Below are 72089 nucleotides of genomic sequence, written 5' to 3'. Positions count from 1 at the left end.
ATACATAGCATACTACATCGGGATGTAACCCGGAACACATAACACCAAATACTGTCTGAGCCACAAAGGCATCAAACATACTAAAATCTGCATCAAACCGAAGTCCGGATACTACTGCTAGCTAAACGGGACGGCATTGTGGCTTTAGACCCGTTCCTACTTAAAGGAAACTCACCTCGTGATCTGGCTGCTGAGTGTGTGGCTCCGGGAACTATCTACTGCTGCTCCGGTATCTCCCCGGCTACAAATCCACAATTACACTCAATCAAATTATTAATAACTGTATTGGGGTAAATGACTCCTTTACCCCTGGCTAAAGTCAACTCTCCTGGTCAAAGTCAACTTTACAGTTGACCTGACTCACCGAGTTGGGCCGCCAACTCGCCGAGTCCCTACTCTCATTTCTCACCCTACTCGCTGCTACTCGTCGAGTATGGAATCAACTCGACGAGTTCCCTTTCGAATCTAAAACCTCAGGCAATCTGCATCAGACTCGTTGAGCCGTATGAACAACTCGACGAGTTGTTCTTCGAGCTAAGAAGATTGCCTTGGACTCGCCGAGTTGTATGAACAACTCGCCGAGTCCCTCCATTACTGAGTCTAACCACAACTCACTGAGTCCACTCCATCACTCACTGGTCTCACTCGGCATCACTCAAAAAGGGAAAAAATCGGGGACTCGTTGCTCGACTCGCTGAGTCACTTGCATGCAGCAACTCAAAACTTGATTCTGCTTGAATCCAGTGCATAAAACTTATAGATCTGGACTCCCTTAACTCGATTAGCATGTAAAGATTCTATCTTTACGTCCCCATATGCATTTATGAAGATAAAATGGCTCAAAAAGCATAATAAAGGCTAGATCTAGGGTTTCCATGCAAAGTATCTTCACAAAGGCAATAGATCTGGGCTCTGAAACTTCTCAATGAATAGATCTAAGGATATCTCGACTTATTAGGGCATCCATACAATCATAAGGCTTGGGAAAAGCGTCAACTAGATCTAGAAGAGTTCTAATGGAGGTTTAAAGCATAAAACAAGAGGGAATCCGAAGAATACCTCAAATAATTCTGATTTGCCCTTGGATCTTTGCACTACTCCTCTTCTCCTTGCTCCTTTCTTCTTCTTTTTCTTCAAGCCTTCACAAATCAACACAAGAACACTTAGATCACTCAAGGATGGATTAGGGTTTTCTCACAGCGTTCTGAGGGTGAAGGAGGCGAGAATGGGGGCTATAAGGTGGATTAAATAGTGAGCAACCCGGAGATTTAGGGTTTCATCATGGCAGGCCGACTCGTCGAGTCCCGAATATGGACTCACCGAGTCGCCGATCTATACGCTGATCAACAACGCGACCCTACTCGACGAGTCGGGACATAGACTCGCCGAGTTTCTCCACGAACTTCAAAAATAAATACTAAAAACCACATACCAGGGACGGGTCGTTACAATTCTCCCCCACTTGACTCAGACCTCGTCCTCAAAGTCTATTGTTGCATCTGCAAATAACCCGGGATAATGTTCTCTCATTTCATCTTCAGCCTCCCACGTCCACTCAGACCCCTTCCGGTGCTCCTACTGCACCTTCACTAGCTGAATTACCTTGTTCCTCAAGGTCTTTGCTTTCCGATCCAGAATCGCGACCGGCCTCCCAATATAATTCAAGCTGCTATCCACCTGGATATCCTCTACAGGAACAACTGCTGACTCGTCCACCAAACACTTCCTTAACTGAGACACATGGAAAGTGTCGTGGATCTGGCTAAGCTCTGCCGGAAGATCTAACCGATAAGCAACCCGACCCACCCGGGCCAAAACCCTGAAAGGACCAATAAACCTGGGACCCAACTTGCCCCTCTTCTGGAACCTGATAACACCCTTCCAAGGTGAGACCTTCAGAAGAACCATGTCACCCACCCGGAACTCCAAGTCTGAACGCCTCCTATCGGCGTAACTCTTCTGCCGACTCTGCGCAGTCTGCAGTCTACTACGGACCTGCTGGATCAACTCGGTCGTCTTGAGCACCACCTCTGTACTCCCAATGACTCGCTGACCCACCTCGCCCCAACAAATCGGGGTCCTGCACTTCCTCCCATAAAGCATCTCAAAGGGAGGTCGATCGATGCTCGCATGATAACTGTTGTTATATGAAAATTCCGCTAACGGAAGATACGTATCCCAACTGCCACCAAAATCCAAAACGCATGCCCTAAGCGTGTCCTCGAGAGTCTGAATCGTCCTCTCACTCTGCCCGTCCGTCTGAGGGTGGAAAGCAGTGCTGAAGTGGAGACGAGTGCCCATCTCGTCATGGAACCGCTTCCAGAATCAGGAGGTAAAACGGACATCTCGGTCTGACACCACCGATACCGGCACTCCATGGCATGCCACAATCTCACGCACATAGATATCGGCTAACTTTTCTGCCGATATACTCTCCTGGATTGGGATAAAATGGGCACTCTTCGTCAACCGATCCACTACTACCCATATCGAATCTACTCCTCGTGCGGTCCTGGGAAGCTTGGTGATAAAATCCATAGTGATGTCCTCCCATTTCCACACGGGAATGTCTAACGGCTGCATCTTTCCATGAAGCCTCTGATGTTCTGCCTTGACCTTCCTGCAGGTCAGACACCTCTCCACATACCAAGCAACATCCCGCTTCATGCAGGGCCACCAATAATCGGGTCGAAGATCTCTATACATCTTCGTTGCCCCTGTATGGATAGAAAATCGAGACTTATGAGCCTCGTCCATCAACACCTGTCGTACTCCGCCTCCGTACGGTACCCACACTCTCCCATGAAGGGTCAACAACCCCCGACTATCATAATCGAACGCAGCTACTCGACCTACAATCCTCTCACATTTCTGCTTCTCTTCCTTGAGGCCCTCAACCTGAGCCTCCCTGATCCGTTCCAACAACGGAGTAATCACAGTCATTCTCAAACACAAATTTCTGATAGGGGCTGCTGTCACCTTCCGACTCAAGGCATCGGCCACTACGTTGGCCTTCCCTGGGTGATAAAGGATTTCACAATCATAATCCTTCAGCACATCCAACCATCTCCTCTGCCTCATGTTTAGACTTGGTTGATCCATAATGTATCTCAAGCTCTTGTGATCCGTGTAGATGGTACAACGGACCCCATAAAGATAATGTCTCCAAATCTTAAGGGAAAACACCACTTCCCCTAGCTCCAAGTCGTGCGTAGGATAGTTAGCCTCGTGAGGCTTCAACTGTCTCGAGGCATAGGCTATCACATGCCCCCGCTGCATCAACACTTCTCCCATACCTGTGATTGAGGCATCACAGTAGACTACAAAATCCTCTATCCCCTTGGGCAGGGAAAGAATTAGAGCCTCGCATAACCTTTGCCTGAGGGTCTCGAATGCCGTCTGCTGCTCAGTCCCCCAACAAAACACCACCGACTTCCTAGTCAGTCGGGTGAGCGGTACTGCAATCTTGGAGAAATCCTGAATGAACCTCCGGTAATACCCTGCACACCCCAGGAAACTCCGAATCTCGGTTGGAGACCTCGGGACTTCCCACTGCATCACGGCCTCTATCTTGGCCGGATCTACCAATATACCCTTCTGGTTGATGAGGTGACCAAGGAACTGCACCTCATGCAACCAAAACTCGCACTTGGAGAACTTCGCGAAAAGCCTCTCCCTTCTCAACACTTCTAGCACCTCCCTCAGGTGCTCCTCATGCTGCTCCTGAGTCTTGGAGTACACCAAGATATCATCTATGAATACTATCACAGACCGATCCAGCATCGGTCTGCATATGAGATTCATGAGGTCCATGAATGCGGCTGGAGCATTAGTGAGCCCAAAAGGCATCACTACAAACTCATAATGACCATATCGGGTCCTGAAAGCAGTCTTCTGCACATCTTTGCCTCTAACTCGCATCTGGTGATATCCGGAGCGTAAATCGATCTTGGAGAACCAAGACGCTCCCTGAAGCTGATCAAACAAATCATCTATCCTCGGGAGAGGGTAACGGTTCTTCATCGTTACCTTATTCAGATCCCGGTAGTCGATGCACATACGGTGCGACCCATCCTTCTTCTTCACAAATAAGATCGGCGCCCCCCAGGGTGAACTACTCGGCCGAATAAAACCCTTGTCCAGCAACTCCTGCAGCTGCGTAGACAACTCCTGCATCTCATGGGAAGCTAACCGATACGATGCCTTGGCTATCAGAGCCGCACCAGGAATTAGGTCAATCCCAAACTCGACCTGTCTCTCGGGAGGTATTCCAGGTAAATCCTCTGGGAATACATCCGTAAAGTCTCGCACTACCAGAACATCGTCCACTGTCGACTTGCCCTCCTCCCGGGCATCCATAACGTAGGCTACATAGCCTGCGCAACCCTGCTGAAAATAGTGTCTCGCCCTCGCGGCTGAACAAAGAACTGGTCCACGCTGTGGCCTCTCGCCCTGAATCACTAACTCACCACCACTTGGAGTGCGAATCCTCACTAGCTGTAACTCGCAATCAATCACGGCCCTGTTAGGACTCAACCAATCCATGCCCACTATAACCTTATTTCCTCGCAGGGGAATAGGGACCAAATCCACCAAAAACTGCTCGTCAAACAACTAAAGAGAACATCCTCGATGTACTCTGGCAACCCTCACGGTCCTATCATCTGCTATCTCAACCTCTAGTGGACAATCCAGCTCCCCAGGAGCTCTACTAAATCTCTTGCTAAGCGCTAGCGATACAAACGATCGGGTAGCCCCCGAATCAAATAATATTGTAGCAGAGATGTCGTTCATAGAGAACGACCCTGTACAAAACATATAACCATAAGCAATACTCAATAATAATAACAATAATGTAGAGATGAAGGGAAAAATACATACCCGTCACCACATCAGGAGTCGCTCGCGCCTCCTCTGCTATCATCTGAAAAGCTCGGCTCCTAGCCACTGGTGTCTCTGCTCGGCCCTGACGGCCATCTGTAATCCTCAAAGTAGCAGGGGCAGGTGCAACCACCTTCCCTGCTGCAGCTAAACTTGGACACTGGGACTTTTTATGTCCCCTCTGATTGCACTAAAAGCAAATCAGATCTGATGCTGCAACAGCAGTAGCAGGGGCCGTACAATCCCTGCTCAAATGCCCAGTCCGACCGCACTTGTAGCAGCCGGAACTCCCTGCCTTGCACGTTCCCTCGTGCAATCTCCCACACTTGCCACATCGACCGTGGCTCTACTGACTCCTGGACCTGTGATCAGATACCTTGGGCTTTTTGCCCGAACCTCCTGAACCCGAAACCGCCTCCAGTTTCCTCTTCTTCTCCATCTCTAGGTCAATCTCCCTCTCCCGAGCTCTAGCAATCATGTCATCCGGCGTTTTACAGCTGGACCGGATCACAAACATGCGGATATCACTCCGCAACATCTCATGATAACGGGCCTTCTTCATCTCCTCATCGGCTGCATACTGAGGAACAAGAAGAGCCCTCTCCCTGAACTTGGTGGTGATCTCCGCCACGGTCTCTGTAGTCTGGGTGAGGTTTTGAAACTCTCGGGCTAACTGTTGTACCTCAATAACTGGTGCAAACTCTGCCCTGAACCTGGTAGAGAAATCGGCCCAGGTCATGGCATCTAACGCTGCATCATCTCCAATGGTATGACCGACCTCCTCCCACCAATCCCGTGCCCTGTCCTTCAGAAGACAGGACGCCAATCTAACCTTGTCCCCCTCGGGACACCTGCTAGTGCGGAATGCGTTGGCCATATCCGCCAACCATCTCGTGCTCGCTATGGGGTCCCGCGCCCCATGGTAGTCTGGAGCTCCACATGCCCTGAACTCCCTGAACGTAAGTGTGCGCGACCCCAGCATGGCCGCCATCTCGGCACGGAAAATGCCCAATCTCTCATCCATCAGCTCTAAAATACCCTCCTTGATTGAACCGAAGATCACAGGAGTCTGCTCCAGTATGATGCGGGTAACCTCAGAAGAAAGGAACTCTCTGGTCTGCTCATCCATCTGCCCAGCCTCCGGGCCTGATCCTGATCCTGATCCCTCTTCGGCATTTGAACTGTCGACTGCTGGTCTCGAACGCAAAACTACCATTCTGAAACATATCATAACAACATCAGAAAACTGAAATATCTCAAGGGATCATGATACTACTACTAGCTTCGTGGTCTTGTCTTGGCCTTCCTTGATTCGAGTACGGATCCTCTGCTTTCAGTAGTACGGGCCCATACTACCTTCCACATCTATCCGTACTTTCCTCAAGAACTGCCTTGACTCCACCAAGTCACTTCTACTACTGCTGCTCTCTGCTACTCTCATCCTAGGCTTGCCCTAGGGAAATCTTGACTCTGCTCAAAACAGTCCTCAGTTGCTGAAGGCCTCCTTGAAATGCTAATTAGCCATCACCTGAATACCATCACATGTGATGAGGCTCGGATAATCCTTCGAGTAAAAGGCTCGTCCCTACAACGGTTAGACTCAAACAAGAGCTGCGCAATAGGGCCAAATCCAACACTCTGAGATTATTCAACCATGATCACATGTGACGTGACGTATTCACCTAACGGCTAACTCTCATTACTAAGAGTTCTACAAAGCACGAAGCAAGCAGCATTCGGACACCGAAAATTACCCAAGCAATCCTACTCTCATAACGAGAAACCGATCTAGCATACAATGCTAAGCTTGCGCTACCAGGCATAACCTAAATAGGCTATCCTACTGTTGTCTACTCGTTACTAGCATGCAATTCTCATAAAGCTAAACACATATAACAGGCACATAAGGCATCCTCCGAGATCCTTAGTCCTATACTAGCATGCTGTTCTACTGAAACTGGAACAATTATTCATAATTATAAAACTTGTATGGGTAATTTGGGAGTACTTACTTGAGCTCGGCTGATCGCATGCACCACACCCTTATCTTGTTTAAAACTTCTTTTCTTTCTAAGTGCTTTTTTTTCAAAATTTCATTCGAAAACATTTTTCCTTTTTGAAAATCTTTTTATCTCTCCCTTAGTTTGAGTTCAGATACACCCGGGGGTGCATCCGAATCCCTCAAACCAAGGCTTTGATACCAACTTGTAACATTCCAAAAAAACGACCCAAAATTTTTTGTTGAATAATTACTAAAAACACCATAACAAAATCATAAGGTAAACTCGTACGTCAACATCTCACAACAATAGTAAAGTGTTATAAGTAAACTGAATCAAGAATGTATTAGTCACGTCTATGAGAAACAAAACAACTCCCAGGACAAATGACGTTGTGGTGTGTGTGTGCGATGCTACCAACTCGAGCTCTTCCCTTTGCTTGCGGAAGTACTTGAAACCAAAACTGAAACTGTAAGCACGAAACTTAGTGAGCTCCCCTAAACTACCATATACCATATAATACATATAATCACATACTAGCCTTGCCCACTGCATCGGACCGAACTCCGGAAACTGCATCGGACCAAAGTCCGGAACTAACCAGGGCCTTGCCCTCTGCATCGGATCGGGATCCGGAACTACTGAGGCCTTGCCTCCTGCATCAAACCAAATTCCAGAACTACTGCATTGGACCGAAGTCCGGAACTGACTGCATCGGACGGAACTCCGGAACATAGCATCACATAAGCATATCAACTAACATGAGTACATACATAGCATACTACATCGGGATGTAACCCGGAACACATAACACCAAATACTGTCTGAGCCACGAAGGCATCAAACATACTAAAATCTGCATCAAACCGAAGTCCGGATACTACTGCTAGCTAAACGGGCCGGCATTGTGGCCTTAGACCCGTTCCTACTTAAAGGAAACTCACCTCGTGATCTGGCTGCTGAGTGTGTGGCTCCGGGAACTATCTGCTGCTGCTCCGGTATCTCCCCGGCTACAAATCCACAATTACACTCAATCAAATTATTAATAATTGTATTGGGGTAAATGACTCCTTTACCCCTGGCTAAAGTCAACTCTCCTGGTCAAAGTCAACATTACAGTTGACCTGACTCACCCAGTTGGGCCGCCAACTCGCCGAGTCCCTACTCTCATTTCTCACCCTACTCGCTGCTACTCGTCGAGTATGGCATCAACTCGACGAGTTCCCTTTCGAATCCAAAACCTCAGGCAATCTGCATCAGACTCGCCGAGCCGTATGAACAACTTGACGAGTTGTTCTTCGAGCTAAGAAGATTGCCTTGGACTCGCCGAGTTGTATGAACAACTCGCCGAGTCCCTCCATTACTGAGTCTAACCACAACTCACTGAGTCCACTCCATCACTCACTGGTCTCACTCGGCATCACTCAAAAAGGGAAAAAATCGGGGACTCGCGGCTCGACTCGCCGAGTCGTTCTTCCGACTCGCCGAGTCACTTGCATGCAGCAACTCAAAACTTGATTCTGCTTGAATCCAGTGCATAAAACTTATAGATCTGGACTCCCTTAACTCGATTAGCACGTAAAGATTCTATCTTTACGTGCCCATATGGATTTATGAAGATAAAATGGCTCAAAAAGCATAATAAAGGCTAGATCTAGGGTTTCCATGCAAAGTATGTTCATAAAGGCAATAGATCTGGGCTCTGAATCTTCTCAATGAATAGATCTAAGGATATCTCGACTTATTAGGGCATCCATACAATCATAAGGCTTGGTAAAAGCATCAACTAGATCTAGAAGAGTTCTAATGGAGGTTTAAAGCATAAAACAAGAGGGAATCCGAAGAATACCTCAAATAATTCTGATTTGCCCTTGGATCTTTGCACTACTCCTCTTCTCCTTGCTCCTTTCTTCTTCTTTTTCTTCAAGCCTTCACAAATCAACACAAGAACACTTAGATCACTCAAGGATGGATTAGGGATTTCTCACAGCGTTCTGAGGGTGAAGGAGGCGAGAATGGGGGCTATAAGTTGGATTAAATAGTGAGCAACCCGGAGATTTAGGGTTTCATCCTGGCAGGCCGACTCATCGAGTCCCGAATATGGACTCGCCGAGTTGCCGATCTATACGCTGATCAACAACGCGACCCTACTCGACGATTCGGGACATAGACTCGCCGAGTTCCTCCACGAACTTCAAAAATAAATACTAAAAACCACATACCAGGGATGGGTCGTTACAACAGCAACTTACGACAAACTCAAAGAGCGCATCTACTCTCAGGTTCATTCTCACAAAGCTTCTATTTCCAAAGGACGATTTTGCTTTCTTCTAGGGCTTGCATTAGACGCCTCAGTCATCTCACCTGACTTTATCACCACAACTCAATTGTTCTTGATGTTCTACGAGATGGGCTACACTGAGGTGCTTACCACCTTCACCAAGTTCAAGAAATCTTGCTTACCCCCTCAATGGAATGGGTTACTTACCCTTCTTCATAAGGGATTAGTTGAGCGTGTTGGTGGATCTGATGGTTCAAACAAATGCTTCATGATGATCCTATACGGACTCTATAATGGAATCAACATGGACTACCGGTCCTTGATATGGTCCCAACTGGTACAGAGTCTGTCCTCCTCGACCAAGAATTTTGAAATCTCCTATCTTCATTTTTGGACCATTGTCGCTCAAAGGGAAATAACCTCACTCAAGGTTCCGGTCATGAAGGATTCTTTGCTCTCCTCTGTCTCCTCCTTCCATACCAAGAAGATCATTGTAGCTAATCCAACCAGGTATTCCCACAATGGTTCCATTCCAGAGACAATGTACCGGTCTGTTTCATAGGAGAGTAGGGGTATCTCTGAATACAAATTGCTTCCTCCCAAGAGTCCGCGAAAATTGACTCCTGAGATGCAAGCTGCCTTAGACGAGGTGGAGAAACCTACTAAACGAGGGAAGAAAGCAATTGTTAAGAAAGAAGAAACCGATGATCCCTCTTCAAACCCACTAAGTCAAAGAAAAGGAAAGCTGACAAAGGTAATTCCTCTGCACCAAAGAAAGTAAAGAAAATGGCTCGCAGAAAACAAACTCCTTCACGTTCACATTCAGAACAGAAACATGAGCAGTCTACAGGTGAGGTAGAGGAAGAACAACATGAAGTTTTACCTAGAGGGACTACACTTCCTCGATCTCCAACTCCAGAGAAGGTTGTTGATGACAATATTGCCACTCCTCCTCCATCTCCACCCAAATCTACTATTCAGGATTCGGTTCCACCTCCACCTATATCTTAAACCTCTTCTACAATTGCTCCACCACCACCTATTAGTTCTCCTCCTATCACCACTGCTCCATTACCACCTCCTATTTTTTTCCAAGCCACCTTCACCACTAAACCAATCATCACCTCTACCACAGATTCTTCGGTCAAAGTCAACACATCTGATGTGGGGGCTAAGACTGAAAATCCGCCTAAAGTTACTACCGAACCAATTTCCCCAACTCCCTCTAGTGACTCTAATCCAGTTCTTGCAGGAGCTGAGTTTGAAGTTGATTCCACTTACTACAGTCCCTACCGAATCCCTAGTGAGGAAGATGATTCTACTCCAGCAACCAAGCAGTAGATCGACAATGTTAATGTGAAGCTTGATACATTGATTGAGACATACAAGAAGTGCAATTATGTTTTCATGAAAGCTTTTATGGACACTGCTCGGCATCAATATCATGAGTCTATTGACAAGTGCACTGTAGCTGTGGATGACTCTACTTCTCTATGCAAACAAGCTACATTTGATATTAAAGAACTCATCTAAGACTCCAAAGTTTTTCTTGACTCTCTCAAGGGTCATGCTGAGATGAATGCTGTGAAGGTGACTACATCTGTTGATTCTCTATCTCAGTCTCTTCAAGGGGAACAAGCCAAGTTCGAGACTCTACGCTCTGATATTTTTACTGATAAAAAAACGTTTCTGGTTTCTGTTGACTCCTGGTTAGAAAAGCTCCATGCTGACTTCCAGGTGGAAAGGAAACTCCGAGATGATCTTGTTCAACAGAATGCTATAAGTGTAGTATAGAAAGCTGAACTTGCCAAGGCAGAACGAGAAGGTTCCTTGTTAAAAACCGAGCGAGCCGTTTTTCGCAGCTATGTTGGGGATGTTCTTTCTTAGTTGCACAATGTGCTTTAGGCTCATGATCCCATTCTCATGCTTACAATTCGCAAACATTTAACCTCCAAACTCCTTCCTTCACTTGAACTCTTACGCGAAATGAAGGGTGTTTTGGAGAATATGTCTACTCCACAACAAGGGGGACAAGGTCTTGTGATTCCTCCTGAGGACAAACCGAAGGTGACTGTGAAAATTGAACCGAAGGTTAATTTTGCTTCGGGTTCTAGTAACAAAGAGAAGAAGAAGCATGTTATTGGGGAAAACGATGATGGTGATGAGGATCAAGAAACTATTGTTGAGATCCTGAAACGAAAGAAAATGGATCAAGAGATAGATGAAACTCTTCGTGTCACTAAGGAAGCCGAAGACAGAGAAAGAAAGAAGAAAGAAGAGGATGATGAACTAAGCTGCAAGAAGACATTGTTCCCTCCTTAGACCAAGGAAACACTGATCAAAGAAGCCATAGAGTTTCCAAGCACATTCTGGCTGGAACCTGTGACTTCGTTTGACTGTGATAATACAAGGGATTCACAGTTTGATATGCCTATAACACGAATGGCATTCATTTTCCATTACTTTGATTCAACTGCTGAAGTTCCTTCACCCCATCCTCAGATTGACCGGGAACTTATTGACTTCTATCTTCAGTTCGGTCAGCCTCAGTACCTGACCTGGAGCGCACAGAAAATCACAACGGTCAAGGTGTTGAAGTCGTTGCCTGCAGGGAAATTCATTAATGTTCAATTCAACATAACCCAAGGTTTAGATAACTCGGTGTCTTTGATTTCTCTAGCAGACCTTCCCAATTTGAATCCTGATGATTGGATCCTGCTTTTTAACATCTTCCTCACAAATGAGAAAGAATATGACCCGTTCCTGAATCATTTGAAGAGAATGCTGGCTTCCTACATCCTTGAGGTTTCTAAGATGGATCAAGAAGTAGCTTCTGTTTTGAGGAAGAAGCTAACGGTGAAGCCTACTGGAAAGCCAGGTGATGTCACTAAAATGAACTTTGGACAGATTGACTCGGCTCACCTCACCGTTATGTTTACAAGAGCTAAAGGTGAGAAGTTTTTGTTTACTCTTGTCGACAAGCACTTGTTTTCAACCAATTGCCTGGAACACATTATCAACATTATTCATCGGTGCAAAGAGAATTCAGCTTCAGATAAGAAGCACTTCACGTACATGCTTTGGTGGTACATCACATTTAGGCAAACTCCTTTGGCCATCATACTGAGCATGTTCAAGACAATCAAGAAGTCGGCTGCAGCCCAACCGAATTGAGCTCTCGGCTCCATTGACGCAAAGGGGGAGATTTTTAGGTATTATGTGTTGCGTCATGGGCCAGTCTTTTGTATATTGGGTATGGGCCTGTCCAACCGTGATTATAGAATAGGGTTACGTAGTATTATATATAGTGCATGCATGTATGCCTTAAAAACACGACATTCATTTATTATCTTTGCTGCTTTGTAACCCTAAACATCTCTAAAGTCGAATTTCTTAATCGAGCTCTTCTGAGGTGTTCAAGTTAATCATTCAACATCAGTTTAACCATTCTTGTGTTCATTAATTCTTTATCTTTATTTTTCTGCTTGAATCTAATGATCATTAAGGAGTTTATATTCCAACAGAAAGACGACATCATCAGTGCATGTGAAGGTTGGGTAAACCACAGAATTTGGTTCAAGATAGTGAGAAACTTTTTCTTTCATGATTTTGTCGAATTTTTCAATTTTGTCATAAACCTGATCTTCCACAATTTGAGGAATGGTTGTTTCTTTTGAATCTCTTTATCATCATCACTATCGGTTTGGTTATCTTCAACAGTCACATGATCAGGATCAAAAACTCTCGAAGTTGAGGGTTGGTCTTTGTCAACTTTAACATTCAAATCATGACATATTTCTTTACCCTTAGCTAATGATTTGACATTAATGACAGATAAGTGAGAGCAGTCAACAACCTCCTCTGCTTCAATTTCATTGATTGTCATCTTTGATATCAGCAAAATTGTTTTGGGAATCAGATGTCGAATTCTCAATATTTTTCAAAATCTTGATTTGTTCATTTTTAGTTAGAGTCTTATTAACAATATTAACAAGATCATTAGCATTCAGATGTTCATCTATCTTCACAATTCCATATGGGTATCTATTATCAGTAACCTTATCCATGTCAGAAGTAGTTATTTCACAGTCATAAGAAGTGGCATCTACTTTCTATCTTTCGAAAGATAAAAATGGTAGAAGCTTCCTATGTTGTTATTTTCTTATATCAAATGAATGATGCAATCCAGTCAATTTCCTATATAATCTTTTTGTTGTGTTACAATATATGTTTCATTATTTTAACAAAACTAAGACCATCTCTATCACACATGATATTTGTGATTTGTAATTCTAGATAATCTATTTTAGCTCTACTCGCCTCCAACATCCTTTGAGTTTCTAGTAACTGAGTACTAGATTTCTTAGCATCATTGATAGAAGAAATAACTAGATTATTAACATAAGTAATAGCATCATCAAATTCAGTTAACATAGAGGTATAAGAACTTGAAGGAATATTAAAGGATTGAAGTAGAGAACATACCTTCAATATCATTAGCGCTTTGCCTGCTGATGTCGAAACAAAGTAGCAGCCAATAATCTTCTCTTCTTCATCCTCCTTATACCCCGCAAACATGTCTCCATGCATTGGATTTCTCATTTCTTCGTTATCCGAGCCCAAAGACCATACTTGGTATGTTCCATCATCTTCATCCTCTCCTCTTGCTACCAATGACAATCCCTTAAACCTTGCTCTTACTTCTTCTAACCTCTCTGTGTAATATGCTTCATCGTTAACCCTTTTCTTATTCTCTTCTTTCTTCCTTAACATGCAGCCAGTAGCCAAGTAATTAGCTCCATTGCAATAGTGACAATCCACTCCCGGATCACCCTTAAGCTTTTTCTCTTGTATCGGTTCCTCTCCTTTCACTTCTTTCTTGTCAAATTTCTTCTCTTCACTCACTTTCCCAGCAAAACTTCCTTTTACTTTCCCATTTTTTGACTTCACATTGAAAGGCTTTTTGTAAAACTTCTTTACTCTATTGTTAGACTAAAAAAAATATAGCTTCATCTTCCCAATACATTCGACACAAGTGCTAATGGACCACCCAGATTGATAATAAACTCTTTAGCTATCTCATTCACTTCGCCTTCGTGAGGTTTAAGCACATTGTAAAGATCGTTTAGAGAATAAAAATCAAAGCTCTGTTGTGTCTTTACCATCAAACTCACATTCCTATGGTCCTTTCGAATCCCCATTATAAAAGTGAGATTGTATTCCATAGAGGTCCTTGTGATGCCATACTTAGTGCACTTGTAGATTCACTCATTCAGACGATCATAGAAAAATTCAAGCGATTCTCCATCTTTTGCTTGAACTCTCTTAATTCAATCAGACACTGCTTGACTGAAGTGATTTTGGTCTTCTCGCGGCCCTGGCATTTTTCCTTTAGCGTATTCTAGATTTGTTTTGAGGTTTTGCAGCTATGAACATAATTGTACACTACATGAAGAAGGGCTCTACGGAGTTCTCTCATACACCTTTTCTCATTTTTCAGTAGCCTTGCAGTTTGATCATTGAGATTTACATTAGTTAAAGAAGTTCCAACATTTTGAACAGAAGGAGGAGGATGAACATCATCAGTAATGCACTTCCACAACTCTTCATCAATTCTGTTCAAGTAATCCTCAATATGATCCGCCAACTGATCATAGTATTCCAGAATTAGCATAGGAATCTTAGTTGAAGATTCTATCAGATGAGAGAAAGAAGTCATGGTATTCATATTGAAGTTCGCCTTGGATGTACGGACAAAATTAAAATCTTGAGAAATTTGAAGATAACTAGATGAATCAACCAGAAAATGAATCACAAACACTCGATTAGAAAACTGAAATGCATAATTAAATCAAAACTGAAGATCTATTGAGATTTTCATAATCAAAAGTGCGGAAAATTTTGAATCTAGAACAAGATTAAAAAATCTTTTGAAACAAATGAAAATCCGATCAAAACAGTATGATTCCTGCTCTGATACCAATAAGAGTTATGATTGAATCGAGTAATGTAAAGAAATCGGAGTATGGATTGACTGAGAACACAAAATCTAAATAATATCTGGTGGGCTTGTTGTATTGCTTTACCAGTTGAATACAGAGGAAAAGAGAAAATGATTGCAATTCAGAGAATAATTCTTAACCTCTAAAGTATCCTTCCCATATTTATAGGGAAAACTAAAAGCACAAAAAATATAAGGGACTAATTACACTAAGCTTCGAAACATAAAATGCCATTGTAATAATATTACAAACTAGCTTCGACATTACAGACAACTAGATACATTCGACACCAATAACATTCGAATCTCTACAGCCTTAGATTAAGAATAAGACTCTTAAAGAATTCTTAGTTAATATTAGGTCGGATATCGATTAGGTCTCATGAATGGGGTAGGGTGTGAGATTAGTGCAGAGTGTTTATCCTCTTTCTTGAATGACCAGAAATGGTGGGTCCATATCAGACAACTGGCAAGTATGTCTGGGTTATCCACCAGAGTAGATGACAACACTTGACTATTCTAGGCGGTTTAGTAAATTATGTTTCAAGAATTGAATTATAAAGCATGGACGTAGATAAAATAGGATGTCATAGTTATCAAATCTATGAGTGGTTGTCTTATATGACTAACACTGGCCAAGGACACCCCTAGCTGTGTAGTCAGACAGTTGCTCAAACGATTCATCAGGTTGGGTGATTCCTCCAGATAATCAATTCTTTAGGATATGTGAGGATCGATTGGGTTGGGTAGTTGGTCTTAGGTCAAGATTTCATATATATATATATATATATATATATATATATATATATATATATATATATATATATATATATATATATATATATATATATATATATATATATATATATATATATATATATATATATGTATATATTATTTTGACATCATCGGTTGCAGGAACAATATTATTTAATATCATTAAATTGTTATGCGCTTGAAAACCCTATGTATCTCACCATGTTTTTCCAAACCTGGCCCACTCATTTTTTTGCATCACGGGTAGTGGAGCCAATGTTATAGTAGTCTAGTTAGAATGTTGAGTGAAATAAAAAGATGTGTCTGTAATCTATAGTTTATGGACGTTTTATATTTTACGCTGTAACTTACCTTTGGATATAAACAAATGACATCCTCAATGTTTTAACTTTTGTTCTCTTAAAAATGTTTTATTTAACTAGGAGTTTTCGCATCTCAATTTATAAAGCATAAGGAAAAAATTTTAATTCGTTCTAAAAAATAGAGGATGTCACACACTCCCCTACTCGGCCACGTCACTCACAATTTACTCAAATTCGGTGTCAGGTGCGCGGCGTGAAGAGACACAAACCTCGACGCATGAAAAGATTTTGTAAAAGTCATAACTTCTTCGTGCGAGCTCCGATCTAAACCCTCTTTATATCTATATGATGATCTCAGTGGGTACTACAAGTCTCCTTTTGGTTGCTTTAACTAGTTTTGACTTTCATTCTCTTTCATACGGATCCCGTTTTTGGACTTTGTCTTAAATTTTATATCTTGAGGAGCACTACGAAACACCTTTTTGCAATTTTAGTCAAAACTCAATCAATTTCTAAGTACTGTTTTGACGTAACTAATTTTAATTATGCGATTGATTTCTATCACTATAAAAATCCATAACTCTTTTCTTTGGAGTCGGATTTTCACAAATCTTATATCAATGAGATTTTGTCAACAATTACTACCAAAGTATGTAACCAGCTTGGAAAATGGTACAAATTTTTGGACGCTAATTTTTTAGCCTAATGGACGTTTTAACACATTAATGTAATGACACATTTGATTCTTATTATCTAAAAAATCAAATATTACAATACTAACCTATTACATCTATTTTTCTACTCTTTCTTAATGGTGACCAATGACGGAAACTTCTCGTTTGTCACATCTCATGTTTTGTGACCTTACATGTATCAACTTTTAAAACAGTCTGTTTTGCCTTGAAACCTCCAACCCTCAAGCTTACGATATGAGATACCTTGTAAGGTCTACACACACGTGTTTCCATTAAATATGTCAAAAAAACATCTCTAACTATATTGTTATTGTATTTGAACCCTAGGAGTTATTTACAATGAACTGCATGCTTTCCAAAAGAGTCCGAACATGTCTTGCAGAAGTTTGTTACAAAGAGAAGCCAAAACACAAACATAATCAGAATCTACATCACATATGTCGTCATCTCATAAGATATGGTCTTGCGATACCCAAGATTGGGCCCTTAAGACAACAAAAATATATAAGGTAGTCTCTACTACCGAGTATAAACCCAAACCACTAAACTTAATAGGTAGGCAAGCAATTCGCTAGTATATATAGATGATAGTATTGAAGTTGTAGCTGAAAATTTTGTTTTTAAAAATTTAAATGTAGACCAAGATGATCATGAAAGGTTTGAAAAAGATGGTCTAAAAACATGGTTTATATGACAATTATTCACATCCATGTGATTTTGATGATCGAATGAACATGGTATATATAACTGGTTATGTTCAAAGTGTACCTGCTATTATGCCATTCCAATCACTTTTGTGTTTCCTATATGATGTCGTTATTTGCAATATTTTCCATACATGTTTCAAACTTTTGACGAAGTTACAAACTTCTTTAAATCTACACTTTGCACCATCTACTTTTTATCAGACTTTTTGTTTTGGAATCTAAAAAAAAAATCAATGATGTTTGAAATTTCATTTTGAACATCAAATTGCTTTTAGTCAAATGACTTATTCGAATGAGAAAATAAGTTTTTTAAAAAGTGTTTAGATTAGTTTTTATGGTGGAAAAAAATAATGTGTTATAAATTGTTTTTTTTTAATGTTTGTCTTAGATAATACATATTTTAAGAAATATTTATCTTTTACAAACCAAAAGATTTATATATTTTTTTGAAAGTTAGAAATTCTAAGTTGTTGAAATCTTCTTCTTAAAGGTTAATGAGAAATTATTTTAAATATTATTTTCATATTGCCATTTTTTTATTGATTGAGGTTTCAAAAAAAAATCAATAAATTAATAAGTTGTTTTTAAATGAAATCTAAAATACCATCATGCGTCCCTTGTTGTAATGCTAAAGTACGAAGTTAATCAGGCCCGGTGATGAGGGGGGGCAACCTGTGCACGTGCACAGGGCCCAAGATTTTTAGGGGCCCAATTTTTTTATAATGTATTCAGGAATTAGGAGTCCACACCCTAAGGCAGAGAAGCGATCATTCAAGCGAGGGCAAAGGATCGATTACAGACCAACTCAATAGGTGGTTACACAACATGTTCATGCAGCAACAAGAATGTTTGTTCATGCAGCAACAAGAATGTTGTTAGACATCGGGGTTGGCGTCTGATGGAGAAAGGGAGACGTCACTCAAGTACGCTGAAGAGTTTATGGAGAGAGGATCGACAGTTAACAAAGAAAAAGACTATGCCGAAGTTACCGATTGCTTCAGTCATGCCCTAGAAATCAGGTTATAATTTCGAACTCTATAGACTGTTTTATTTGTTTTATTCAATTAATCATCTGGAAGTCATTTTCCTGTTGTTATATGCAAAAAAAAATGTCGTATTCTGCTTTGTTGAAAGCAAACAAACCATGTTTTGAAGTGTAATTTTGTTTGTCAGAGAATTAAATAGTTATAATTAACAAATTTGGTGTAGTACTATTAACTAAGTATTGTTCATTCAAAAGAATTTGCTTTTGAACTAAAAAAATTTGAGATATATGTTGAATTTTTTAGGTTATATTCTGTTGCAAATGTGATATAACTGAACACGTCTATTTTGAGATAAAGATGATAGGATTTCTTTCTTTTGGGTTGTTGTATTAGAGCTGCACATTATGTCGAGCTTGGGCATGAATGTGTGAGATCATATTATAAATATAGATGTGCACATCTGTACAAGGCTCAAGAGGAATTCAATTAATTAGTCTCAGGTCCTGTTTCCAAGTAAGAATCCACTAAAAAGGATCCACTAAATCTGTTGAAAGTGGTGAAACTACTGTGAATAAAGCAACACTAAAAAAGGTACTTCAAATCTTCATAATTCACATCAATGATGTTTGAAAATGTTTTCAATAATACAAATATGGATGACAATTGCATTTATGTTCATTGTTTTTTTAAGTGGAAAATGAAGATGAAGATGAAGAAGGAAGTGATGGTGAGGATGAAGAAGACAAATCTGGCCTAGATTTAGCTTGGAAAATGCTTGATGTTTCAAGGGCAATTTGGGAAAAAGAACCAGATTACACAATTGAGAAAATAAACATTCTTTCAGTTTTAGCAGAGGTAGCCTTGGAAGGAGGTATGCACATTTCAGATTTATATAATTGAATTTGTTATACGTTAGGGCCTAAGGGCCTTTTTTTCCGACTCGTCCCGGGCATTTGAAACCTCAGAACCGGCCCTGAAGTTAATCAAATGAAACAAAATATACATACTCAACTTAATCTTAAATAAAATATGTTTTAGATCGTGTTAAATATAAAATAATTTTTACCGATCCTATCACAGACTTTACAAAATTTAAAATATCAAAATTTCATAGGCCAAAACTATGTCATTCTTATAAAATAATTATGTTATAAAAAGAATTATGGTTCTTTAAAATAATTTTTATTCTAAACTTATGAACATATTTGCAAACTAAACTTTAAACAACAAAATATTTCTTCTAGTTTCATGCCAACCATATGCACGAGCTTTAGAATAAGAAAATATCAAAGAGGTGATGTCTATCTAATCAAATTGCAAATTGGTTTTTAGAAATCCCTATGGTTTTTAGAAATTCGATTTTACTTTACTTTTAATTTTTGTTTTATTTTGAGTGTTAAGCGAAATAATTATAAAAGATGAGACATATGGATGACAAAGATAATGGCAAAATAGTCATATTTTAATTTTTAACTTAACTCTAAAACAACATTAGTATCAAAACCGAACTTTGCACCGCAAACAAAGTTTACTGAAACAAATGAAACATATGGAATAAATCAATAACTTTTGACATTCACAAGACAATAACTTTTTCCAATAATAACAAATTAACAATACTATAACCAAAAAAATGTAAACTTATAATCCAAAGTTAAAAAAATAGCGATAATAGTATACTACAAGGACCATTTGTGTATATCACTCCCTATATAATAACCAGTAACGAGAAACCAAAATGAACTAACACGGTTCCCTGAATCATCTCTCTGGTTCTTATCAATCACGTAACACAATCCTCTAAATCATCATCAGAAATTCAGAATGAAGGCATGGCAGTATGATGAATACGGCAGTGTTGATGTACTGAAGTTGGCTACCGATGTAGCGATTCCTGAAATCAACGATGATCAGGTGTTGCTTAAGGTCGTTGCTGCTGCTCTGAACCCTGTCGATTACAAAAGGAGACATGGATACTTTAAGGCTACCGATTCTCCTCTTCCGGTAAGCTTTCCGGCGATAGTTTTCTGTTTCAATCGTTCGTTTTTGCTTTTTTGTGAGTTTTCCGTCGATCGTGGTTGAATTTCGGGATTGAAGTTTGTTTGCTGTGTAGAAATCAACATTCTCTCTTCTTCAATTCCAAAATTGCATCTCATTAGACGAGTTAATTTTGAATCGATTTTTGATTTTGGTAACAGATTGTTCCAGGATACGACGTCGCAGGGGTAGTTGTGAAGGTTGGAAGTGAGGTAAAAGGACTGAAAGAAGGAGATGAAGTGTATGGAGATGTAAACGAAAAAGCTCTTGATGGACCTAAACAGTTTGGAACTTTAGCTGAATACGTTGCTGTTGAAGAGAGATTGTTGGCTTTGAAACCTAAAAACATGGATTTTGTTGAAGCTGCTGCTCTTCCTCTTGCAATTGAAACTGCATATGAAGGTCTAGAAAGGGCCGATTTCAAAGAAGGTCAATCGATCCTTGTTCTCAATGGTGCTGGTGGTGTTGGATCCTTCGTAATTCAGGTATGTCTCGTAAAATTACACATTTTTTCATCAATTTTAATCCTAACTTCTGTAACAAATCTCATTAAATGCCGGGTGAATAGATAATATTTAAGAGTATTTGAAAAAAAGATTGAAAAATAAAAAAAGTTGGGATTAATATGGATGAAAAAATGTGTAATTTTATGAGACAATTTTTTTTTTCAAATATTTTTGAATGTTATTTAATAATTGTGAGATCCATATATTACATGGATCAATTTAAAAAAGAAAAGTTAAATATAAAAGTCAAAATATTTAAAAATTTTGAATTTATAAGAAAATAATAAGAATAATGAATTATTATAATCAAAATGTTTTTTATATTTTAAACTTAAATAAATAATTTAAATAATAATAATAAACTAATAAGTTTTAATCTAAGAATTTTGAAATTAAAAGGTAAGTTCGTTAATAAAATTGATATCAATTTATTACTACATTTATTTAATTATTACATTAAATATTATGTGGAATTTAATAAAACAGAAAAACTCATAAAAAAAAATTAATTCAAAATAACCAGAAAATAACATCTGACAAATTGAATGATAGTATAACATGTGACAAAAGAAACATTCATTTATTAGAGTAGATTCATATGATACTTAGTGAGATTTGTTACAGCTGGCAAAACATGTGTTTGGGGCTTCAAAAGTAGCTGCCACATCTAGTACAACAAAACTCGAATTGCTTGAAAGTTTAGGCGCTGATATAGCCATCGATTACACCAAAGAAAACTTCGAAGAACTACCAGATAAATATGATGTTGTCTATGATGCAATAGGTATTAATCACTGTTCATATGATTTATCCTCATATTATGTGTGTATGTGGCCCCCACAACGTTCTTATCGACATCTAGCATCTGTATACCTTATTTACATCTCAGAAGATGTACAAAGTACAGATACAGTGTGGGCCAGAGGTTACCAGAAAAAATGTGTATTCAGTTCGTACTGACGCCTCCTGACATTTGTATATTTTATTTACATCTCACAAGATGTATCAAGTACAGATGTTGTGGGTCTGAAATTACCAGAAAAAATGTGTATTCAGCTCGTACAGTGACATCTGTATATTTTATGTACATCTCACAAGATGTACCAAATACAAATGCAGTGTGGGCCCGAAGTTATCAGAAAAAATGTGTATTCAGCTCGTACTGACGTCGTCTGACGTCTATATATTTTATTTACATCTCACATGATGTTCTAAGGACAGATGCAGTGTGTGTAGGTCCAGGGTTACTGAAAAAATAGCTTTTTTTGCGGATAAAAATCATGAATGTACGTTTATTTTTCACGAATGGTGATGGTATGATATTGTAGGACAAGTGGAGAAAGCTGTGAAGGTTGTGAAGGAAGGTGGTAGTGTAGTGTCCATAGTGTCCATAACAACTTCTATTCCACCACCGGGATTTAGCTTTGTGCTCACGTCTAATGGATCCATTTTAACAAAACTAAGCCCTTATTTAGAAAGTGGAAAAGTGAAACCGATTCTTGACCCTAAAACACCATTTTCGTTTGAAAATGTTAAGGAGGCTTACACTTATCTTGAGAGCCATCGTGCCATGGGAAAGATAGTTATATACCCGATGCCATGAGTCTAATTAGTATATATTTTTGTGTTATATAATATCAATAAATAGTGTGGGTTACTTGGTGCTTGTGTTAAGAGTGGAAATAGATAGCGTGATTGTGTTAATAGTGGAAATAAATCATGAATGTATTAATTTTTCATTGAAGGCGTTAAGGACTATCAAAAGGGTGAAATGAGACAAACAAATTGAGTAATGTAAAAATTACATTGTATTCAAGTTTATGTTGGTTTTATGTTTGGACTTGATTATGTTGAATTAATAGTGAAACGAAAGACATTTGGTCGACACAAAGTAGAGTTTAATCTTGGTTTAAAAACTGCCAAATGGGAGTGTTGAGGATTGTTAAATTGACTTGTTGATTTTAGGGTTTTTGTGGATGTCGAATTGGTTGAGTCATGTATGTTGAATTAAAGTTGAAGGGACTAATGGGATTGATTCAACTAATGTAATTATATTTTTTGATAAAGTAAAAACTTATACTAGGGTATAATAAGCTCGTTACATGAAATCAAATAACTTTGAGAAAACTGGGGAAATGGTTAGTATGGTTTATTAGTATTTTCTTTAGATCGGGTCCAAAATATCTTGTTTTTGCAAGAAAAAAGAACATACTTTTGATATATATATATATATATATATATATATATATATATATATATATATATATATATATATATATATATATATATATATATATATAGGGTTAGGTTCATTTAATACCACCTATATTTTGTGAGACCGTGAGACGCATTTTTTTATTTATTTTTATTTATTTTTATTTTTTTTAGTTAATTCATGTTCCGAAAATAATATTTAAAAATAGAATTTTTTTGATTTTTTCATTTATTTTGCATTTTAAATTTATTTTTAGAATATGTACAGTGTAACATTCTATTTAGAATATTTCACGTATTTTTCAAAAAAAATAGAATTTTTTTTATTTTTTTTTTATTTTTTATAGTTAATTCAAGTTCCGAAAATAATATTTAAAAAAAGAATTTTTAGATTTTTCCATTTATTTTGCATTTTAAAATTATTTTTTAGAATATGTCAGTGAAATATTCTATTTAGAATATTTCACGTATTTTTCAAAAAAAAAACGAAATTTTTTTTATTTTTTTTAATATTTTTTTTATATATTTTTATATTTTTTTTAGTTAATTCAAGTTCCGAAAATAATATTTAAAAAAAGAATTTTTGGATTTTTCCATTTATTTTGCATTTTAAAATTATTTTTAGATTTGGTCTCACGGTCTCACAAAATTAGAATGGTTTCAAATTAACCTGAACCTATATATCTTTACTACTTATAAAAGAAATCTAACTATTTCTATAAATAGATTAAATATAATAATATTATTTTTTTAAGACGTCCAAACTATTAAGCTTGAAGTACAACCTATTTATAATATAATAATATTAAAACTTTAACCTTATCATTTATCCCCTAAAAATCTCGTATCAAATTAATAGAAGAATTCATTTGCAAATTGAACCCGTCAATCTCAACACTTCAGCCATTTGAAGCGTTCAATGTCAACAATTTATAGAGGATCTCTTCTCTCACATTGGTAACAAGCCATCTCATAATATCTATCTTCGTAATCTCTTCAAAGTAAGAAATATACGCACACTCTCTCGAAGAACCTAACCAGTAACCAAGATAGTATCACCACCACCACCACAGCCACTCTGTCTCCTTTCGCTTTCAACTAACTACTATCACGACTACAGCCCTTCCTCTCACCCACGACATGAACTTTCTTTTGGAACATAACATTTTTCTTAAAAAAATATCGTTGAAAGAAGCTATCTGTCCCCGCCGCTGTGCGCGGGTAACGGCTTATATATATATATATATATATATATATATATATATATATATATATATATATATATATATATATATATATATATATATATATATATATATATATATATATATATATATATATATATATATATTTCTTTTTGTTATTCCATGCAAGTTCCTTTTATATAACGACATTTTTGAATTTTTTTCTCTCCTAATATGTTAATAATTAATTTTCTTTTATATTTGAAAATCATCAGTTTCTTCATCATTAATAACGTCTTTTTTCTTCTTCTTCATCCAAACTCTCATCTATTAAAGTGATGCGTGTGATGGTTTTGTAATGTAAATGTTGCATTCGAATATGTTGGGCCTACAACTCAGGTTTTTCAGTTTTTGCTTCAATCTCAACTACCATATCAACTCGCAACGGCAACACTACCTCAAAATAAGACCTTAAGGTGTGGCAATTACATGCAACATCATTTTGGTGTCACATCACATGATACATTATCAATGGTGTTATAACACTAAGTGAGGAAATGAGTAACATGTTATATCTTGTTATGATACCAACTTTTTTTTTATTTTATAATTTATTTTTTATTTATTTCGATTTTTTATTAAATTGAGACAAATATTTTTAAATTAAAAAATAAATAAAACATAATGTTTAAAAAGTATAAAAAACAATTAAAACTTTCTAAAAATTAAAATTAACACAAAGACTAAATTACACATAATATCCAAAAACAAACAAAAATAAATAATAAATAACATCCAAACTAAAAAAAATAAAAATAAAAATACAATGCTATTCGTTATCGTTATTGTTACCATAGAAGATATAATCCGCCAAGTCCTCTCGAAGTTGTCTGTGTTTATTTGCGCCCTGAATGTCAACAACGCGATGCAAATAATCTGTTGTTTCTAGTTGAAACTAAACGTGTCTGGGCTACGTTGGAATATAATGTGCAATATTTCGCTCTTTATCTTCTACTACCATGTTATGCATTATGATATATGCATACATGATATATCGTAAAGTTTATAAATCCAATGGTCGTGCTGCATGTTCGACTATATGCCACTTCGCCTTCAGCACTCCAAAAGCACATTCCACATCCTTACGTGCTCCTTCTTTTCTTCTCTTAAAAATTTTGTCTCGTTCTTCAACCGGGTGGCGGAATGCCTTCATGAATGTGGAATACTGAGGATATATTCCATCTATAAGGTAATACCCATATTTGTATTCGTTTCCATTCACCGTGAAAGGAGCATCCAGGGCTTTTCCATTCAAAAGATCGTCGAATATTGACGACTGATCAAAAACGTTGATGTTGTTGTTGGAACCCGCAACCCCAAAATATGCATTCCAAATCCATAAATCTTGAGAAGCGACAGCCTCTAACACCAAAGAAGGTGATGCGTGATGACCACTTGCGTATTACCCTTTCCATGCTACCGGATAATTTTTCCATTTCCAGTGTGTGCAATCAATGTTTCCGATCATTCCGGGAAACCCATGGCGTTCTTCATACGCCGCATACAATTCTTGCAAATCATGCAACGAAGGTTTCCGCAAATACACGTCACCAAAAGTTACAACAACACCCCTTGACAATGTATACAAACTCTCTCTTGCGGTTCTTTCGGACATTCTCATATAGTCGTCAATGGTATCGGGTGACTCCCCCATAGCCATCAAACGAATGGCCGCAGCACATTTCTGCAACGTTGTAAACCCTCGTCTACCTCTAGCATCATATCTTAATTGAAAAAATTCGTACCTAAACATAAATTAACTACAGTTTAAAAATATATTGCATATGTTGTAAAATTAAAGAAACATGTAGTACATTTTTATTTATTTTGTATAAAAATATAGTAAAGAAATGATACCGGCTTTCCAAGGCGTTGGCGATTCGTAAGAACACATCCCTACTCAAACGAAATCTTCTTTGAAGTCCTTCGCCCCGTATACACAATTATCCGCAAAGTAATCGTGATATAGATGTTCGTGTCCTTCCTCGCGATTTCTGTTTAACATCACACGTCTTGTTAGTAGCGGGGCTGGGTCTGGTTGTAGTAGGTCGGTAGTGTAATAATGATACATCATCCTAAAGAAAATATCGTCATTTGAATCATCGGACGAGTCGAAAGGATCCATATTTTTTTTTGAAGATAATTGAAAGTATGTAGAGAGGAGAAGAGAAAGTGTGAAATTTTTAAAATAAAATAGGAGGTATTTATAGGATAATAAATTGTTTTTTTTAATAATTAATATTTTTTTTAACCGTTGCAAAATCCATCCGTTTCTTCCCATCGCCACGCCAACGAGATGCGCCTTCGACGAGTTGCAACGAGCAGGGGGGGGGGGGGTGGTGTTTCCCCCGTTACGCAGCTGTTGTGGAATGCCAAGTCAGCCGCGTTGCTTCTCGTTGGTCCCATACCGAACACTCTAATAGTTTTGTAACGTCTCTTGAATACTTTGTTAGAACTCTTTCAACTAACCAACAAAAAGTCCAACAAGTGAGGAAATTAAATCTTAAAAGAATAGGGAAACAAATTATGCAACTGGATAGTAAGAGTCGGTCCAAATGTATATGGGGCCCGGAGCAAAAAGAAAAAAAGAGTCCCTTAAAGACGAATATAATAAAGATTCAAAAAAAATATCATTTATTATTCATTATAGACTTGTTCAATTAACAATAACAAGCAAACAAAATTGATTATCTTTTGTTTTGAGCTAGTTTGAGTTTGAACAAATTTTATAATCTAAAAATCATTTAGGCAATAAGTTTTATATATATATATATATATATATATATATATATATATATATATATATATATATATATATATATATATATATATATATATATTACATAGCTTAGAATTTTTGGGCCCCTAGAGACGTGGGCCCTAGGCGGTCGCCCAGGTTGCCCACTGTCTGGACCGGCCCTTACTTGAGTCGAAAGGTAAGTTACTTTCTTAAACCAATACAAATAAAACAATGAAAAGGGTTGAGAAAGATAAGCAAGGAGTCAAACCATCGCTATAACTAAAAGAGTTTCATGCAAAATGCATACATCCGGCCATCATTTCCACCACGATACACAAGTCCAATAAAGAGAAAGAAGAGCAAGAAATCATGGAAATTTGTCAAGTGTTTGAGGCAGATATTTCACTTTTAGATGTTGGTAAGTAATTTTTCCCCGTTATGCAAAATTCTTAAAAGAGATTTATACAACAAAAAAGAAGTGAATGAGAGTGTGAGTGAGTGTTATTGAAAATATTTTAACAATTTTACGAAAAAAATACCCCCAACCATGCCATGTTAGATTTAAGAGAACCAATTAAAATTTACTATATTTAATGTACAAATCTTTGAATTTTGGGCTATTGAAACAAACGGAAATGCTAATACAACTTGTGGATATGCCTATTGTCTAACCGAAAGGTGTATTTAAAGATGTTTCGGTACAAATACTTGAGCTTATACCCCAAGTTGTATTACCACACCCATTTGTTTCAATAACCCAACATTCAAAGATTTGTGCATTAAATATAGTAAATTTTAATTGGTTCTCTAAATATTGACATGGAATAGAATAATTCACCCAAGTCCATTTCATCTTGTTAGAAAACCCTTTTAAAATTGTCAAAACCATGACTGAAGTTGACAAGGCACACTTAATATTGGAGTTACATGGTGAAATCATTAAATGATACACCTGTCGTATGAATAGTTAGGAATGTAAATTTGGAACACTTTGAAAACAATTAAATTTTTTTTTGCAGAAAATATACCAAAACATATAATATTTTAAAAATGAAAATAATTTATCAGAAGCATATATGAGGACATTATAATCAACATAAGAAAAAAGATAGTGTTATTCCAAACAATACAATAAGTATTCTTCTAAAAGTCCGCAAGATCTTCAATCTCCAAAACTACAAAGTCAGCTAGTAACTTGAGTTTTTGTCAGAATAGTAATTTAGGTTTGGAGAGCCTAGTGAGTCATACCGAGGTTGGACACTATATAAAAACTATATAAATGAACATGGTTTATATACAAGTGTTTCAACCTCAAACTTCTTTCGAGGACTTCATTAGACCTTTTGTAAACTCATCAATACTTCTTAAAACCAATAAACTTCATTTTTTTGGGAAAACATTTCATAACACAAAGTAAAGTGTTATAATATCATAAAACTCAATAAACTTCATAGGAAAACAAACAATGTAAAACACAACGTATGATATGGAATCGAAACTCCAAACCCACATCATCATGCCATAGTTTTTCGTCATTCCTAAGGTTAATCTGAGGAAAAAGATGTTTAGAGAAACATAAATAGAAATAACACAAATAACAATACTACATATATGCCTCAACATCTTTAATAATCAATTAGATAACATGTGGACCATCACACATGAAACCTAGAAAGAGTTTGCAAGATCGTTCATTCCCCATGTGAAAGGTGTTATAGAATGTCATTCACAATGTCATTTTGTCCACATCATCATCAAGCATCCGGTCATCCGGACCATACAAGTCTAAATATTACCCAATATGGATGCATAAAATAATGTTTTTAAAATTGAACTTCATTTAGAAACCATTATACGAATGTCCCCGTTTCAAATACTTCTTTATAAAAATAATGCATGAATAAATACAACAAAATATTCATATACTATTCCAATCAAGAGTTTATGTATGGTATTGTCAGAAATGAAATTATTAAGGTAAAGTACGATGCCATATTAAGGTACATTTGTCTACGGTAAAGTACTAGCCTAGATGTCCATTAAAAAGTCAATACTAAATCCTCAAAATATAGTCATGTCTAACAAAATGTCTAACGCTAGACATCATCTCCTCTTTCATCATGTTATAGCACAACAAGATCAAATGTTTAAACATAAATATGTAGTCTAAAGATATCTCTGTTTCACATTTTCATCTAATTACGGTGTCTAATTCATCATAATAGTCGTTTAGTAGCCTAATATTTATTTTAATATTTTGATTAGTCGTTTGATCTATAAAATTCACCCAAAGATTGAGTCCAACCTATTACACAAATCAGGCCCATCGTTACCTTCTCCATAATCACTACCAAATCTCAGGTAAACCCGTAGTTATATGGACTAGTCGTCTTATAAATTAATTTCATAAACTAATTTCCAGTTCAATAAATTCATGCATGACCAATTAGATCCAAAAATATATGCTAATTACTTGCCATATTAGTGAATTAGCCATTAAGTGCATAAAGAAATAGCATGCATCTAGATCAAACATGGATGTCCACATTTGAAAATCTCTTCCACATGCACATACATAATCATATTTTTCCTTTCTTTAATAGGGTTGTCATCTTTGATCCTTTTTTATATATAAATATATAAACAAATGTATTCAAGATAAAACAACATGATAACGATGCAAGAGAGAAGTCCTCTCATAACCAAATTCTAAGTAACCCAATGGAAATAAGAGGGATGGGTGTGGGCAACCTGCAAAGCGCGTTATCTTACGTGGCAAGCACTTTTAACGGCGCCATAGGGGAACACCGCCCCAGGTACCCCTTAAAGCATGTTACGCCATTAGGCGTGATCGTGGTAACGAATCGTAACGCAATAAAATTTAACCGTTGTGAATTTTGATCCGTTGAAAACGGTAATATTACCGTTGTGAAATTAATTGAAAAAAAAAATTTACTGCTTAATTTAATTTCACTATATCAATATATATATATCTCATTTTATTTCACTTCTATTCCTCTATATCTATCTCTATTTCTCTATATCTATCTCTATTTCATTCAAAACAAAAAAACCACTATAGATCAAAACTCGAATATCCATCTGCCTAAGATAAACACATCCACTCCATTATGTTTTGCAGGATATGAGGGATACATGAACCTTCTAACCTCCCAAAACTCACCACAAATTCCATATTCCTGTAATTTTTTCAATCCCGTCTCACCCCCACTACAATTCCCTACCTCGCTATTTATGCAACAAAATGCAAACATTCAACAAAACCTTTTTACCACATTCGGTCTCATGCGCCAAACAGTCACACAACCCACACCCACACAAGAACCTATTGTCGAGACGCAAGCTGGTGGTAGTCAGAGAGCATCGGGAAAAAAAGGGAGACCAAAAAAGAAAGGGAAAGAGGTCATTGTCGGGACGGACAAAACGGAAGCACCTCTAACATGGTGGACACCGTAGGAAGAGCATGCGTTGGCGACGGTTTGGTGTGGTACTTCAAAACAACTAACTATGGGGAAATATATGAAGAGAGTTGCTTTTTGAGATGTCGTAATCGTCAAATTCCGCACAATTTTGAACAAGGGTGACACGTATCGCCAGTGGCGGACGCAGACTGTTTTAGTAAGGGTGTCCCTCGTACTTCAAGCGGGTGCACGTAATAGAAAAAATCAAAAAAAAAAAAAAATTACACTGCATGACGGAAATTGAGCAGTGGCCCGGGACCCCAAATGCCCTACATAGGTCCGCCACTGCGTATCGCAATAATGATATGCTTAGTGGAAAATGGACTCAAATTAGCCGGAAGTGCACCCAATTCAATTTCATATACAACAAACTTTCTTTACAACGTCCAAGTGGTGTCAATGATTTCGATGTGTTTAGAGCCGCGATGGAGGAATATCACGTGCAAATAGGGCACGTATTTGAGTATGAAAAAGTATGGGAGTTAGTGAGGAAAGATCCAAAATGGATGAAAACGCCAACATCATCGGAACAACAATCCAAAAGGTCTCGTGGTTCGGGTTCGGTTGACGTTTCCGACGGACACACAAACATCGACCTCAACGCGGACACCAATGAGATCCCGGATGAGTTTGACGACATCGAGGAAATCTCTCCGCCACGACGACCCATGGGGCGCGACAAAGCGAAACGCGCTCAACGACATACGGAGAAGAATGAAAGTCGGCTTTGAGAGCACGAGGAAATGAAAAAAAAAATTGACGCCCACACGGAAATCGCAAATAAAAGATACGAATTGCAACGGGAGCATTTGGATTTCCTTCGTCAAAAGCCCAAGAAGATCGCATATCGAAGGATTTAGCAATTCTTACGACAAACGAATAAAATTTACCACCGAGACAAGCTGAAGTGATACGGAGGATGAAGGCACAGATAGAGAAAAAAATATTTGGGCGAAGAATAGTTTGTCGGTGTTTTTTTTTTAAATTATTATAACTATCGTGTGTTTTTTTTTAATGTTTTTTTTTTTTTGGGTTTGTAATGTTTTTTTTTGAAGTTTGTATGGTATTTTTAATTTTCTAGTTAATGAAATTATGTTTTATTAATTTATATGTTTTTTTATAAATATATGACATATATTAAAAATAAAACGAATTAGAAATATATGAAGTAAATAAAAAAATAAAACAAATTAGAATAATAAAAATTAAAAACATAAAAAAAAAAATAGAAAATATTATGTGTTATCCCATGTTATTTGGTGTTGCTTATTTCCACCCTTGGTGTTATAACACCAAATTGTGATTAGGATGATGAGGTGAACAATTTAGGTGTAATAACATGTAATAATATGTTGCCTAAACCTAATAATCTAAGAAATAATTTCAACAACAAAATACTAATCCGTTAACCAAAATCATGCATCAAAGACTCGTTTCGATTTTATCAATCTCCTCTCTTCGATGCTTATATATAAATGTCATTGTTTCCCTCTAGCCAGAAAGTTCATAAAGCTCTCAGTCGGATCTCAAGTTTCACCAGAAAAAAGCATCCAACCAAACGGCCCTCTCTCTCTTTTAGCCTTATCTGCTGGAGATTTCATGACAATTATTGTTGTGGCTTTGGTGACTTTTCATCGGAATAACATCGAAAAATTAAGTATCACCTCACATGATCCAAACATGCAAGTTAATAAATCTCCATTCCAATCTCTCCTGTGATGTGACTGGTTCACGACAATTACATGTATACACATATTCCAACCTAATCCTCTTGTTGGAAAAAAAGGGTTTACCCATATTCCAAAAATGGGATTTCCTCATTTTGAACACAAATTCATAACCTAATTCAATATGGACATAGATGATCGGCTAAATATTTGTGTCTCCTAGGAGAATAATACCTTTGTTTTAGTATATCACATGTCTAAAAGGGACTCGGAATGAATGAGAATTTAATCATTAAAGTTAGGTGGTTGGATGAATTGGATACAATAGTTTATTACGTTTATATCATCCCACGGGGTTGGAGAAGTGAGTTTATAAGTATAAATTGCCTAAAAGTCTTTTAAAATAGATAGCACCAAAGCTCTTTATTGTGTACATAGTAGAGACAAATATACCACCGGTAGACAAAACATTTAACAGATATAATAAATTGCCTAAAAGTCCTAAAAAATTTAATGTCCGTGACAAAACATCATATAATAATGTCTCCTTTTGTTACACAGATGAATCACAATTAACAGATATAAGACAACTTTCTAAAGCAATCATGTAACAATGCTTTATTTATTTTATTCTATTGATAAACTCAAATTTATACACGCTAAAAGTGGAATGGTTTGGTATTCTTGTTAAGCAACCTTCTTCCTGTTTGGAGTTATTAGAGATTCTAAATGTGAGTGTTGGGTGTAAAAGAAGATGTAAATTGAAGCTTTCTCTTGTATATGCAACTCTATAGATGATTTGGAAGGAGAGAAACGCTATTATCTTTATATCTAAACAGCAAGCTTGCATGTCACTGGCAGATGATATTATTATTAATACCTATAATTGGATCAAAAATAGATCCAATTATTCGAGACTTGATTGGTCGTTATAATGTATGCACCCCTTATCAAACTTCTTGTTGTAATGTTTCTCGTTTATTTCAAACTTCTTGTTGTAATGTTTCTCGTTTATTTTCCGTTTGTTTATTGTTGTTCAAAAAAAAAAAAAAAAAAAAAAAATCTAGAACCATATCTTCATTTATTTTCTAGAAGTCAAATTATTAATAATATATCGTAATGGACACTATCTAAAATGGAGACACTATTATGCTATGCGGTTTAATCCCTCAAAACATGGTGAAAAGTCGCAACAAAATGATTGTTGCAATAATCTCTCGGTCATGGTAAAGTAGTTAAAACAAAATGATTGTTATAATATACTTTATCAAGTAATAGTTACTTTAGTTAAGAACGAAAAAGTAAAACTTTATATAACCTCCTTAGGTCATCCCTGGGGTTCAGAAAAGTTAAAAGTTATGGAGTTTTTGTTTTTTTTTTTTTAAACCCAATAATCCATGAGCATATCCTTCTTAATTTTTTTTGTAAGCCTAACATTTAATTCTTTTATTATAGAGAAATTCTATATCAATATTTTTTATTTATTATCTATTTATAATTTATTTTAATTTATATTTAATAATTTAATTTATTAAGTAAATTTATATTATGATGACTAAACAATAAAAAAATATTTAAACCTTAAAAACATTTTAGAATAATAACATTTTATTATATTAATGATATTAATAAATGTAATATTCTAGTTTTTATGTATTAAAATTATTTATAAAAAATATAATAAAATGTTGACGTGATAATTCATTAAATTATAATAGAGTTTAATTGAATGTAGAATTTAACAGGTAAAATTATATAGTTAGTGGAATGTTAATGTGCAACAATCATTTTGTTTTAACTACTTTACCATGACTGATGTTGACATCTCGGGAATCTGTCAACCAGCAACTGGAGTTTTATCCGTAGGACTTCAACATTGTTAGGTGAGTTTTCCTCACTATACTTAAGGGTCTAAGGCACCAAGGCCGACCCTTTTTGGATTGCTATCCTGATATGTTGAACACTCGAGTATTGTTATTATTCGTTAGATCAGTATCCAAGTAGATGGGATGTTATATGTTGTCATGATCCGTTAGATCAGTATCCTAGTAGATGGGATGTTATATGTTGTTATGATTCATTAGATCAGTATCTTGGTAGATGAGATGTTATATGTTGTTATGATCCGTTAGATCAGTATCTTGGTAGATGGGATGTTATATGCTGTTATGATCCGTCAGTATCCTAGTAAATGGGATGTTATATGTGGTTATGATCTGTTAGGTCAGTATCCTGGTAGACGGGATGTTATATACTGTTATGATCCATTAGATCAGTATCCTGGTAGATGGGATGTTATATACTGTTATGATCCATTACATCAGTATCCTGGTAGACGGGATGTTATATGTTGTTATGATCCGTTAGATCAGTATCTTGTTAGATGGGATGTTATATGCTGTTATGATCGGTTATGTTAGCATCCTGGTCGATAGGATGTTATATGTTGCTACGATCCGTTAGATCAGTATCCTGGTAGATAGGATGTTGCTATGCTGTTATGATCTATTAGATCGGTTTGTCTGTCTATAGACTGTTATGTAATTATTTGTTATATGTGCACATGTTTGCTTAGTGGTTGAGGCTTATCTACTTTGTGTAAAACCCAATAGACCTGGGCATTCCAACCTATTGGTTGTGGGCCCTGAGTATTCCAACCCGAGGATGATTGGACTTGTAGTATGTGGGTATTCCAACCTGCTAGTTGTGGGCCTGGGGTATTCCATCATGTGGATGGTTGGACCCATAGTATGTTGGCATTCCAACTGGATGGTTGAGGGCCTGGGGTATTCCAACCCAATGGTTGACTGGACCCATAGTATGTTGTTTGTGATTATATGTGTATTATTGTGTGTATGGGTATTTTGGGGGAACTCACTAAGCTTTGTGCTTACGGTTTCAGTTTATTGTTTCAGGTGCTTCAGATGACAGGACAAGGTGAAGGCGTGACCATACACATCCTCATGTTTTGGACTTATGGTTTTCTGGGATACTCTGATATTAAACTATTTTGAAAACATTTTGTAATAACTAATGGCTTTTGGATGATTGAAAAGTTTTAAACTGGCTTGATTTTTATTGGTGTTACAAGTTGGCATTAGAGCCTTGGTTTGAGTGAATTGGAGGACACTCGTGTGAATCCAGTCTTAAATCAAGGAAAGATTTCAAAATGATTTCTAAATGGGTTTCAAAATAAGTAAAGGAGGATGCACAGTGTACGATCAGTCGAAGCTAGTAAGTAGAGCCCAAAATACCATACGGTTTATTTGATATTGTGATATGATAGAAATGCATGCTAGTACTAGGCTAGGGATCTTCAGGAATTGCATGATAGAATTGCCTGATTACATGATGCCTGCTAGCCTAGGGTTTTGATGGGTTTTGGTCATAAGACATCCTATGTGCTCATACAAACCCTAATGCTTGGATCTAGGTTTCTCTATTGTACATGCTTTGAATCCAAGAATATAAACCCTAATTCTAGCATTCAAGTAATCATATTAATATGTAATTAGGTTTAAGATCATACCTTGATTGTTATGTAGCAATAACAATCCCAAATCTCCTTGTAATGACTTTGGAAGGCTTAGAGTCACAAGTGTCACTCCTCTAATGGTTTACAAACACCATAAGCAAGAGGATGGAGAGGAGAGAGGTTGGAGGCTGCCAAAAACGTGTAGAAACCCTAACACAAAGCTTAGCCACGTTTTTTAGCCTTAAGGGGTCTTTATATAGTTGGGCTATTAGGGTTATCTAACAAGGAAACCCTAATTTGGATGCTTAAGCCCTAAGCAACCCATAGACTCCTTTAATTAAGCCCATGGACGATTTCCTTATGGGTTTCCCATTAGAATTTGTCCATCCCTTAATATAAGGCAATCCATGGCCCAAATTATAATTATCTTATAATTACAATTCCAGTCCCTTAAGTTTAATTAATCTCTTTTAGTCACAAAACTAATTACTAATTAATTCTTGACTAATATTAATTAAACAATATGATTTCTCCTTTAATATATTATTCTCATAATATATTAATAAATCATATTTAATCCTTTCTCTCCATAATTCATCCTATCAAGTTGCTTTGGTGAAGGCAACCCAAAAGGACCATGCACCATCGGGTCAAGTACATACCAAAATAGTTATGGACTTAGACACTAATCCAACACTCTCCCACTTGGATAAGTCTAACAACTATTCTGCGTATGACTTCAGATCCTGATCTGCAATCGTAGCTTTCCAAAGCCCCTGTCAACTCTGATCATATCAGATACGCGTTTCCTTAGATAAGGGATCATATATTCCTCCATTCTAGATGTCGTATGAGATATGATTTCAAATCATTCTCTTTGTACTATATCTCGATTTCCGATTTATGATGACTGACTAATTGAACAAATCAAATTAGCCCTAGCCCGGCCGAGCATTTACGTTTGTCATCACTAAACCATCGAGGGGCCCAAAAGATATCGCTTTTATCCTACTTGAATAAAAGGAACGGATAAACTTTGATACAATGATTGCTTGCACTCACTAACCAAATCACACACAACAATATGTTTTATAACACCAAGTTACTAGTGCGTTTACATATTATCAATGTGCAACCGATTAGCAAGATACAACTCACACATCTCAGTTTCAAGAATATAAGATGTTATCGTCTCACCAATCACTTGTGATATAATTCATGGAGTGATCCAAGTAAGCGTGGGTTTAATCCAATGCTCAAATCATATCCATAAGCACTCATGAACGTTGCAGCAAACATTTGCTTATGTCTAATACTCTTCTAGACAATCTACACACCAATTCACGACAGTCTTCATTCATATCTACTTCCAACATATGAATGACTGTGGCCCGTTCGAATAATTCGATTATTCTTAATAAACTCAATTATTCTGGAAGTCAAAACATGCAAATGTGAAACACAAGAATAATACTAATCCTATATGGCCTCAAACCTTTGAGTATAAATAAAACGCCTTTTATTTATCACCATATTGATTACTCATTATTTGTCATTTCGGGTAATCAACTTCTTACTTGAATTCCAAAACTTGTCCCATGCTCCTAGCATGCACACAATGTTTACCTATGGTTCTTACTTTTGTGAAATAGACAAATTGAACACATTTCCAATCATTCTCATTTTACAATTCCAAATCCTTTTTCATAAGTGTAAGAATATCAAATTCTTGCTACTTATAGAATATGCTAGATTCTAACACTTTATGCAACGATCCTTTCGTAATGTCACTGCACCAAAGTCACAAAGACTATTGTCAATGATATTACAAAGTCCTCTATCGGAGATTGTTACAGAACAATTCCTTAGATATGATGTCTCTCTCTCAAAGTACATTCCTTTGAACATCCTTTTGCATAAAAGTTTCTAATCTAGACATAGATTTTCAATATTTAATTCCCAATATGGACACGTTTCCATATTTTCCATATGACAACTCATTTTTAATAGAATCTTATCTATTCATAATAATGTCAATATGGTCCATCCAATACCATGCTTCCAACTACTCACAAGCAACCAATCCTCGTCAAACTTTGGATTGTCCTTTGATAGTTGTTTAATTATTTTAATCAAAACCGATCCTAGTCCTTTTTCCCTCTAAATGCGCTAGACATTTGGAAAATTTATGAATGGTCAAACATTAAAGCATTTGCAATCGATCCTATACCCGAAGCGTATGGGACACGATGCACAATGTTTTATTTGCTATGTTCTCAAAATTCGAATTGTGAAGAGGAATGCGTAATCATAATCGAAATTTTAAGAACACACAATGTACCTTTGACTAAATTTATTAACATTCCACAACCTAATCCTTTAGATTTGAAATGAAGCATAATATTCTCTCCCTTAATTATAGCAAAACAACTTTACAACCCTTACGACTTTGCAAGGTATAACTCTTGTTTTTCTATAATTAATATTGCCAACTTGCAATACTTTCCATAATAATGATACAATCATAACTTTTATGCTCCCACTATCATGATGATTACTATAAAACATAACACTTATGCTCCCACTAGCTTCGACATGTATTCATAAACATCTTAACTTCCAGAAAGACAATACCTATTGAATTTCTTAAGTCCATGTTTCTAATACTTAGTGCTTTGATAATCTTTTATCAAGGCTTCTTGAACTTATACACCTTTGCCTTAGATAGTTCATATGTGTGTCTTAACAATTAAGACTAATTGCCAAACCTCACAATTCAAATTATGGAAAGGGATACCGTAACCATGATCGAATTCGAGAATGCAATTTTACAATTACTATCTTCTTAAAATCTTTCTTAGTGAAAGCATTTCCTCACAATCATTTTCATGAAGGAGGAAATCTTATGACACTTAGATTTAAACGGTGTATGTGTTCCTATCCATGTGAATTTGTTAAAACCAAAGTTTACGACAAATTCAAACTCATATGGACCGAACTTTCTTAATCTTGATTTCTTGCCTTATGGTAGTACAGCTGTCCACCACGTCTTCCAAGTAGTTAAGCAGCTCACCTTTTCCTATCAATGTACCTTTCATTGATTAAGGTGCCTTGCCTTTTATGCGTTCAAAATGAGAACTCATAGGACTCACATGCATAATTAACTCAATTGGAACAGCACAAAATCAAAATATTCTCAACACGATAGGTTGTAAACCTCAACTCGTGTGCTAGTGATGATCGATAAGGTTTATTTGATTTGTTCTTGAAACTTTTCAAGACCATTAAGACTCCCACTGACTCCTTGACATATAAGATTCTCTTGTCAATAAACATTTGTTGACAACCAAATATTCAAGAGTTAGTGTAGCTTATATCAAAACACTTCATAAATTGGTCCAAGTTGGTCTTTGTCTTATTCAAGACATCACAACTTTCCACATTTTATGAATGTTATAAACCTTTAATACTTTTCACTCATTGTCACAATCTTAACTTTAAGACTTGTTATTGGAACGAACTGTGATAGACTTCTTGATTTAACCATTTCTTCAATCATTGATTCCTCTTCTTAAACATACAATTGTACTAAGACTTACTTAGAGGATCAATTGAGATATGGTTCTTAATCATTAAGACCTATCATAAAGCATAAAAGGTACTCTCCTTTCTTCTTAGAATGGAGAAACTTTTATCTTTCTGCCTACTTGACTCTTCTTATTCGTTCTGCTATTGATTTAAACATTTTCAATCAATTCAGAATTACACTTAATCATATTTACTAAACCTTTAGTAAATCATGACGAATGTCTTTGTTACTCTTATGGTAGACTTTGATCAACACGCAACTTTGTGTACTTGATCTCCTAGTCCTTCACTTGACACTTTGTCAATGAACTAGTCTAATTTCCAAAATATGAAATTTCTCATTCATCGTGCAACCAAGTTGTATGATTCCAAGTTTCTGTCCAATTGAAATTTGGGCGATGAGAAACTCTCCCTATTTGGTAAATTCTCGACATTTCCATAAATAACATAACTAAGAATCATATCCATTCGTTGTAGAAATATGCAAACATCAATTTTCATAACGATTTCATTGCAAGGAAGTAAACAAATAAATAAATAAGTCAAACAAAATTTATTTTATTTATAAAAGCAGTGGAAAAACATTTGTCCTTACAATGCAAAATCTATTGAAAACTATGTAAAAGAAAATTTCTAACAACTCTATCATAACTATCTAAGCTCAAAATCCAATCTTCAAGTCCATGCGATCGAGATCCATCTCTTGTGATTAGATTCATCTTGCTCTCTTATCAAGCTTCCTTTCTTTTCACCGATCCTTCAAAACATTCAAATGCAATCTTATCACATCATGTATTAAGAATCAATGAGTAGGAACTTAACGGAGTTAGATAGTGGATTTTACCTGAAGCGTAGTCATACTTTTGACTCTCTCATCTCTTAGATCTCTTAGGTAAATAGGGTAACTTCGTCTCCAATGCCCCTTCTCTTGGCAATAAAAGCAAATTGACTCTTTTGGAACAACATATGGAACTACTTCAGACATTGCCTTTCTCTTGTGATCAAACTTTTCGATCATTGCATGTCTTTCATTGCCATTGTCTATATCCATAGAGGTCTTGAAGGCAGATTCACCAATCAACTTTTCTTTTCTATTGCGCCAAACCATTGCTGATTCAGCAGCAATAAGCATATAGGTGAGATCTATAAGGGTCACGTCGTGGTTCATCATATAGTACTCTCTTATGAACTCACTATATGAGATAGGAAGTGACTGAAGAACCAAATCAACATCCATCACTTCACCGACAACTGATCCCATCATTCTTTACCTATCAATGTGTGACTTCATCCCTAAGACGTGTGCACACACCGACTTTCCTTCTTTATGTTTACTTACCAAAAGGGCTTGAGTGATATTGAACCTTTCAATTTTACAATCTTGTGGGTTAGGGAGAATAATTGGAGGAGGAGGAGGAGGAAGTGAAGCATGATTTCTTGTTCCTCGATCGTATCGTGGAATATCATCTTCATGTGGAATGCTTGTTTCACGGGATTTGGGAAGACCATAGTTGTCGAACTTTGACATCTACAAAACGAGAGAAAACAAATTCAAGTTTGTTGATCGATTGAGTCCTTAGTAAATCACCCAAATGAGATACCAAGGCTAGGACCCAACACAATACGCTACAACCTAGAAAAGGGATGCCGTAATCTAGTTGCATAATATTTGAAGGTAAGTGAATGACGATTCACTAATTTCCACCATGAAAAACGAAAAAGAAATTTAAGTTTTAAATCTATGAAAACTCCTAGATCCTTTGAGATTCATTGAACTTTCAATGGCATGTTTAAATCTCGATATGCCCCTCTTGTTTGTGACTGGGATGCCGAGGATCACAAAGCGGGTGTGAATAACCATGCAAACTTACATGGTGCCCTCACATGTTACAGTCACCCATTTGATGTGCCGGTAAACCACACACGCTCCACTGAACTATGACAAACATTGAGTCAGCCTTTGCTACCTTTGCTTAGAACCATTTAGTGTGCCGGTAAACCACACACGCTCCACTAACGTCTTCGCAAGGGCACAAAGTGTAATTTCATGGAATTGCATCAATTCACTTTTGCCTAAGTAACTAAGATTGGGAATTAGAAAAACATTTAGTTACTTTGTATTTCATTATACTTATAATGGAAGGTTTCGTCCTATCCTACCCATTCGGCTAACGACCCTCCACTAGTCAAGAGTGCGGTGGGTAAGAGTGTATACCCATTCAATCGCCATTTTATAGGCAATTTCCTTAAACACCCCTTATAGACCAGCTTCGTGAATGAGGCCTACTAACGGTAAGACTGACTTTTACTCATACATATATATAATGTTAGACTTTTAATGTTATATATATAGTATAGGGTGCATTTTATACTTTTAAAATACTATGTGGTTAACTTTAACAATTACACTTTTAATTCAATTAAATGGTTAACCTAAACTTTTATGGATTTATTAAATCTCTTTTAATTATACTCCTTAATTAATTAATAAAACCATAAGGGTGTATTTGAACTTTTCAAAACATTTCTAGGGTTTTAGAATTTAACATTCCTAATTAACTTTTAATCAACTTTTAAATTCCAAAACTTGAGGGCAAGTTTTGATACATTTCAAAACATTAGGGTTAGAATTTAAATATACATCAAAATTAAACTTTTTAATCAAAATTTAAATTCCAAAACTTGAGGGCAAAACATTAGGGTTTTAACAATTTAAATTTCAAAACAACAAAACTTTTGGGTTCAAATTTAAACTATAAAACCTAAATGGTAAAATATGAAACTTTTCATAACAACAAGGATCAAATAACAAATAATCTAAATTAACATTTAATCACATAATTATCTATATTTGATTTATTTAATGATTTCTTGCAAAACAATTTATCAATTTAATCAAAATAATCAATCAATTATCATATAAGGAAACAAATATTTTATTAATTGATAATTATCTTTACTTAGATCAAGGATATAGTCATATATATCATAAAATCGAATTTATATTGGTCTAACATGATAAGGTAACTATCCTAATGCAAAAACAACAAGAAATCCCGAGATAAGCACTATCTGACGAGTTGACTCGTCGAGTCAAGCCCAGACTCGTCGAGTCACCCTGGACTCGGCGAGTCCAACCTCTAGAACACCAAAAATCAAAATTTTCAGATATACAATGCATCAATACAATTGAAACCAATCTAGGCTCTGATACCACTGATGGGTTTTGGTCATAAGACATCCTATGTGCTCATACAAACCCTAATGCTTGGATCTAGGTTTCTCTATTGTACATGCTTTGAATCCAAGACTATAAACCCTAATTCTAGCATTCAAGTAATCATATTAATATGTAATTAGGTTTAAGATCATACCTTGATTGTTATGTAGCAATAACAATCCCAAATCTCCTTGTAATGACTTTGGAAGGCTTAGAGTCACAAGTGTCACTCCTCTAATGGTTCACAAACACCATAAGCAAGAGGATGAAGAGGAGAGAGGTTGGAGGCTGCCAAAAACGTGTAGAAACCCTAACACAAAGCTTAGCCACGTTTTTGAGCCTTAAGGGGTCTTTATATAGTTGGGCTATTAGGGTTATCTAACAAGGAAACCTTAATTTGGATGCTTAAGCCCTAAGCAACCCATAGACTCCTTTAATTAAGCCCATGGACGATTTCCTTATGGGTTTCCCATTAGAATTCGTCCATCCCTTAATATAAGGCAATCCATGGCCCAAATTATAATTATCTTATAATTACAATTCCAGTCCCTTAAGTTTAATTAATCTCTTTTAGTCACAAAACTAATTACTAATTAATTCTTGACTAATATTAATTAAACAATATGATTTCTCCTTTAATATATTATTCTCATAATATATTAATAAATCATATTTAATCATTTCTCTCCATAATTCATCCTATCAAGTTGCTTTGGTGAAGGCAACCCAAAAGGACCATGCACCATCGGGTCAAGTACATACCAAAATAGCTATGGACTTAGACACTAATCCAACAGGTGTTCCTTATATGAGATTGACATCATTATTATAGTTGCTTAGTGTATGCATCATGGTTATACATAATTAAGATCTTATAGCTTGAGAATGTTTGGTTTGGCCTTATGTTCTTTTTGTTGGGTTATGAGAATTCTTACACTCCTAAGTGTACATGCAACCCTAAATACCTTGGATCTATGTTTTCTCTATTATACATGCAAATATGAATATCCAAGGTATTATCCTAATCTAGCATACAAAATAATGGATATAACAAGATAGAATACATACCTCTTTGATAGTGCTTGTCTTCATGAAGCTTGAGTGCCTAGTGCCCCAAGTGTGACACCTCAAATGGTTCACACAACACCATAAGCACTTGGAATAACTTAGAGAGAAAATAGAACACTTCATGAAATCGTGTAGCCCTCATACACACACACATAGTGTTAGTAGTCACGATTTCTTGAGCCATGGGTTTCTTTTATATGGTGGCTATTAGGGTTACACCATGTAACCCATGACTTTACCCATTCCTTATGCTCCATGGATTTTAACCTCCATGGAGTATCCATGGGTCACCCCATGGACTTAGTCCAACATAAGGAATCTTGGATCACAAGCCCACATATATAAGAATGAATGATTTACACAATCAACCCATATATTTAATTAGTCTTCTTTTGATCACTTAATTAATTCTAGATTAATTCTTGATCAATACTAATTAAATAATCTCATTATTCTTATTATTAATATATACTAGAACTTATAATATATTAATAACCGTAAGTGTCTTATTTCTCTCATTATAGTCTATCCAAGTGCATGATGCCATGCAACCCAAATGGACCATGCCGGGTCGGGTCAAGTCTTACCGATTATAGTTATGGACTTAGACATTAATCCAACAGTCTCCCACTTGGATAAGTCTAAAACTATTATTGCGTATGACTTCAGGAACCAACTGGCAATCGTAGCTCTCAAAAGCTTTTGTCGAGCTTTGACCTTGTAGATGAACTCTGATCTTGTCAATGACTTGTCCATTAGATAAGGGATCATATATTCCTCCATTCTAGATATCATATGGACTGAGACATGGATTATAATCATTCTCTCTGTCCATTTGTTGTTTCCCGATTTCCGATTTATGACGACTGAGTAATTGAACAAATCAAATCAATCCTGGCCCGGCCGAGCACTTCCATTTGTCATCATCAAATCATCGAGGGGCCCACAGATATCGCTTTCATCCCGAAGGTAAAAGGAATGGATAAACTTCGACTCATATGGCTTGTTCTACTACTTGTTGAATCATACACAAAGACACGTTTTATAACATCGAGTTACCAATGCATTTCGTGTAATCAATGTACTATCAACTCATATCTCTAGGTTTGAAGAATATAAGATATTATCGTCTCATGATCACTCGTGATAAAATCCATGAAGTGATTCCAATGAGCGCGGGTTGAATCCAATACTCAGAACTTATGAGCACTCATGAGTGTTGTAGCCCTTTGTCCAACAACTTAGACCTCTACAAGCCAACCCATGACAGTCTTAATTCATATCTACTTCCAACATATGACCGACTGTGGATGGTTTGAATAACTTAGTCATTCCGGAAGAATAACCTAGTTTATTCGGGAAGTCAAAACATGCAAAGTGAAACAAAATAATAATTGAATCCAATATGGTCTCAGAACTTATGAATATAAATAAAACACTTTTTATTTATCACCATATGATTACACATTATTTATTGTATATTGTTTCAGCTATCAACATTATTCTTGAATTTAAAACAATAGTTGTCCCATGCTCCAAGCATGTACACTATGTTTTCTAAACACTAGTCATGCCATACACCAAGTATGCATACTATGTTTGTCTATGATCTTTACTTTGTGAACTAGATCTATCGAACATAACTTCAATGATTCTTTTTTCACACTCCCAAATCCTTACTGCAAATGCAAGAATTCCAAATTCATGTCATTTACTGAAATCTGTTAGATTCTAAACTTATATGCATTGATCCTCTTGTAATGATTATGCACAAATTCAGAAAGACTTGGCAACAATCATTACAGAGTATTCCAAAGGAGATCAGCTCCTTAGAAACATCCTTCTTGCATTAAGTTTCCTAATCTTAAATAGATTGGAAAAATTCTAACTTTGAAACATTTCCAGATTCCATTTCGACTATCACTTCTGAACAAGAGTTGCCTCCTTACAGATTATGTCAATATGGTCCTTCCAGAATTATCACTACACTTCCAACTGTCCTTGAGCAACCAATCTTTGGTAAACCTTAGATTTTCCTCGACAATTGTTTAATCCTTTTAGTCATATCCAGTTCTAAACCTTTTCCCTTCTTAATGCCCTAGGCATTTGGAAAATTTTAGAATGGATGAATATAGCACATGTAATCGGTCCTATATCCGAAGCATATGGGACACGATTCATGATGTCTCACATAAAGACTAAACCAGTCTTTTGCTATAACATTTCCATTTCTATTTGCCAAGTTCTCATAATTTAGATTATGAAAAGGGATGCCGTAATCATAATCGAATTTTAGAACGCAAATAATGGACCCATATACAGAATTTCCTTATGTTGAGCCATTCCAACATGAAATTCATATATATCCTTGACTAAATGATTAAAACCTCACGATCTAAGCTTATAGATTTGAGATGAAGTATAATTTCCTCTCCCTTAATTATAGCAAAACAACTCTTTCCCAGTTGAAACCGTTTGTTTTCTATAATTAACATTGCTAGCTTGCAATACTTATCGTAATTATCATGCTCCCACTAACATGATGATTATTAGCATAACACTTATGCTCCCACTAGCTTTGACATATACTCAGAAAGCTCGACTTCTAGAAATCAATACTTTATTGACTTTCTTACCAAAGTTCAGATTTCTGATACTAGATTGTTTTGATAAAACTTTATCAAAAACATACACCTTCCCTTAGATAGCTCATGGGTGTGTCAAAACAATTTTAAGAACTATGAAAAGGGATGCCGTAATCATAGTCTTGATCGTTTTGACCTTTGCCATTTCTCAGAAGTCCAAGTTAGTGTGCCGGTAAACCACACACGCTCCACTAACGACTTTGAGAATGCAAATATCACAATTGCTATCTAACTAAAGTCTACTTAGTCAAAGTGTTTCCTCACCATCATTTTCATGAATCGGAGAGAAACCTTATGACACTTAGATTTAATGGTGTATGTGTTCTTATCCATGTGAATTGTCATAACCATAGTCACAAGACAAGGATAATGACAAATCCAAACTCATATGGACTGAACTCAATCTTAATTTCTTGCCACCTGGCAGCTTAAGGGCCTACCATTGCTTCCAAGTTGTTGTGCAACCAATTGAGAACTCTAAGAACTCATATGCAAAGCCAACTTTAATTGGAATGGGCACAGAATATGTCAACACGAAAGGTTATAAACCTCAAGTCGTGTGCTAGTGAAGAACTTTAGGTTTTATTCTTGATTAGTTCTTGAGACTTTCAAGACCTTTAAGACTCCCACTGTCCTCTTGACCTATAAGACTCCCTTGTCAAACATCCAAGAGATAGTGCAGATTCTAATCAAGACAAACACTTCACACAATTGGCCTTAGTTGGTCTTTGTTTTATCCAAAACATCACAACTTACCAATTTCAAATGTACTAGAGTAGAAAACTTTTACTCTTACATTTGATAAGTGTTTTAAACCTTCTTTAAGACATGTCACTCAAATTACAATCTTGGAGTACGACTCTAAGACTTGTATTGGAACGAAGTATGACTCATCTTCTTGATTTAACCATTTCAACAATTCAAGATCCCTTCTTCTTAGTCATAAGAATGCACTAAGACTTCCTTAGAGAACTAATTTTGATATGGTTTCTTAATCATTAAGATGATCACAAAACTGATACTAAAGTACTCTCCCATCTTTTCAGATTTGAGAAACTTTTATCCTTCTGCCTAATTTGATTCTTCTTATCCGCTCTGCCATGCATTGGAACCTTTTCCAATGTCTCAGAGTTACACTTAAGCTTGCAAGTATAATCATATTTACTGAGCTTTAGTAAACTATGACGAATAGCCTTACATCTTTTGTGGTGGACTTAATCAGTGCACATAACTATGTGCTCGATCCCTTAGTCCATTACTTGACTCACACATCCATGTCAACAAGTAATTAGTCTTAATTTTTCCAATACTTGAAAGTTCTCATTCATCATGCTATACAACTTGCATGATTCCAAGTCCCGGTCCAATTGAGACTTTGAGAGTCTTTCCTTATTTGGTAAATTTAGACATTACCACAAATGAAGGAATCAATTTCATATTTCCACTCTTGCTATTAATGGAATCATATAAGCAACAATTTTCCCTCAAATGCCATTGTAAGGATATTTTAAAATAACTAAAATCGAAATTTTTCTTTATTTTAAAACTTTACGGAAAACTTATCTTTACAATCCATATGAAAACTTGTTGTTATCTATTCCTAAGCAATATCTCATAACTCCTAAGAAGTAGCTCAAGAATCCGATTTTTCAAACTACGCGATAGAAATCCATCTATGCGATTAGATTCAGCATATTCTTTCTTTAAGTTCCTTTACTTTTCTTTGATTCTTAAAACATTACCATGTGACCCAGTCACATCATGTATCAGGAATCTCAGAATAGAAACTTAACAGAGTTAGAGTAGTGGACTTTACCTGAAGTAGAGTCAATCTTATTGACTTTAATACCCTTAGGTAAATTTGGCAGCTTCGCAAATAATGACCCTTTCTTTGGCAATATAAACATATGGACCCTTTGATAATGGTACACGGGACTATCACAGACTTAGCTTTTCTCTTTACCATTTGTTCAACCGAGTTGACTATGGCCGATCCCTTTCCATTGGGAAGAGAATGCTTTTTCTGTATTTCCAGTGTCACCATTGTCAATGTCCATAAAGTTTCAGGAAGTTGATCTTAACAATAGATAAGATCATTAAGGGTCTTGTCATAGTCTGTTTCATAGGTGTTCTAAAAGAACTCACTATGTGACTTAGAAAGTAATTGAGCCACTAACTTTCTCATGACTTTGACACCCAACTCTCCCGGCTTGTCAATATGTGACTACATCTCCAAGATGTGATCACACCTAGACCTTGCCTTGCCATTAGGGCTTGAGTGACCTTAAACTTTTTAAGAACTTGTGGGATAGGGAGAATAATTGGAGGAGGAGAAAGAAGTATGATATCCATGGGACATCATCTTCATTTAGGAAAGCTTGTTTCAAGAGATTTGGGAAGATCATAAATGTCTAAAACAGACATGTTTTGGGAGATATTCAAGATAGTTGATCTTAAAGTCCTTAATATGACACCCAATATGAAAATATTAAGGCTAGGACCCAACAAACTATTTTATAACTTAGAAGAGGTATGCCGTAATCCAAGCTATAAAACAATTTGAAGGTAGGTGAATGACGATTCACCAATTTCCACCAAGATAAACGAAATGTATTATTAGGTTTTAATTGGTTTTGAAACTCCTAGATCTTTTGAGATTCATTGAACTGTTCAATGGCATGTTTCAATCTCGAGTGTGCCCTTCAGGTTTTGTGACTGGGATGCCGAGGATCACAAAACAAGGTGTGAAGTAACCATGCAAATTACTTGGTACCCTTAAGTGTTTACCCCTCAATCGATGTGCCGGTTAACCACACACGCTCCATCGATACTATGATAAACATTAAGTTACCCTTTGCCTACCTTGTTAAATACGAGTTAGTGTGCCGGTTAACCACACACGCTCCACTAACCGACTTAAACAAAGTGCAAAGTGTAATTTCATGGATTAGCACCTTATTCACATTTTCCTAAGTAACTAAGATTGGGAATTATTAAGAGTTTAGTTACTTAGTATTTATCATTAATACTTTTAATGAAGGGAGAATTATAGTCCTGTCCAACCCGTTCGGTTAACGACCCTCCACCAGTCAAGCAAGCGGTGGGTGAGAGTGAACACCCATTAAGTTGCCATTTTATAGGCAACAACCTTATACCCACCTTATAGACCGGCTTCGTGAATGAGGCGTACTAGCGGTAAGACCGACTTTACTCTTATACATATAAATATTATTAACTTATAATATTATAAAGTATAAGGGTTGAATTTTAACTTTTAAAATTCTAAGGGCTAACTTGGAATTAAAGTATTCATAAGAGAAAACTTTACAAATTCCAAAACTTGAGGGCAAGTTTTGAAACTATTCAAAACTAATTAATTCCATAACTTATGTATTTAAAGTAGTTTTAATCCAAAAACTCTTCAAGTTCCATAACTTGTGGACAAATTATGGAAGACTTTAAACTAATAAAGAATTAATCTTTTCTTTATTTTATAACTTATGGAATTAATTAAGGTTACATATTTTATTTATTTATTTATTAATGAAGTGACTCTTGAACCTCCATAACTTAAGGACAAGACTCTTCATCTTTTGTAACCATTGCCATCTTTTATGAGTTTTATGAGTCTTTAATGTGACTCTTCATGTAACTTAAGGATAAGTTACACGAACACATTTTATACTCAACTCTTAGATTAATTTGGATTGAAAACAACTTTTTTACTCAACTTTTCTATTAATCTAAGCAACTCATAAGAACAAGATAATTCAAATCAAACTTTTTCATGTAATTAGTCTAACCTTTAAACTAATACAAAACATGAATCTATTGACAATTATCTTTGAAAATGGATTAGCATGAACATTACCACATTAAAAACAAGTTTATAAATTCAAAAACAACTTAGGGTAATGTTCCTAGTCCATTTCTAGCCAAAAACCTCGAAGATATGCTGTCTGGGGTCCAACTCGTCGAGTGCATGAACTCAACTCGGCGAGTTGGATGCATTTTGCCTTGGACTCGTCGAGTCCCTTCATGGACTCGGCGAGTCAGCTGGGCTGACAGCATCAAAACTCGATTTTTCAGCTTCTATTGCAGATATAACAAGAAAACAAGCCTAGGCTCTGATACCACTGTTGGGTTATGAGCATTCTAACACTCCTAAGTGTACATGCAACCCTAAATACCTTGGATCTATGTTTTCTCTATTATACATGCAAATATGAATATCCAAGGTATTATCCTAATGTAGCATACAAAATAATGGATATAACAAGATAGAATACATACCTCTTTGATAGTGCTTGTCTTCATGAAGCTTGAGTGCCTAGTGCCCCAAGTGTGACACCTCAAATGGTTCTCACAACACCATAAGCACTTGGAATAACTTAGAGAGAAAATAGAACACTTCATGAAATCGTGTAGCCCTCATACACACACACACATAGTGTTAGTAGTCACGATTTCTTGAGCCATGGGTTTCTTTTATATGGTGGCTATTAGGGTTACACCATGTAACCCATGACTTTACCCATTCCTTATGCTCCATGGATTTTAACCTCCATGGAGTATCCATGGGTCACCCCATGGACTTAGTCCAACATAAGGAATCTTGGATCACAAGCCCACATATATAAGAATGAATGATTTACACAATCAACCCATATATTTAATTAGTCTTCTTTTGATCACTTAATTAATTCTAGATTAATTCTTGATCAATACTAATTAAATAATCTCATTATTCTTATTATTAATATATACTAGAACTTATAATATATTAATAACTGTAAGTGTCTTATTTCTCTCATTATAGTCTATCCAAGTGCATGATGCCATGCAACCCAAATGGACCATGCCGGGTCGGGTCAAGTCTTACCGATTATAGTTATGGACTTAGACATTAATCCAACACTTTTCTTATCTAATTGGGGGCTAAGGGTAGGATTAGATATTCGAAAGCCTATAGGGTCCAGCGTTATGTATGGCTAGCATACACAAGTGCTGCAGGGTAGGTGGAAGTTTCATGGGTGGGTTGTGAGATGCCATGAGGCCAGTTATGAGATATCTAGAATTCCTCTATGAGTGATGATTGAGCGCTCACTATGTTTATGTATATTGTTAGGGCGTTATGGTGACACTTGAGGAAAATATGGGTAGGTGTGGAAGGAAGTATGGGACCGTACTACTGAAAGCATAGGACCCATATGCGTAGCAAGGAAGTCACAACCCCTAGGGTTTGGTTGGGAGTTGGTTCCCTGTCCTTATATGGGTTATCAAAGATCTTTCTAGTGTATTATCAGAATGGTGGTTACGAGACGTCTTGAGACCGGATCTGGGTCAGGATCAGGAGTTGGCAACTAGGATAGCCCAACATTATCAAAGGACCGTGTCAGTGAGATCATTCGGGAGGAGGTGATCGGGGTTGTACGGGAACAGTTTCCAGAGATGTTTGGGTCTATTAATACCGCCATGATTGGGTATTTCGATGAGCATTATGCAGATTTGTTGATACGGCTGTCGCAACAGCTACAACAGCTCTAACAAAGGCAGGTGGAGGAGCTGGTCAAGCATTCCAGTACTGGGACTTGTTACCGGGACATATTCTGATGAGTAGAGGGCTGCAGTTACTTGTGATCAGGGAGATGTTCTGTACTCGTTACATTCTATGGGTTGAGCAGGAGAGGTTAGCATAAGAGTTTCTAGATTGAGGCTTCAGGGGTTTTGCTTGAGGCCAGAATGTGAGTTGCAAGGACTTCGGAAAGGAGTGATGAGTATGTTCAGTTGGGTTTTGTAGTTGGAAGAAGAATGATTAATTGGTGGATATGACCGTTGTTTTCTTAGGGAAAGGATTGTGCCATTTCAACTTTTCAAGCTTGAAAGAGTGAGCAGGCTTGTGACCCCAGGATCAGGTTGTATTTCCGGCTCGGGGTCAGTTAGTCGTAGAGGTGGGCAACAGTATTTCAGCGCTAGTAAGCGCAGGTAGGTCTATGTGGCATGAGTATCTTACGAGGCATATGCAATTACCATTCCGACCCGTAGGAGCTAAGATCTGATTCGTATTTGATCTCTTGTATCGGGCAGTAAGGATGGGTTCTGCGATCTATTGCACTTTCAGGATTTGAGACTATGTCTTGGGAGTTGTTGTAGCCAGTTTAGGGCAGAGTTTGCTTCAGCTACTACAATTTAGATGAGTACGACTGAGCTTGTGAGTGAGTTAGGGTGCGAGACACTAAAAAGGCTCACAATCTCTCACAATAGCATTAGGGTTTCGAAAACTAGGGTTAGAATAGTGAAGGCTGGTAATGAGACCAAACCCTAAAGCATAAGGTGTTTAAATAGGGTACAAAGTCCCTGATTTAGGGTTTCCCAAGCCCTGTCTAACTCGTCGAGATGGTCTTCCAAAACGTGCGCCCTAAATTTCCAACACGTCAAGTTTATTCCTTAAACTCGACGAGTTCGTCTTTAGAAACAAGTTTTTTTCTATATTTAACCTTTTAAATTTATGGGTGTTACAGTTATCTCGATTAGGGTTTGCTTCTGGACGATAAGTGGTAAGGGAGGCTGGAGAGAAGACATAAGGATCTTTAAATATGATGCAAACCCTAAAAATTAGGGTTTTCATAATCAGCTCCAACTCGTTGAGTAGGTTCTCCTGAATATGTGGCCCTTCTTGGTTTCTACACGACGAGTTGGGGCCTCCAACTTGTCGAGTAGACTTTCTAAAGTGCGCAAATCCCTAAATTTCATTCCTGGAATCGGGATATTACAACATCACGTATCAGGCCAATCTATCATGCAATTCCTGAAAGTACCCCTAGTCTCATCCTATCATGAAAGTATTCATATAACATATCAACATGTATGGGTATTCTAGGAGTCACATACTTGAGCTCGGCTGATTACACACATCACTCCCCTTTTTATTTATAAAAAAATGTTTTTAGAAAAAAATAATTTCATTAAAAAAGATTACCAATTCCTCAATTTGAGTTCAGACACACCCGTGAGTGTGCCTAAATCCCTCAAACCAAGGCTCTGATACCAACTTGTAACATCCCACAAATACCGAGTAATTTTTTTCATTTTAATTAAGTCAAAACCATTCATTCATCATCCCAAAATACGATCATGGTAAAAGTAGTTTCAAAACATTAGAGTAAATCACAAACACTCATTGCAGAATAAGTATTATGGGGATGCTGTGCAATAAAGCAAGGGCCTTCCTTTTGGAAATAGAAATACATGAAAACATAAACATAAATTGTAAGCACAAAGCTCAGTGAGTTCCCCAAAGTACCACATACCAAAAGATATAACTAGGAGGTATATTCCAACCCGATATACATATATCGCTCCAACCCTGGGGCCTCATCTTGGGGTGTATTTTAACCCGATCAACACATATGGGCCCCATCTTGGGGCCTCTCCCTAGGGTACCTTTCAACCCAATCATACAACAGTAGGCCCCGCCCTAAGTTCTATTTCAACCTAAACATACGATAGTGGGCCCTGCCTTGGGTTTATTTCAACCCATCATACAAACCCATATTAGCCATATAACAACTATTATCCTAAATAACACAATAATGGGCCGTCATTGGTGCCTTTGATCCATGGATACGGTGAGAAGACTCACCTCACAGTCTGAAAGAATAGTTCCACTGATCACCGCGCTAAAAGCTATCTCAATCGGTCATCTATACAATTAACATGGAACCAAATCTCAAACTATAAATCAAATTATCCAAAATGCCCTTAGGTCAAACATGGTCAAATCCTGGTCAAAGTAAAAAGTCAAATGAGTCGACCGGGTCAACTCAGTTGAGTACGATGAGCATACTAAACACGTACGCGAGGCGTACTATGCCTTGACCAGAAGTCGAGGGGATGACCACATACACGCAATGTATCCTTTGGTACTCCCAGCGTACGCGGCTACCATCCTCCCAATCCATTAAGAATTTAACCCTTTACGCTCTTTCGTCTAAAATCCAGATCTAACCCTTAAATGATGTCCATAACCATAAAGTTTCCAACTTTATGGTCTTGCATGGCTGTTAAGTCTTCAACATCCAAAAAAACCCTAACTTCTTAACTCATTAAGAAATCCAAGACCATGAATGGAGGAAAACTAAGGACCAAAGTCACATTTTTATGAATTCTAATAGCTCCATAATGGATAAAGTTTCCAACTTTATCCATTATGATAGTCCAAACAATCAATATCTAGTCTTTAAGCCTCAAAGGGACCAAAAATGCATCTTCCTCACATATCCTTTAAGTCCAAGTCTCTAACCTTCATATCTGAATTAAAATGATGTTTAGATGGATAAAGTTTCCAACTTTATCCATAACAATGTCACAAACTTTCAAGATCTAAACTTTATGCATTAAAGTGACCAAAGAGCTCATAAAACCCAAAACTAGCTAGATCTAACAAATGCATAATCAAGACTCAATATTTACACCTTTTGGAGTTCAGAAAAGAAATATAGGCTCTGGATTCGCATGGTTAAGGTTCACCAAGCTTCAATGGTGGACTTCTTCTTCTTCAAGATGAACCCAAAAACAATCATAAACACTTAAGAAGCTTAAAATCTTCACAAATGGGGTTGGGGTTTCGAGATGAAGCCTTGGAGAGGATGGAGGCTGAATATAGAGAGAGTTTCCAAGAGTTAAGTTTCTTAAATATGGCTCAAACCCAAAAAATTAGGGTTTGCACGCTATGTAATTACGCCAAGTGTACCAGATAAGATCCATTTTTCATTTAAACTTCAAACGGTCATAACTTCTTCCCCCAGTACACTCTTGATTTCCACTCATGATTCAAAGGCTTAGATCTCACAACCAAACTTGTGAACGTTCAATAAGGCCTAAACTTTACTTTCTCGTAGTCCCAAAGTCTTCACATAATCGATTTACGGCCCACGAGCCTTGAATTATAGAATGATCCAAACAGGGTGTTACATGATCCAAGAAGGAGAAGGAAGAAGGTAAGGCTACCAATCAAGGGTGGAGGTAGTGTTGGGAAGTAGCTAGCAAGACCAATCATGTAAGCATTTAAATCCTCATTCTTTTCCTCTTCTTTGTGACTCAAAAATGACTCTTTCTCTTCATTCAAAACCACCACCACCGCCTTCGTGATGGCAGGCATGACTTCCATGGTGGTAGTGGGTAGTAGTACTCCATATATGTTTAGGGTTTGGGTAGTGGTAGGGGTTGTGATGTGAAAAACCCTAACCCTAGTTGATGGATTTACTATCTCAACATTGTACTTTGTTCCCTCCAAAAAGGAATATACTATGGAGTGTGGAATTAGAATTTTTATAGATATTTTGACTCAATGGCTTGACACTTCTGTTAAGAACTTATTTATAGAAATTAAGCCATTTTGGATTGGGTCTTAGTGGGTTAAGAAGCTAATTAACCCTAAAAAGCCAAAGCTGTTAATATCTGGAAATGCCCTAATCTATCCAGCTCTTTACAATATCATATCTTGGTCATGGAAATCCCTTTTTGGTCGAAATCAATGCACAAATTTTCATATTTGATCCCTTTACATTTCATTATTTTTGACCGGAAGTCAGTAACTAGGGTAAAAACGACCATTTACCAAGACTGGTCCAGAATGAGCTGTTATGCAAGACAGTTTTCTAAAATTCTCCATAAATCATAGAAAAATCGTATGGAGGTGTGCGAGTACTAATTTTAAAGTTAAGAACATAATCTATCTGCATGTGATACAATTTGAAAAACATAAAGTTTAAGGTGGGAAAAAAAGGTCTCGAGCAAACCCTAATTTTTATGTAGAAATTTGGAAATTTACCCATTAGTTTTATTACACAATTAAGGAAATTTAATAACTAAACTCAACTCAATTTATTATTATTAGGAAGTGTAAAGGGAAAATAGGCATGAGTAAGTTTCGGGTTTCTTTGAAGGTTGATTTGTTTTTGGAGGTGAGTTTACACCATGTTGTGTGATATCTTCTTTATATTAGCTAGTGTGTGTTATTGCTTTTGCATGTAGAACTAGGTGGGGTAGAGTCTAGTGGTTTGCCTCACGTATTGAGGACTATGCATGATAAGACTCGACACATCCGAGTGGGAATTGAGCGTAGCCAATGTGTTCGAAGGCCTCGATGAACTCAGTAAGGGGGATCAGGCATGGCCAGTATGTCCCAATGGGTTCAGGTACGGGGATCGGGCATAGTCAATGCATCCTAAGGGCTCGATGTACTAAGAAATGGGATCGGGTCTAACCAATGTGTCCTAGTAGGAGTATATTTGTTACCGATTTGTTTTTTAACGTGCATGCATGGTTATGTGTTTGATACCGTTGTATCTATAAATAAGGGTAATATTGATATGATATGATATTGTGTATGTTTTATGCTTACCCCTTTTCAACCCTAAACCAACACAAAATGCTCATGTAAACACTCTTGTTAGACCAAGACGGATTAAACCCATTTCAAACAGCCCTTGGTTCTTATAATATATTGCAGTTAAGTTTATTTCAAGTATCTTCTAAAATCAATCAAAATAGCTTATTGAAAATATACAAAGAACCAATTTTTCGTATTATCATTAATCTTAAAATTTTGATAATTTTTGTTACAATTGATTTACATGGAGAAGTTAAAACTTTTTTTTTCACTGCTTTGGGCTAGGAAAAATATTCAACAAGTTCAAAAGAACACAAAGTAACTTATGAACATAAGTTAAATAATGAAATAATCATTTTATTTCTCCTTTGTACAAAAAATAAAATAAAATAAAAAATAGATTGCGTTTCTTAATATGGGTGGACGTTCTTGCTTAATCCACCGTGAACATTTGTGAAGAACCCCATAAGTTCCGGCCGGTAAGGCAGGTAAGACCGCCGGCGTTCTTCATCCGTGTGTCCTCCTTTACTCCTCAAGTAAGCCTCGTGCGCCGACACCGTTGGTTTTTTGGCTTTTATTACTTGCTTAACAACTCTAGTCTTCCCTCCGGCAGCGTTGACCTTTACAAATGACCCATCACCGGTGACTGCCTTGACAGAAGACGAGGAGGAGGTTGCTGTGGTTGACGCCGACGTCGACGTCGACGTCGTCGTTCTATCGGAACTTTTTAGGAACACGAAAGCATCTCGGCCGTCGCTGTTGCTCCGACCGACTTTCTCTCTTAACCTCCAGAGCTTCGAGAAACCGGTGGAGTTGCTCTTTTTACTAAGCTCCGCGTTGGTGCCGGTTGCTGAATCTTTTGACCACACACAGTAAGGTCCAGTCGCTGAATCGTCGTTTTCTTCATGTCCTGCCGCCGTAGACGACGGAGATCTATGAGGCGATTCGATGAATACGTTATCCACCGGCGGGTTAATTGGCAACCGATCTATTTCTTCAAGATCATACTCACCGCCTAACAACAATTTCTGATCAAACAAAGGAAACACCGGCCGGATCTGACCGTCTTCCAACACTCCATCCGCATAAATCGGTAAATTATCGTCGCCTATAAACATAAACGTAAAATCACCATCATCATCAGTAGCATCTTCTTCTTGCTTTTCCCCTTCATTCTCACAATCTTCATGAACTTCCGAATCTGGCAATAACTGTGAAGAAGACTCCTCATTGCTTTCAAGCTCAAATTGTCGTTGGAATTCAGAGCTAATCGCATCAATCGATTGATCAACATCTTCATCTGTATCCCTACTGTGATGATCACCATCCGAAGAAAACAAACTCGCATCCATCTGGATCTAGATCTCAGTCGAACCAAATCAAATCAAATGAAACCAAAATGTCAGCTCCGAGATCGAAAATCTGTTGAAGTTGAAAAGATCAAAGCGTCCGCGTTTCGTTATGAGAAAGGAGTCTTACAAAATAGGAAATGTGTGAAATGATGTGTAATCCATGGATCTTGGTGAATATATATAGAAGCGTTTAGGAGTCAAACTTGGGTTCCTTTCAGAGTAGTTGCCCCAAATGTTTGAATTGACTTTTCTGGTTTGTGATTTATGTTAGCGTGATTATGTTTTGGATTTGAATTTAGAGGGGTGTTTTCTGGATAAAAATAATACTTAAGGGGTGAAAATGTAATATAAATAATCTAGAGTTCTAGACGTTCTAGATGAAAGGCGAAATGGTCGCTGTTACGCTGTGTCGTGAGTTTCAAGAAAAGTAAGAAACAACTGAAACATGCTTTTTTCAAATGAGAAAGTCGTATTTATTTATTTATTTATTTAAATTTAAATCATAACAAAACATAGTAAATAAAATAATGTTCGTATTTGATTTTTTTCGTTTAAAATAAGAATAATTAAGTAATAACTTGATATGTAATAGATTATCTAACTCTTCTATAATCATATAACTTCAAATTACGACTATTCAAGGGGGAATTTACATGTTTAATTACACGGGTGCCTATGGACACTTTAATCGTAGAAAACATTTTCAGGAGATCCTACATGTTGATAGCTTTCTATCTATGTAAAATGGTCATTTGAAGTTGGCTCTCTTTCCATCTTGTTTGTCCTTATCATATTTATCCATGAAGGACTCCACTATGTCCTCTATATGTCGCAAATCATAAGTTTGTATTTGACGCGCCACAGCTAGTTGATAAACTAGCTTATTTTTCGAACTTTTTTTATGTTGTCGTATTTGGTAAGCCAAAAAGTAGCTGATAAGCTAGATTTTTGAAAAGCTACTTAGACTAGCTTTTTAAGAGCTTTTTAAAAATTTTCCAAATGCACCTCTTAATTAATTATAGAAACACATATTATTACATGTCCTTTTATGTAATTTTATATATTTTAGCTAGCTTTTCAGCTAGTTTAACCAAACGCTATTTTTTATCAGCTAGCTTTTCAGCTATCAGCTAGCTGTTTATTTAACAGCTAGCTTTTCAACAATCAGCTAGCTTTTCAGCTAGTCCGCCAAACATAGCCTAAGATTAAAATCAAAGCCATACTTGAGGAATAACAACTCAAATGTAAAAACGATTGGTTAACAATTAACAAGTCATTTTATTTCACATAATTGTTGTTCGTACCATGCACCATTATCAACTTGATGTATTTTATACGGTCATATGTATGTAACTTCAAGAGAATACAATTTGTTATAATAAAATAACACAATATTTTTTGATTCTATGGCTTCTATGTGTCTAAATAAGTATTTTCAAGCATGTAAAATGGATAAACTACTAAATTGGTTAAATTATATATTTATATCCTAATGAGATGTGAAAACTATTTTGAGCACTTAAATAATATATCTTAAAAACCATATTGCGGATGTGTGTGAAGATTCAATATTGAATAGCTAGAATAGAAATGTAAAGTTGTTGAAGATGATGATAGAAACAAACAAAAATAAAAATATTTATCCAATAGTATATATCTTCTACTAAGTTATTTCGAACCATCTATTTTGTCACCTTAGTTAAATTAGACATATATGAGCTTAAATTCTAAATTCACCGCTATAACTATTTATATTGATGAAACATAACATACACTAATCGCACCGATAAACATAATATTAGTTTAACGAGATTATGATGAGAGGTGATTGAACATATTTTCACATTTTTAAATTCTTTTAATGAAAGTATAGATGCTATAACATTTTTTCTTACGAATTGAAACAATACCTATAAATGTTAACAGAAGTTAGATTCATATAAAAAATGTTTAACAAAAATCTATCTGATCAAGTTTAATCCAAATGGGAAATGGATATTGTGAATGTATTGACTTCATAGTTCATACTTTTGTAATATATGATTTCTGCTCTTTTTTTTTTTTTTTTTTTTTTTTTTTTTTTTTTTTTTTTTGTTTACTACACATATAGTCTCGCATAGATAATGTAAACAATTTATTTTGACATTGTATACTTCAAAGTTTTTTTATACCCCCGAATACGTGTTTGATGTGAAAGTTATAATACTTTTGACAATTAGTCGAGTATCGAAACATCACATGACAAAATCTACGGTTAAGATTATTTTATGATACATTCATTATTCAATTTTAGTATCATAATTTAATAAATTAAAGGCATGACAGAATTGCTTCTTTGTCAATGAAAATTTCAATTTTTTAAACATTTTCTTGTTAAATTCGCCTTTGTAGTTGGTTAAGGGTTATTTGGATGCATGTTTTGAAGCTAATAATTCAGTTCCTAATAATAACTTTTTATTGCTTATACGAACAACTTATTAGCGTCTGTTATCTATTCAAGTTGCTCTGGTTATCTTTAGAAATATTTTTAGGTCAACGAAAAAAAACACACTACTTTGTTATTTAATGTACAACATGAAAACCGTGAGTTATTTCCTTTTTTATAATAATAATTTTGTAGTTGGTTAGAAATGACAGAATGAATGTTTATATGTTGGGTCCTGAGGTTAAATTTGTAATATTAGTAAAAGTAAAGGGGGTTGGTTTGTAATTTGGACGTATTGAGTATTGACGCTTGACGATTTCAGAAGTCGTGTTATGCAAACAAAGGGGAGGGAGGAAGGTGGTTGGTTGGGTGATGCACGTGTAATCGGATATATGCCTTCATTACTTTATACAAAGACAATTAGTCATAGTCCTCAAGTTCCATCATCTAGTAGGTTTGACAACTAAAATGCATTTGTTTAATGTTTACTCATTGCATCATTTGTTTATTAGCATATTCACAAGACTAACTACTTAGAGAATATTTTGTAATGCAAATATTTTTTGCAAATGAATCGGACATGATTTCAATGGGATTACCAAGTATTCTTTAAATAAACAAATTTATGAATAGACTATTTTATTAGTTAAATATATGATAAGTCTAAGTTAACATGGAGTAGAATATATTAATTTTCGAAATAGGTTGCTTTATATGACCTTAGAAATAAGTTTTTCAAAATCCAATACAAACATCATTAAATCTCCAAAAGTAGTTGCTAACATTGCTTAGCGGTTTTTTGAGAATACAATTTATTTCAAGAAAAAAATGTTAACAATTAAGTTTGTGAGTTCATAAGTAGTATTTTGAGAAAATGTATGTCATTCGAAAGTTATGAATGTTTTCCAGAAAATCTCTTATTTTCTTATAGATGTATGAAATGAGTATGAGAGATCGTTATATGAATTATAAATAGTTGAACCAGAAAAATCCTTTATTTTCCAAATGTGAATAGCAGTCTTAAATGTCCAAGACCGTAAAAATGTAAGCAACTGTGACATGCTTAAAAGATTGAGGTATAGTTTTATATAATGAAACTATAAGAAGATAGAGTTTGAAGATAAAAAATAACATTAATAGTTACTTTCCCACGAAATCATAATACCGTAATAATTGTCTATCCGGTGAGTTTTTATAACCATACTATCATAGTTTTGCTTGTGTCGACGTTCTTCAGGCGTCGAAATGTTATGACACTTGTCACCCAAAGGACTGTAGCTAACAGTCAGGATGTGGGATCATTAGTCGCGTATAAATCTATACGCACTTGTCACGTTCTCCAAACGGGAGATTCTGATTATAAACATGACTTTTGTTGGTACCTTTAACAAAAAGTAAAGTGAAGGCGAATCATCTCACGGATTCTGAGTTAAGTCACGTATTGAAAGTGATGATTTTGTATGCAATGATTATCCTTTTCACAATGTTAACAAAGGCATAATTCGTGTTTTCTTGAATGCATAAAATGGCGTAGCAAGAGGGGTTACCCTTGATATGATGCATTTGTATAAATGAGGTTCGTAATAGTATAGTTTTGTTTCATCCCAAAAGGATAAGACCAAGAAAATTGTGTTTTGCATGTTTAACAATTCCATTTTATAGACAAGATAATCACATGCAAAGTATAGCAAAAGTTTCCATATTTTCACTTAGGATTAACCGGGTGTTTACTTGTATTCTCCCCCGTGATATGTTCAAAAACATCTATAAAACATTTAAAAGCGTAGAAATGGGGGTATGAACTCACTTGGTTAAAGAGGCAGGTCGAAGAAGATAAGGCAACTGACTCGGCGAGTCCGGTCAACTGGAAGTTGACTTTGACCAGGGAGTTGACTTTGACCACGGGTAAAACAGTCATTTTACCCTGAGGGTGTTTATAAGTACCTGATCTAGTGTTTTTGGGATTTGTAGCCGGACAGTTCCGGAGCAGCAGCCAGCCAATGTTAGAGTTAGCATCTCAGTAGCCAGCATTACGAGGTGAGTTTTCTTTCCAGTAGGAACGAGTCTACGACCACAATGTCAGCCCGTTTAGCTAGCAGTAGTCCTGGACTCCGGTCTGATGTAGTAGTTCAGTGTGCTTGATGTCTTTGTGATTCAAGCATGTCTTTGTGTTATGTGTTCCGAACTTCGGACCGATGCAGTATGCAGTATATGTGTTTATGTCTGTTGATATGTCTATGTTATGCTATATTATGCAGTCAGTTCCAGACTTCGGTCCGATGCAGTTAGTTCCGGACTTCGGTCCGATGCAGGGGACAAGGTCCCAGTTAGTTGTAGACTTCGGTCCGATGCAGTTTCCGGACTCCAGTCTGATGCAGTGGGCAAGGCTAAATAGTTGTTTATGTGTTATTGTATGGTATGTGGTAGTTTGGGGGAGCTCACTAAGCTTCGTGCTTACAATTTCAGCTTTGGTTTCAGCTACTTCCGCAAGAAAAGGGAAGAGCTCGGGTTGATGGCATCGCACACACCACAGCTTCATTTTATCCTAGGAGTTTATTTTGGATGTTACTATGATTGATACAGATTTGTTGGACACAGTACTATGACATTTGAGTTGCATATTCCGTGGTTTTATTCTATATGATGTGATTTTTAGTATTATAATAACAAAAATTTTTGGGTCGTATTTTGTGTCGTTACAAGTTGGTATCAGAGCCTTGGTTTGAGGGATTCGGGCACACTTCCGGGTGTGTCTGAACTCAAACTAAGGAAGTGGTATAAAATTTTCAAGAGAAAAACCATGTTTACAAAAGGATTTTGAGAAAAGAAAACAATTTAGAAAAAGTATAAATAAAAGAGTTTTAGAAAAAGGAAAAAAAAGTTTAAAAAGAGAAAATGGTGTGGTGCATGCAATCAGCCGAGCTCAAGTAAGTAGTCCCAAATTACCCATACAAGTTATATGATGATTATCTGTTTCAGTTTCAGTAGAACATCATGCTAGAATAGGACTAAGGATCTAGGATGATACCTTATGTGCCTGCTATATGTGTTTCAGCTTTATGAGAGTTGCATGCTTGTATTGAGTAGATAGCGGTAGGATAGCCTGTTTAGGTTATGCCTGATAGTATGAGCTTAGCATTGTATGCTAGTACAGTTTCTCGTTATGAGGATAGAATTGCTTGATTAGTTTCCTGTGTCTGAATGCTGCTTGCTTTGTGCTTTGTGGAACTCTGAGTAATGGGAGTTAGCCATTAGGTGAATACATCACATCGCATGTGATTAGGATTGAATAATCTCAGAGTACTGGATTTGGCCCTACCGTGCAGCTCTTGTTTGATTCTAACCGTTGTGCGGACGAGTTTCTTACTCGAAGGATTATCCGAGCCTCATCACATGTGATGGTATTCAGGTGATGACTAATTGGCATTACAAGGAGGCCTTCAGTGACTGAGGACTAGTTTTGGTTGAGTCAGAGATTTCCCTAGGGTAAGCCTAGGATGAGAGTAGCAGAGATCGGTTGCAGTAGTGGTGACTTGGTGGAGTCGAGACAATTCTTGAGGAAAGTAAGGATAGATGTGGAAGGTAGTAGGGGCCCATACTACTGGAAGCAGAGGATCTGTACTTGAATCAAGGAAGGTCGAGGCGAGGCCAGGAAACCTATAATAATAGCGATCCCCCTGAGATATATCAGTGTTTGTAACATGTAATGTGATGTGTTTTCAGAATGGTGGTTTTAATCCCTAGACCAGCAGGCGGCAGTTCAGGGGCCGGGGAGGGATCAGGATTAGGCTCGGGGGCCGAGCAGTTGGATGAGCATAGTAGGGAGTTTTTCACTTCAGAGGTTACCTGTATCATACTTGAGCAGACTCCTGAGATCTTCGGTTCGATCAAGGAGGGTATTTTGGAGTTGATGGATGAGAAGTTGAGTTCATTTCGTGCTGAGATGGCAGCCATGATAGGGTCGTGCACACTAACCTTCAGGGAGTTCTGGGCTTGTGGAGCTCCAGACTACCATGGGCGCGGGACCCCATTATGAGTACTAGGTGGTTGGCAGATGTTGCCAATGCATTCCACACCAGTAGATGTCCTGAGGGGGACAAGGTTAGATTAGCATCATGTCTCTTGAAGGACAGGGCATGTGACTTGTGGGAGGAGGTTGGGCATGGTATTAGGGATGACACGACACTTGATGCTATGACTTAGGCTGATTTTACCACCGGGTTCAGAGCCGAGTTTGCACCGGTTATTGAGGTGCAACAGTTAGCCAGAGAGTTTCAGGACCTTACTCAGACTACAGAGACAGTAGCGGATATTACCGCAAAGTTCAGAGAGAGGGATCTTCTTGTTCCTCAGTACGTAGCTGATGAGGAAATGAAGAAGGCCCGTTATCATGAGATGTTGCGGAGTGATATCCGCCAGTTTGTGAGCCGATCCAGCTGTAAGACGTTGGATGATATGATTGCGAGGGCGAGAGAGAGAGAGAGAGAGAGAGAGAGAGAGAGAGAGATTGATCTTGAGATGGAGAAGAAGAGGAAGTCGGAGGTGGCTTCGGGTGTAGGGAGTTCAGGCAAGAAGCCCAAGGTTTCGGATCATAGGTCCAGATGTCAGTAGAGCCACAGTCGGTGTGGCAAATGTGGGAGATTGCATGATGGGGGCGTGAAAGCCAGGGAGTTTCGGCTGCTACAAGTGTGTTTGGATGGGGCATATGAGCAAAAATTGTACAGCTTCTACCACTGCCACGCAGCATCAGATCTGATTTGCTTCTATTGCAATCAGAGAGGACATAAAAATTCCCAGTGCCCGAGCTTAGCCGCATCGGGGAAGGTGTCGACACCTGCCCCTGCTACATTGAGGATTACGGAAGGTCGTCAGGGCCGGGCCGAGGCACCAATGGCGAAGAGTAGAGCTTTTCAAATGACAGCAAAGGAGGCGCGAGCGACTCCTGACGTGGTGACGGGTACGTATTTTCCTTTTATCTCTGCATTTATTATTGATTGGTTCTAATGTTATATGTTTGCGTATAGGGTCGTTCTTAGTGAACGACATTTCAACTATAATGTTATTTGATTCGGGGGCTACCCGATCGTTTGTCTCTCTTGCGCTTAGCAAGAGGTTTAATAGAGCTCCAGGGGAGCTCGATTGTCCACTCGAGGTGGAGATAGCCGTTGATAGGACCGTCAGGGTCGCGAGGGTGCATAAGGCATGCTAGTTGCAGTTATTCGATGAGCAGTTTTCGGTAGACCTGGTCCCTATTCCTTTGCGAGGGAACAAGGTCATAGTAGGCATGGATTGGCTAAGCCCCAATGGAGTGGTGATTGATTGCGAGTTGCAGCTAGTGAGGGTTCGCACTCCCAGTGGGGGAGAGTTAGTGATTCAGGGCGAGAGGCCACAACGCGGACCGATTCTTTGTTCAGCAGCGAGAGCGAGGTGTTACTTCCAGCAGGGTTGTGCAAGTTATGTCAGATATGTGATGGAAACCCGGGATAAGGGTAAGACGACGGTAGATGATGTAGCAGTGGTGCGAGAGTACCCGGACGTATTCCCAGAGGAATTGCTTGGGATACCTCCGGAGAGACAGGTTGAGTTCAGGATTGATCTGGTTCCTGGTGCGGCTGCGATAGCCAAGGCACCGTATCAGTTGGCTCCTCTAGAGATGCAGGAGTTGTCTATACAGCTGTAGGAGCTGCTAGACAAGGGTTTCATCAGACCAAGTAATTCACCACGGGGAGCCCCGATCCTATTTGTGAAGAAGAAGGATGGGTCGCACCATATATGCATAGACTACCGGGAGTTGAACAAGGTAACGGTGAAGAACCGTTACCCACTCCTAAGGATAGATGACTTGTTCAATCAACTTCAGGGAGCATCTTGGTTTTCCAAGATTGATATGCGTTCCGATTATCATCAGATGCAGGTCAAGAGTGAGGACGTTCAGAAGACAGCTTTTAGGACCCGTTATAATCATTATGAGTTTGTGGTGATGTCGTTTGGACTCATCAACGCTCCAGTCGCATTCATGGATCTCATGAACCATGTATGCAGGACAATGTTGGATCAGTCTGTGATAGTATTAATCGATGACATCTTGGTTTACTCCAAGACCTAGGAGCAGCACGAGGAGCACCTAAGAGAGAGGTGCTAGAGACACTGAGGGGGGAGAGACTTTTTGCGAAGTTCTCCAAGTGCGAGTTCTGGTTGCGCGAGGTGCAGTTCCTTGGTCACCTTGTCAACCAAAAGGGTATTCTAGTGGATCCGGCCAAGATCGAGGTCGTGATTCAGTGGGAGGTCTCGAGGTCTCCATCTGAGATTCGGAGCTTCCTAGGATTGGCAGGGTACTACAAGAGATTCATCCAGGATTTCTCCAAGATAGCAGTTCCACTCACCCGACTAACCAAGAAGTCGGTGGTGTTTCATTGGGGGCGAGAGCAGCAGGCGGTATTCGTGACTCTTAGACAGCGATTGTGTGAGGTACCGATTCTGATCCTACCGGAGGGAGTGGATGATTTTGTAGTCTATTGTGATCCCTCGATCACAAGTAGGGCTGTAAACGAACTCAACGTTCAGCGAACCGTTCGTGAACTGTTCGGCGGGAAGTTCGTTTATGTTCGTTTATTTAAAAAATGAACGAACATGAACAAAAATTATCGTTCGTTTAGTTAAATGAACAAACATGAACAATGGTCTCGTTCGTTCATTTTTGTTCGTGAACGTTCGTTTACGTTCGTTTGTGTTCGTTCGTTTAAGTTTATTTATATTCATCTATATTCAATTATTTTTTATTATATTGGTATATTATATGTTCATTTATGTTCATATATGTTCAATTGTGTTTTTTTTATGTTTGTTCGTTTATGTTCGTTTATCATGTTTACGAACATAAATGAACGAACATGAACAAAGTAATTTGTTAAACGAACGAACATGAACAAGAAAATCTCGTTCGTTTATCCGTTCGTGTTCATTTGTTGTTCGACTAACTTAAACGAACAAACATGAACAAGACCTTGTTCGTGTTCGTTTGGTTCGTTTACAGCCCTAATGACAGGTATGGGAGCAATGTTGATATAGCGGGGGCATGTGATAGCTTACGCCTCTAGACAGTTGAAGCCTCACGAGGCTAACTATCCAATGCACAATTTGGAGTTGGGGGCAATGGTGTTCGCCCTCAAGATTTGGAGACACTATCTCTATGGGGTCCGTTGTACCATCTACACGGATCACAAGAGTCTGAGATACCTCATGGACCAGCCAAATCTTAACATGAGGCAACGTCAGTGGTTAGATGTTGTGAAGGATTACGGTTGTGAGATCCTTTATCACCTGGGGAAGGCCAACGTAGTGGCCGACGCCCTGAGCCGCAAGATCGCAGCAACCCTGATCAGGGATATATGCCTAAGGATGACAGTGATTACTCCATTGTTGGAGCAGATCAGGGAGGCACAGGTCGAGGGCCTTAAGGAGGAGAGGCAGAAGTGTGAGAGGATCATGGGCCGAGTAGCTTCTTTTGATTAAGGAAGTCGGGGATTGTTGACCCTTCATGGGAGGGTTTGGCTACCGCACTAAGGCGGAGTACGGAAGGTGTTGATGGCGAGGCCCATAAGTCTCGATTTTCCATTCACCCATGGGCGACGAAGATGTACAAAGATCTTCGACCCGACTATTGGTGGCCCTACATGAAGCGGAATGTCACCTGGTATGTGGAGAGATGCCTGACCTGTAGGAAGGTCAAGGCAGAGCACTAGAGACCCAATGTCAAGATGCAGCCGTTAGACATTCCCGTATGGAAATAGGAGGACATTACCATGGATTTTATCACTAAGCTTCCTAGGACCGCATGGGGAGTGGATTCGATTTGGCGAATAGTGGATCGGTTGACCAAGAGCGCACATTTTATATAGATCTAGGAGAGCATATCGGCTGAGAAGCTAGCCGACATCTATGTGCGCGAGGTAGTGGCACGACACGGAGTGCCTGTTTCGGTAGTGTCATACCGAGACGTCCATTTTACTTCCAGATTTTGGAAGCGGTTCCATGATGAGATGGGGACTCATCTTCATTTTAGCACCGCTTTCCACCCCCAGACGGATGGGCAGAACGAGAGGAAGATTCAGACTCTCGAGGACATGCTCCGGGTATATGTTCTAGACTTCGGTGGTAGTTGGGATACGTATCTTCCACTAGCGGAATTTACGTATAACAACAATTACCATGCTAGCATTGACCACCCTCCTTTCGAGATGCTCTACGGAAGGAAGTACAGGACCCCGGTTTGTTGGGGCGAGGTCGGTCAGTGAGTCATCGGGAGCATCGAGGTGGTGCTCAAGACCACAGAGTTGATCCAATAGGTTCGTAGCAGACTACGGACTGCGCAAAGTAGGCAGAAGAGTTACGTTGACAGGAGGTGTTCAGACTAGGAGTTTCAGGTGGGCGATATGGTCCTCCTGAAGGTATCACCCTAGAAGGGTGTTATTATGTTTTGGAAGAGGGGCAAGATAGGCCCCAGGTTCATTGGTCCTTTTAGGGTTTTGGCTCGGGTGGGTCGGGTTGCTTATCGGTTGGACCTCTAGGCAGAGCTCAGCTAAATCCACAACACTTTCCATGTTTCTCAGTTGAGAAAGTGTTTGGTGGACAAGTTAGTAGTTGTACCCTTGGAGGATATTCAGGTTGATAGCAGCCTGAATTATATCGAGAGACCAGTGGTGATCTTAGATCGAAAGAGGAAGACCTTGAGAAACAAGGTGGTTCAGTTAGTGAAGTTGCAGTGGAAACACCGAAAGGGTTCAGAGTGGATGTTGGAGTTAGAGGGGGAGATGAGCGAGCATTATCCATAATTATTTTCAGATACAGCAGCAACAGCAGACAGCAAGGACGAAGTCTAGGATAACCAGGGGAGAGTTGTAACGCCTCATTTCTAGTATGTGATTTAAATAAAGTATTTTCATTTATTAAGGGGTACTCGACGAGTTTGTAGCCTGACTCGTCGAGTAGAGACAGGATGATCACGCAAATTGTGTTGGCTACTCGACGAGTCCATATGCTGGGACTCGGCGAGTCCGCCTGTCTGGATGAAACCCTGATTTTAAGGGTTTGCACCCTATTTAAACGCATTAATGTGCCCCAAACTCACCTCCATCACCCTCAGAGCATCCTTTACCGAACCCTAGCCCCCTTAAAGAGTGTATGAGTGATTAATACTTTGTGAAGGAACTTTGGAGCAAGTAGAAGAAGGAGAAGGTTGAAGAGTTCAAGGAAGAGGAAGTAGATCCAGAACACACTCATTTGTGGTTATCTATTCTGGTAATAAAGTCTCCATCTTGTTTATTGATCTAGTAGATCCTGTTTGTCCCCAAATTGTTGCTTTTAAGCCCAAAAACCACAAATCCTTTGTGATAAAGCCTTATAACTGGGTTATACTTCAGATCTGGACCCTCATTGCATTCTAGAAGTGTAAAGTTTCAGTTGTGGTCGTGATTGAGGTCCCTCTTGAGCTTGGAAACCCATTAAGAGCCTAGATTTGGCATTTGAAGCCTTTAAAGCCATGCATGCAGGTAAAGTTTGCAACTTTACGTGATAAGCATGCCCTAGAAGCTTGGATCTGTGATTTGGAGCCGTTGCATGGCTCAAATCAGGTATGTATGGAAAAAGGACTGAATGGACTCGGCGAGTGGCAAGGTTGACTCGGAGAGTCATATGAAGATAGCCGTGGACTTGACAAGTTGGATGAGCAACTCGGCGAATCCGATGAAGATTACCTTAGACTCGACGAGTTCTTCATACAACTCGACGATTCGGATGAGTTTTCACGATTAAAGTAGAGTTGGAGTGAAATAGCTTCATTCTTTCTTAGTTACACGTAAAGCTAGCAACTTGACGTGTTCAGATGGTCCCAGGAGCTTAGATCTACAAGTTAGATGCTCTGGAATGGATTAGAATCGATTATATGAAATCTGCACGTTAGGACTCGATGAGTTGTTCTTCGGACTCGACGAGTCGAGTTGCGAGTCCCCCATCTTTCTTCGATTTGTGAGTTCAGAGTGGATCAGTGAGTGGGGAAGGGACTTGGTGAGTTAAAGTCAGAGTTAATAATGGAGGGAATCGGCGAGTCTACGCCCTGACTCGGCGAGTCCAGTCAACTGGAAGTTGACTTTAACTAGGGGTAAGACAGTCATTTTACCCTGAGGACATTTATAAGTACCTAATCTAGTGTTTTTGGGATTTCTAGCCAAAGAGTTTCGGAGCAGCAGCCAGCCAGCATTAGAGTTAGCATCTCAGCAGCCAGCATTACGAGGTGAGTTTTCCTTCCAGTAGGAACGGATCTACGGAAACAATGCCGACCCGTTTAGCTAGCAGTAGTCCTGGACTCTGGTCTGATGTAATAGTTCAGTGTGCTTGATGTATTTCTGATTCAAGCATGTCTTTGTGTTATGTGTTCCGGACTTTGGCCCGATGTAGTATGCAGTATATGTGTTTATGTCTGTTGATATGTCTATGATATGCTATGTTGTGCAGTTAGTTCCGGACTTTGGTCCGATGCAGTTAGTTCCAGACTTCGGTCCGATACAGGGGACAAGGTCCCGGTTAGTTCTGGTCTTCGGTTCGATGCAGTTTCCGAACTTCGGTCCGATGCACTTTCCGGACTTCGGTCCGATGCAGTGGGCTAGGCCCAATATTTGTTTATGTGTTATTATATGGTATGTGGTAGTTTGGGGGATCTCACTAAGCTTCATGCTTACAGTTTTAAATTTGGTTTCAGGTACTTTCCAAGCAAAGGGAAGAGCTCGGGTTGATGGCATCACACACACGACAACTTCAGTTTATCATGGGAGTTTATTTTGGATGTTACTATGATTGATACAAATTTGTTGGACACAGTACCATGACGTTTGAGTTGCTCATTCCGTGGTTTTATTATATACGATGTGATTTTTAGTATTATTAAAACAAAAAATTTTGGGTCGTTACCTTTGACTTTCACTCATTACATTGATCCGAAATAATGGGTTGTTACATATAGGAAAAACACTAGCATACCCTACTTAGATGAATTCCATGTAATCCAAGTCGGTAGCTATGATCCTCAATCCACCAGGGAACTCAATATTAGGCATGCAAAAACAAACATCCACGCATATCGCATTCGCAAATCTTTAAAAGAATTCCACAAATTTGTTCTTGTCCATTCTAGTGAAACCGATACATCAAACCTTTTCTCTGCTCCATCTGAGTAAGAAATAATGGGATGCCTCGTAAAAATTTAGATAAAATAAAGATCAATCTTCATGTCAACGACCATAGCAACGATGCACTTTCCCTATTTGAGTGAAGAACAGTTGAAGAAAAGGATTTATACCCAGAATGGTTGCACAGAGGATTGGGAGAAAAAAGTAATAGAAGAAATGTAAT

General features: G+C 37.5%; 4 protein-coding genes across 4 annotated transcripts; 2 read left to right on the top strand and 2 right to left on the bottom strand.

Moving 5' to 3' along the window:
• Window positions 1-20358: 20358 nt before the first annotated feature.
• LOC145011280 (2-methylene-furan-3-one reductase-like) lies at window positions 20359-23018 on the top strand. Its single transcript, XM_078969973.1, has 4 exons — window positions 20359-20634; window positions 20829-21152; window positions 21798-21957; window positions 22502-23018. The coding sequence occupies exons 1-4, from the start codon at window positions 20455-20457 to the stop codon at window positions 22774-22776; spliced, it is 939 nt and encodes a 312-aa protein (XP_078826099.1). The 5' UTR covers window positions 20359-20454; the 3' UTR covers window positions 22777-23018.
• A 2616-nt stretch (window positions 23019-25634) lies between these two features.
• LOC145010632 (uncharacterized) lies at window positions 25635-26113 on the bottom strand. The gene is made up of 2 exons (XM_078969151.1): window positions 26110-26113; window positions 25635-25993 (listed from the first exon to the last, which is right to left on the bottom strand). Exons 1-2 carry the CDS (start codon window positions 26111-26113, stop codon window positions 25635-25637), a joined length of 363 nt encoding a protein of 120 aa, XP_078825277.1.
• Window positions 26114-31083: 4970 nt separating this feature from the next.
• On the top strand, window positions 31084-31584 carry LOC145010631 (uncharacterized). The gene has a single exon (XM_078969150.1). The coding sequence runs from the start codon at window positions 31084-31086 to the stop codon at window positions 31582-31584; it is 501 nt and encodes a 166-aa protein (XP_078825276.1).
• A 25735-nt stretch (window positions 31585-57319) lies between these two features.
• On the bottom strand, window positions 57320-58261 carry LOC145010630 (uncharacterized). Its single transcript, XM_078969149.1, has one exon. It carries the CDS (start codon window positions 58259-58261, stop codon window positions 57320-57322), a length of 942 nt encoding a protein of 313 aa, XP_078825275.1.
• Window positions 58262-72089: the final 13828 nt, after the last annotated feature.

This window comes from Lactuca saligna, chromosome 8 (assembly GCF_052625555.1).
Source record: "Lactuca saligna cultivar CGN05327 chromosome 8, ASM5262555v1, whole genome shotgun sequence".
Classification (NCBI taxonomy): domain Eukaryota; kingdom Viridiplantae; phylum Streptophyta; class Magnoliopsida; order Asterales; family Asteraceae; genus Lactuca; species Lactuca saligna.
Note: the sequence above shows the minus strand (reverse complement) of the source record. Positions and strands in the feature narration are given on the sequence as shown.

Excerpts from the sequence above, each read along its gene's own strand:
- LOC145011280 (XM_078969973.1), top strand. The coding sequence starts at position 20,455 with ATGAAGGCATGGCAGTATGATGAATACGGCAGTGTTGATGTACTGAAG. Across the intron at positions 21,153-21,797 it reads TTGGATCCTTCGTAATTCAG|CTGGCAAAACATGTGTTTGG; the intron begins GTATGTCTCGTA and ends GATTTGTTACAG. Across the intron at positions 21,958-22,501 it reads TGTTGTCTATGATGCAATAG|GACAAGTGGAGAAAGCTGTG; the intron begins GTATTAATCACT and ends ATGATATTGTAG.
- LOC145010631 (XM_078969150.1), top strand. The coding sequence starts at position 31,084 with ATGACGGAAATTGAGCAGTGGCCCGGGACCCCAAATGCCCTACATAGG.
- LOC145010630 (XM_078969149.1), bottom strand. The coding sequence starts at position 58,261 with ATGGATGCGAGTTTGTTTTCTTCGGATGGTGATCATCACAGTAGGGAT.